This window comes from Rana temporaria, chromosome 1, assembly GCF_905171775.1.
Source record: "Rana temporaria chromosome 1, aRanTem1.1, whole genome shotgun sequence".
NCBI lineage: Eukaryota > Metazoa > Chordata > Amphibia > Anura > Ranidae > Rana > Rana temporaria.
This window is the reverse complement of record NC_053489.1, coordinates 249,922,345-249,994,433: the sequence shown is the minus strand read 5'-3', so window position 1 is coordinate 249,994,433 and position 72,089 is coordinate 249,922,345. Positions and strand designations below refer to the sequence as shown.

Below are 72,089 nucleotides of genomic sequence, written 5' to 3'. Positions count from 1 at the left end.
TCTCCATAGGCAAGCAGCGGCACTCGACAAGCCCCTTCCCGCTCAGTGAGCAAAGAGGGACCTGTCATCCGCCGGCTCAGCGGAGATCAACTGAGAGATCTCCCGCTGAGCTGGCGGACGCCGCTGACGGACTCGTCCCCATGTAGAAGGGGCCTTAGTAACTCAATCCCAGTGTCTTTGTCACTTCCTATTCACTGAACTGATATATCAAACAATGGGGGTTATTTACTAAAGTAGGGTGACCAGACATCCCCGGTTTCAGGGGACAGTCCCCTGATTGCGGACACTGTCCCCGGACCAAGTCTGTCCCTGGTTTTGTCCCCAGATTGGATTTAATAGGGGGCAGGGGCAATTTCAAAGACAATCAGTGCAGAGTTAAAATAAAAAAAATTTAATTACACCCCCCTGCTCCGCTGTGCCTACTAGCATAGGGGGGTATATATTTTTTCCAATTATCTGTGCCCCTTTCTGATGATCATGTGCTGGTCGGAGCGGAGGGATTATTTCTTCAGTTTCGGGTGCATGCCCATTCAGCTTCGCTCGCATGTTCTTCTGCCTTGGCTCAAGTCCTGGCCAGCTGCCTGCCTATCTTCTTGCCTTCCTTGGCGGAATGATCTTCCTCCATTCCCCATCCAGTAGTAGCCGAGGGCCCGAAGAGTAAGACTTGAGAGGCTGTGAGGCGGGCGGCGACGGGCAGAGAGTCGCTGATTGCCGCCATTACTAGTAAAGAAAATATGTCCCCGGATTTCATTTTAAGAATCTGGTCACCTTATACTAAAGGCAAATCCACTTTGCACTACAAGTGAAAACTACAATTGCAAAGTACACTTGGAAGTGTAGTCGCTGTAGATCTGAGGGGGACATACAAGGAAAATAAAAAACAGCATTTTAGCTTCCACATGATTGGATAATAAAATCAGCAGAGCTTCCCCTCATTTCAGATCTACCCCTCAGATTTACAGCGACTGCACTTCCAAGTGCACTTTCAGTGCAATTTCAAATGCACTTTGCAATTGTAGTTTGCACTTGTAGTACAAAGTGGATTTGCCTTTCGTTAATAACCCCCATTTTATTTACGAAAGGCAAATCCACTTTGTACTACAAGTGCAAACTACAATTGCAAAGTGCATTTGAAATTGCACTTGGAAGTGCAGTCGCTGTAAATCTGAGGGGTAGATCTGAAATGAGGGGAAGCTCTGCTGATTTCATTATCCAATCATGTGGAAGCTAAAATGCTGTTTTTTTTTTCCTTGCATGTCCCCCTCGGATCTACAGCGACTGCACTTCCAAGTGCACTTTGTACTTGTAATGCAAAGTGGATTTGTCTTTCATAAATAACCCCCATTGTGTTCTCCCGGCGGGGTGGGGTGTAGGGGAAGCCGTCCCTGCCAGGAGAACACATTGATTACTGCTAGCAGCTATAATAGCAATGATTACATGTAAAACTCCACAGGCTGGTTGTACCCCAGTTGATTGATTGATTCGAATCCCTGTGATCTACCGTGCTGGTTCCAGCTATCTTGAAAGTTCCAGCGCATGCGCAAGCTGATGTGCTGAGACAGTTCCAGCTAACGGGAAAGTTCCTACAAGGACTGCGCAGGCGCAAACTTGCTGACGGAAATCTCCGAACCTCGGCGGGCATCCAGGGCGACGTTGATTTCGAGGTAAGTGGCCAGTCGGCCTCACATCCTCGCTTCGCTCGGACGGCTCGCTCGGCCTCCTGGCCCTTTTTTTAACATCCTCCAATCCACGGGGTTGTTAAAGAATGAGCCTGGATGCCGGGCGAGGTTCAGAGATTTCCGTCGGGAAGTTTGCGCCTGCGCAGTCATTGAAGGAACTTCCCTGTTAGGGGAACATTGAGGACAAGTCACCGGCTGGTCCCTGCTGAACCATCTATGGCGGGCTTAAGGCTAGGTTCACATTGATGCGGCTCTGCAAGTTGTGTTTTGCATGGGCACGGCAGCCCATTAATTTGAATGGGCTTCCGTGTCTCCTGAAGCACAGGGAAAAGGTCCCTGCACCATTTCTGGAATTGAGCCTGCATGGGAACCGCTTGTGCAGTGTGGTTCCCAGTGAGTATGGTGTGCCATTAGGATTAATAGGACCCGCACGTCCAGTGTGTTTTTCTGGGTGGGGAGTTGTAGCTGGGGAACAGGTGCGGACCTGCAGGGAGAACCACTGGTACAGATGTGAACCTAGCCTAAAGCAGGATTAACCACTTGCTTACTGGGCACGTAAACCCCCCTCCTGCCCAGGCCAATTTTCAGCTTTCAGGACTGTCACTCTGATAAAAAAATTCAGTCACACGACACTGTACCCAAATGACTTTTTTTCCCCACAAATAGAGCTTTCTTTTGGTGGTATTTGATCAGCCCAAGTTTTTTTTTTTGCAAACAGGTAATTTTTCTCCTTCATTGATGTACGCTGATGAGGCTGCATTGATGGGCACTAAAGTGGCACTGATGGGCGGGACCGAAGGGCACTGATAGGTTGCACAGATGGGTGGCAGTGATCGGCACTGGTAGGTGGCACTGATCTGCATTGTTATGCACTGTGGGCACTGGCAGGTGGTGCTGGTGGGCACAGATGAGATGGCTGTGCATCTTCCTCATTGGGACGATGTCCCTTGCACAGAAGCTGGTGATCGGCTTTTTTTTCGATTACCGATCTTCCATTTACATCACACGATCAGCTGTCATTGGCTGACGTGGTCGGGATCCGGGATCGGCCCCTTACTCCGATCTGTGATTATCTGAGTCTCATTGACTTAAAGGATATGGAAAATATGTATTAATGTATGAAATATTGTATGCCTGATGAACACTCTATCCCAGTGATGGAGAACCTTGGCACCCCAGATGTCTTGGAACTACATTTCCCATGATGCTCAACTACACTGCAGAGTGCATGAGCATCATGGGAAATGTAGTCCCAAGACATCTGGAGTGCCAAGGTTCTCCATCAGTGTCTGTGTCAGGGTTTGCTCCTCATGCATGCATGCTTTAATCCCTAATCTTTCGATTTTTGGGACTTTAAATGAGGCATTAAACCTGTAGGTCAAATGTCTCCATCCCTATTAATATAGCAAAAAGAGAAAGGACGTTGGCAAGTGTGTTGGTGAGAGCAGATGGTGTTGGGATGGTAGAAGCTGTAGTGGAGAGAGTAGAGTATTTAGGTAATGGCAGGTGCAGTGGTAAGAGTGAGATGGGGATAGGTGTCAGGTATAATTATGAGGTAGGAGATGAGCTTCTGGGATTAAGGAGCAAGCGGGGGGGATCAGCAAGCTGGTGTGGTCATGAGAGCAAAAATGGAAGAATGATGGTGGTCAGGTGCATTGAGGCTCCATTCACACTAATGCATTTTTTGATGCATTTTGCAGAAATGCAGGGACATTTTTTAACATGGTTTCCTATGGAACATGTTCACATCAATGCTTTTTTGTGCCTCAGCGATTTGGGACACTGTTACTGGCTGCACTTGTCTGGTTATACTGTACTATACTGGTGTGGCAGCTATCAGGAACACCATTTCTGGCTTAAACTGGCTCTGGTAAAGCTATCAATCAGAACACTGTTACTGGCTTCACTGGCTCTGGTGACACATGCACTGGTGTGGCTAGTGATTACAACAATGTTTCTGACTGGCTCTGGTGATGATGGCGCTGCTAGTGATCAGAAGACTGTTGCTGGCTTAAACCAGTTCTGATGACACTGCCACTAAACATTGTGACTGGCTGCAATATTCTGGTGACACTGTGAATGGTGTGGCTATGATCAGGAGCACAATTGCTGGCCTACACTTGTCTGATGACACTGGCGTGTCAGCGATCAGGGACACTGTGGCTGACTGGACTGATCTGGTGATACTGTGACTGGTGTGGTAGCAATTAGGAACACTGTGGCTGGCTGCACTAGTCTAGTGACATTGCGACTGGTGTGGCGGTGGTAAGGAACATTGTTGCAGGCTTACACTGGTCTGGTGATACTGGCACTGGTGTGTCATGATTAGGGACAATGTGGCTATCTGCAGTGGTCTGATGACACTTTGGTGTGGCAGCAATTAGGAACGCTGTTGCTGGCTGCACTGGTGTGGCGGCTTTCAAGGACACTGTGACTGGTGTGTCCGGCAATCAGGAACACTGTTGCTGGCTGATGCTTACACTGGTGTCACTGGGACTGGTGTGGAGAGGAACAGGAACACTGTGGCTGGTTGCATGTGTCTGGAGACACTGGTAAAGGTTAGTGACCAGGGACACTGTGGCTGGCTGTACTTTTCTGGTTACACTGTGTACTCATCATGTGGCCAGTAATCAGGGATGCTGTGGTTGGCTGCATTTGTCTGGTTATACAGTGCTGGTGTGGCGGCATCAGCATCAATCTGGTGACACTGTTACTTCTCAGGCTGGGTTCACACGGATACTACACGACAGTCATACGACTATCATCCTACTTTGCTCTGCGACATCGGTCCTACATTGGTCCGACATCCATCCGACTTTCATGAACAGGATACTACTTTGATCCGACTTTGTAATAGTCTGACTTGTCCTTTGACCAATCAAAACAATCCCAGGGTGAGATAAAAATCCTTTTACTGCTGCTGTAATCACATGTCCAAAGGAGAAAGAAGATTTGCTGTCCAAGGCCCTCGGCAAAGTGTTCCAAAGGGAACACTTTGCCAACCTCCATTCAGTTGGAGCAGAACCACTTGGCCTTTAGGAGAAAGATCAAAACCCACCTCTTCTGAGCTCAAGGGAGAAGTGGTCAAACAAGCGCCCAGAGGCGATTCAGTTCGCATGTGTAGCGCTATATACATTTTTCACTCACTCACATGTCGGATGTCAAAAGTCGGATAGTAAGGACAAGGCTCCTACTTTGGTCCGACTTCAATGATATTCGATGGTCTGAAGTAAAATCAAAGTCGGACCAAAGTAGTACAGGGAGCATTTTCAAAGTCGGACCGACTTGTGTCAGACCAGTTAAAACGGCTCTCATAGGGAAACATTGATTTTCACACGTCATGCAACATGTGCTTCCAAGGTCGGAGTGTTTGTCGGACAAGTGTGAACCCAGCCTAATAGTAAATAGGTGTGTGAGAGGAAACAGAAAACTTTAAAATGTGATGTGCAATTGCTTTGATTAGTAAGAGCAATCACGTTAATGGGCCAGGGTGATTCAAGGTGAACGAACCCTTTAACATCACAACACAATAGAATATTAGCCTTTGGATGCACATTGCTTCTATAAACCATTCCAGAACTTTTCAGGTAAGTAAATATCACAACTTTATTTTTTACAATTAAAAATGTATTGGTAACGTTAAGTTGTAAATAAATCCTCTAGTGACAATAGCAGATCTTTTGTGAATAAATGCCTAATTAATCTCTACAGACTTTCCAAACTCTAAAGCTATAAAGTCTGAAGTACAAAGATGGTAATAGAAACTGCCTTAAAAAACCTTAGAAAAGAGAGGAGAAAATCCACGTAGTGCAAAAAAAAAATACGATAATCACCGAAGGCAGGGTAGATTACAATCTCTAACTAATCCCTCCATCCATCATCATCTACTTTATAAAACCCTTGCCCTGTAACGATGATGTGGTAGGAACAATATCCATTTCATCCCGATTGGGAGAAATGTGACACTGGAATCTGAGTTTGTTTTATTGGGTTTTTCTTTCGTGCCAAATTTTGCCATCCCCTTCTTTTTCTTCTTAATCCTAGTATTATACCTTTTCTCCATGGCTGGCAACCTTCTCACCCTCACTCTAGTCTTCTCGGATCAGCAACTACACAGCCCCATGTATTTATATATAATTTGTCCATTTTGGATATTTGTTTTATCAATACCACAGTCCCTAAAATGCTTCAAGGTTTCCTGCCTGGTGGAAAGACCATCTCCCTGCTGGCATGCTTTGTACAGTCTTATACTTTCTTCTTTGTAGGGGTATCAACTTTCATCCTCTTGGCCATTATGTCATTTGACCGTTTTGTTGCCATTTGCCACCCTTTACATTACCCAGCTATCATGCATCAAAAACTGTGCATTAAGCTCATGCTCATTGCAAGCGTATTTATTTTGGCTTTTTTGGCTGTATTTATTCCATCCATCAGGATAATGAGACTTCCCTTTTGTTCCAATCTTGTGAACCATTTCTTCTGTGATGTCATCCCCTTGTTAATGAATTCTTGCATCAACACAAGCTCAATTCAGCTGCAGGAAATTGTCGCTTCATCCATTACACTAATTAGTTCTCTACTAGTCACTCTGATCTCCTATGTATATATAGTGAAGACTATTTTAAATATTCCATCTATAGAGGGAAGGAAAAAAACATTCTCCACATGTTCTTCCCATGCATTGGTAGTATCCTTAGCCTATGGCAGCTGTATTTTTACATATATAAAACCAACTCAGAGCCAATTCAAGGACTATGATAAAATGGTTGCATTTTTAACTACTGTCGTTGTACCATTGCTTAACCCTTATGTGTATACACTAAGGAATGAGAAAGTGAGAAAAATCATCAAACAGAACTATATAAAAAAAATACCCTTTTCTCTGTTAAAGACTATGGGCTAGATTCAGAGAGAATTTACGCCGGCGTATCTATTGATACGCCGCGTAAATTCAAATCTGCGCCGACGTATCTTTCTGTATTCAGAAAGCAAGATACGTGGAAATTTGCCTAAGATTCGACTGGCGTAAGTCTCTTACGCCGTCGTATCTTAGTTGCATATTTACGCTGGCCGCTAGGTGGCGCTTCCGTCGTTTTTGGCGTAGAATATGCAAATTACCTAGATACGCCGATTCACAAACGTACACGCGCCCGGCAGAATTTTTTACGTCGTTTGCGTAAGGCTTTTTACGGCGTAACGTTGCTCCTGCTTCTATGTTAAGTATGGACGTCGTTCCCGCGTCAAATTTTGAATTTTTTACGTCGTTTGCGTAAGTTGTTCGCGAATAGGGCTGGACGTAATTTACGTTCACGTCGAAAGCAATGACGATTTGGGGCGGAATTTCGAGCATGCGCACTGGGATTCTTTCACGAACGGCGCATGCACCGCTCGTAAAAAACGTAAAATACTTGCGCCCTAATTTACGGCGGCGGAACGTATCGGAGGTACGTTACGCCCGCACAAGATTACGCTGGGCTACCTGAATCTAGCCCTATATACACATAATTGTAAAATGGAAATGGGACACGATACACACAACTGTCATCTATTACACACTAATCTTCATGTACATGATACAGCATATATTACAAGTACAAAAGAACACAGAATTCCCCCATTTGCACCATACTATAGTATATACTGAATGTGAAGTCCTGTAATATAAAAAGGACAATTACATTTTTTTTCAACACAGATGGTTTCCTACAACAATCACATGCAATACAGTAAGGCCCCGTACACACGGTCGGTTTGGTCCGATGAGAATGAACCGAAGTTCATTTTCATCGGACCAAACCGACCGTGTGTATAGGCTATCGGTCTGGTTTCCTTCGGTCCAAAACTTCTAAACATGCTTCAAAACCGAACCGATGGACCGCTGCCCCATCGGACCAAACCGATGGTTAGTACAGAAAAGCATCGGTTCAAAACCCGCGCATGCTCAGAATCAAGTCGACGCATGCTTGGAAGCATTGAACTTTGTTTTATTCAGCACGTCGTGTGTTTGACGTCACCGCGTTCTGACCCGATCGGATTTTGGACTGATGGTGTGTACACATATCAGGCCGTACGGCCACTTCAGAGGTAAACCGATGAAAACGGTCCGACGGGCCAGTCTCACCGGTTTGGTCCGACCGTGTGTACGGGGCCTAAGTCCCCTACATACGAACATTCAACTTGCAAACTTTCAAAGATACGAATAAGTGTTCACATGTCCAATCCTGTGAAGCTGGGCCCACATTCAGTTTTTTATCATTCAACCGAGTTGGCTGAACGAAAAAAAAAACAAAAAAAACAGCGCTGTGACAACACAAGCTATGTTGGTGCAGCGATCTCCCATGCTGCGCCTTTGAATTCTGACTTCAGGGCTCTCCCCGCCAGAACACACTGGTCAGCACGAGGGGGACTTTGCCTGCAAGCTCTGATCTTTCCTGTACTTACAAACAAGTTGAACTTAAAAAACAATCTCCTGGAACGGAACTTGTTTGTAAGTAGGGGATTTACCATGTTGACTGGTTCAGTAGGAATCTTTGAATCTAAGAATGTGCACCAACACACTGCCAAGAAATCAGAGCTTGTAAACTGGGTCTTATAAACAAATCTAGTCATCCATGAAATGACCATGATCTTACACAGTCAATTGCTCCAGTGGCATCAGATTCAGTATTTGAATACTGAAAAAAGAGATTTTTAATACAGCTTACCTGTAAAATCTTTTTCTTGGAGTACATCACGGGACACAGAGCGGCATTCATTACTATATGGGTTATATGGAGTACCTTCAGGTGTAGACACTGGCAATCTCAAACAGGAAATGCCCCTCCCTATATAACCCCCTCCCATAGGAGGAGTACCTCAGTTTTGTAGCAAGCAGTATGCCTCCCAAAATGGTCCTCAAAAAAGAGGGGTGGGAGCTCTGTGTCCCGTGATGTACTCCAAGAAAAAGATTTTACAGGTAAGCTGTATTAAAAATCTCTTTTTCTTTATCGTACATCACGGGACACAGAGCGGCATTCATTACTATATGGGATGTCCCAAAGCAATGCTTACAATGAGGGGAGGGAGAACATCTCCAAGACAAAAGGATTTAATTTAGAGATATACTCAAATCATAATAAATCCAACTTAGTTGAGAAAAATAAAATTTTTAAATTTAACTCGAACAAGAGGAGCCCCCGGAATCCGAGGGTCTCAAACTGCAGCCTGCAGCACTGCCTGCCCGAAGGCAGTATCAGTATTCCTTCTTACGTCCAACTTGTAGAATTTTGTAAACGTGTGGACAGAAGACCAGGTTGCCGCCTTGCAAACTTGAGCCATAGAGATCTGGTGGTGTGCTGCCCAGGAGGCGCCCATGGCTCTAGTAGAATGAGCCTTTAATGATACTGGAGGAGGCAACCCTTTCAAGCCGTAGGCCTGAGTGATTAATTGCTTAATCCACCTAGAAATGGTGGACTTTGCAGCTGCCTGCCCCTTCTTGGGCCCACCGGTAGAATGAACAGCACATCTGTCTTCCGGATCTTCTTTGTAGCTTTAAGATAGGCCTTCATGGCCCTGACAATATCCAAGGTATGCAGCAACCCTTCCTTTCTGGAAGTAGGTTTAGGGAAGAAGGATGGTAATACCAAATCCTGGTTCAAATGAAAACTGGATATGACCTTCGGAAGGAAGGAAGGATGAGGGCGGAGAACGACCCTGTCCTTATGAAAAACAAGATATGGTTCCTTACAGGATAAGGCTGCCAGCTCCGAAACTCTTCTTGCGGAAACTATGGCAACCAAAAATACTAACTTCCTTGTCAGTAGAACCAAAGGAATATCAGCCAACGGCTCAAACGGTTGTTTCTGTAAACTTGACAGAACAAGATTTAAATCCCACGGACAAGCGGGGATTTAACTGGAGGTCTAATACGTAAGACCCCTTGAAGGAAGGTCTTAACCAGCGAGTGGGTGGCCAGCGGCCGCTGAAACCACACTGACAGAGCAGAAATCTGTCCTTTGATTGTGCTTAATGCCAATCCTTTATCCACTCCTAGCTGGAGAAAACTTAATACTCTATCGATGGTAAATTTGCGAGAAAGCCATCGCTTGGACTCACACCAGCCTACATAGGCCTTCCAGACCCTGTAATAAATCACCCTAGAGACCGGTTTCCTGGCTCTGATTAGGGTAGAGATTACTTTCTGAGACAGACCTCTACCCCTGAGAATCAGGGATTCAGCTTCCAGGCCGTCAAATTTAGATGCCGTAAGGCAGGGTGGAGGATCGGACCTTGCGATAGCAGGTCTGGCCGTAGAGGAAGAGTCCAAGGGTCTCCCACTACCATCCTTAAGATTAGTGAGTACCATGCCCTTCTGGGCCATGCTGGAGCTACCAGGATGACTGGTATGTGCTCCACCCGGATCCTGCGCAGCAGGCGGGGTAGTAACTGGAGCGGGGGAAACGCATAAAGAAGTTTGAACTGATGCCAAGGGCAAACCAACGCATCGGTTCCGCAGGCCATCGGATCCCTTGAGCGGGACATGAACCTGTCTAGTTTCTTGTTGAGTCTCGATGCCATGATATCCACGTCCGGCACTCCCCATCTTTGGCAGAGTGCTTGAAAGACTAGTGGATGCAGAGACCATTCCCCCGGCCATAGAGTCTGGCGGCTTAAGAAGTCCGCCTGAAAGTTGTCCACTCCTGGAATGAATATTGCCGATATGCAGGGCACATGAGCCTCTGCCCATAGAAGAATCAAGCTCACCTCTCTCTGAGCGGCTTGACTCCTGGTTCCCCCTTGGTGATTTATGTGTGCCACGGCCGTGGCATTGTCTGATTGAATTCTCACCGGGAACCCCTGCAATTTTGACGTCCAAGCCCTGAGGGCTAGTCGAGCAGCTCTGAGCTCCAAGATGTTGATGGGCAACTGCTTCTCTGGCTTTGCCCAAGTACCTTGGCGAGTGCAACCATCCAAAATTGCTCCCCAGCCCGTCAGGCTGGCGTCTGTGGTCACTATCTTCCAAGCCACTGGGCTGAAAGACCTCCCCTTCAGTAGATTCTGAGGGTCTAACCACCAACACAGACTTTGTCGGACTCTTGATGAGAGCGGCAACGGGATATCCAAGGCCTGTGGCCTTCTGCTCCATGCTGACAGGATGGCTGCCTGTAGGATGCGAGTGTGGCTCTGGGCGTATGGTACCGCCTCGAATGTGGCCACCATCTTGCCTAGTAACCTCATACATAGGCGAATAGTCGGTTCTTTCTTGCTTAGAACCAGTAGGATTAATTCCTTGATGGCTTTTACCTTCCTCAGAGGTAGGAACACTCCTTGTTGTTCTGTGTCTAATCTCATGCCGAGATATTCCAACTGCTTTGTGGGCTGGAAAGCTGACTTTTCTCGATTTAGGACCCAGCCGAACCTCTCGAGGTATTGGACCGTGAGGGCCACTGCTCGCTCCAAGCCGGGAGACGAGTGATCTATGACTAGGAGGTCGTCCAGGTATGCTAGGATCGTGACCCCTTGGATCCTTAGTTTGGCTAGGATTGGAGCTAGGACCTTCGTGAACACCCGGGGGGCCGTAGCCAACCCGAAGGGAAGCGCCACGAATTGGAAGTGACGCGAAGCCACCATGAAGCGTAGATATCTTTGATGTGGCTGATAAATTGGAACATGAAGGTAGGCATCCTTTATGTCTATGGACGCCATGAAGTCGTCCTTCTGGAGTGTGGCAGCTGCTGACCGCACGGATTCCATCCGAAATGAGCGGATCTTTAGATATGCATTTACCATCTTTAGGTCCAAAATTGGCCTGACATCTCCATTGGATTTTGGGATGATGAATAGGTTGGAGTAGAAACCCAGCCCCTGTTCCAGGACTGGTACCTCTACTATTACTTCCTGGGAAAGTAGATGATCTAATGCCGATCTTAATGCGGCTCCCTTTTCCGGATCGTTTGGAATCCTCGACTTCTGGAAATGAGGAGGAGGAAACCTTAGGAAATCTAATTTGTAGCCTGTGGCCACGGAAGACCGTACCCACTCGTCGGGAATGCTGGCTTCCCAAATCTCTGAAAAGAGTCGCAGCCTTCCCCCCACCTTCGTGGGTGGGGGCGCCCCTTCATAAGGTTGGCTTGGGGGCTGGTTTTGCTGGTTTGCGAAACCACTGCCTTTTGCCTGTCCTTGTGATCTGCTGTTGAAGCCGAAGTTTGCTTTTGCAGGAGGCCGTCGATACTGCTTGGCATTAGAGGGCCCCTGCCCAGGGGAATACTGTCGTTTAAACGCAGGTCCCTGAACCTTCTTCTTAGTTGGCAAGAGAGTACTCTTGCCGTTTGAAATGGTCTGAATGTATTTATCTAGGTCTTCTCCGAAGAGTCGTCCTCCATGGAAGGGGAACCCTACCAGGAGCTTCTTGCATGGGGGCTCAGCCTCCCAGCTTTTTAACCATAAGAGTCTTCTCATATGGATAAGGGATAACGATAAACGTGACGCTTGCTGGATAGAATCCTTGATTGCGTCTACCGTAAAACATATGGCCTTAGGGACATCCGAAAATTTTTCTGCCTGCTGGGCCGGAATAAGTTTAAGCATCTGCTTAAATTGATCCGATAATGCTTGAGCGACCCCAATCGCAGCCACAGCTGGGTGTACTACTGCCCCTGCAGTAGTGAAGGAGTTCTTAAGTAGTGCTTCCAAGCGCTTATCAACTGGATCCTTGAACACCTGTATGTTTTCTACAGGGCATGTTAACGATCTGTTAACACATGAGATGGCTGCGTCCACTGCAGGAGTAGCCCATCTTTTGGAAAATTTTTCTTCCATAGGATATAGGACAGAGAACCTTTTAGGTGGTAAGAAGATCTTATCTGGCTTGTTCCAATCTTGGAACAAAATTCCCTCTAATAGAGGATGGATCGGAAACACAGCATTGCTTTGAGGCGCCCTCAGTGAGCCCAAAGCTGAAACCGTCGATACCTGGAGATCTGGTACTGGCAAGTTGAATGTCCTATGGACCAAGTCCGACAATCCTTGAATCCACCAGCTCTCCCTCAGGGAGACTGCCCCAGACTCCTCTGTATCCGGGTCTTCGATCCCTGAACCTACTTGGTCCGTGTCCAAGAGGTCGTCCAATTCCCCTGAGGAAAGGACCTCCTCTTCTGAGGGTCCGCGCTCGGGCGACGGAGATCTATTCCGCTTACTGCCCCGCATAGCTGCGGATATCATTTTTCCCATGCTTTTCTCATCTCTTTTAAAGAGGTGAGTAATACCTCCTCCGTGACCATCTTAGGGTTGGACTGACCCGCGTCAGCTCCAGCCCCAGATCCCGATGGCCCCAAGGCTCCCTGTAGGGAAAACAGCGGCATACCATGGTACAATACCGAGGTACACCTGCTACCTATTGGTATTTGGAACTATAAAAGTTAATTGTCCAAACACCTGTTTGGGGGATAAAAAAATGCTTCCTCTCCCCTAGATGATTTTTTTTTTTTTTTTTTTTTTCGTTTTTGTTTCAAATCCAGGAAAGAAAAAACATTCTGTCCCCCTGAGTAGTATTGCAAAGAAAAACTATGAGATGGAAAAGAAACAGCCTATTTCTAGGCTTGACAAAACAGTCCTCTAAAGACTGCAATATCCTTTCTGGCCACTGTGTGTCCTCGGCGCCCCGTGCTGCCGCTCTGGTCTTTCTCCTCAGTTCCAAAGTATTGATGGAACAAACAAGGAAGGGCCGCCCCTTCCTTTAAGCCACTGACCCGCCCTTCCCCCCCAGCAACCTCAAACAGGAAATGCCCCTCCCGACAGGGGGAGGGGGGGGGGGATTTTGGGAGGAAGGGACCTCTCTGTTCCAGCAAACTGCAGCCTGCAGCCTGGAACCATGAGGAGGTCAGCGTTTTGCCTGCTTGCAGGCTCTGAGGAGGAAGACTGAATGGAGCATCGCCTGGAGGCCTGCAGGTAAGCAAAGCTCTCTGACACACACACATATATTTTTATATAACACAGGCCCCACTCAATGCTTTTCCAACACTACAAGGGAGGTCACATCTTATGGGGAATAATACATAGAGAGCCATCCTATCTTTATGATATGTGACTAGTTTGCCAGATGCAGTGCATAACTTTAGGCATGTCCCCTGTGACCCCCCAGAAAAAAACCTGCTAAGAACCAAGTTCCGCAAGTTTTCCCCTCACTTACCTGCTCCATGCCGCAGGACTTTGCCAAGCAAGAGGCCCAATCTTCCCCCATCTCCGTGGGGATGTCTAGACCTTCAGGCCCTGGGTTCCTATGAAGGATCCACTGTCCTGGGCCCATATAGCACCCTGGCAACAGAAAACTTTAGGTACCCAAAGGTTTCTAAGTTCTGGGCCCAGGGTCCAGCTCTCTAAAAAGAAAAGCATTATGGGCTATACCCCAAGGGTTTGGGGTCCGGTTACTGACCACTTTAGCGCTGAGGCTTTTTTGGACAGAACCGGTAGCTCACCTAATCCCAAGGATGCGGAGGCAAGCTAAACCATGACTAACACCTAAGACACTGGCGTAAAAACTGAGGTACTCCTCCTATGGGAGGGGGTTATATAGGGAGGGGCATTTCCTGTTTGAGATTGCCAGTGTCTACACCTGAAGGTACTCCATATAACCCATATAGTAATGAATGCCGCTCTGTGTCCCGTGATGTACGATAAAGAAATACGCTTTGCAAAATATTAGCGTGCTGAAAAATCTCTGTATTATTCTACTGCTCTAGATTAGCTACAAGTGACTACAAGTCTGTAGTTCACAATGCTGCAATCAGTTATATTGCTACAGGACATTATCATCATTGTGTGTTCAAATAAAAGTTCTAATAACTGATACCTCCCCGTGTAACCACCAGACTCAAACTTCCATATCCCAACTGTAATTTTTTGAGGCACAATTTAATTCGATTAACGGTTATATGGCACATATATTTTATCTTAGTACTAAAACATGAGGCCCATTGAGTATATACCAGTGGATATAAAAAGTCTACACACCCCTGTTAAAATGTCAGGTTTCTGTGATGTAAAAAAATAGACAGAGATAAATCATTTCAGGACTTTTTCCACCTTTAATGTGACCTATAAACTGTACAACTCAACAAACTGAAAACTTTTAGGTGGAGGGAAGTAAAAAGAAATAATAATATGGTTACATAAGTGTGCACAATCTTAAACTAATACTTTGTTGAAGCACCTTTTTCTTTTAATACAGCACTCAGTCTTTTTGGGTATGAGTCTATCAGCATGGCACATCTTGACTTGGCAATATTTGCCCACTCTTCTTTGCAAAAACACTCAAAATCTGTCAGATTGCAAGGACATCTCCTGTGCACAGCCCTCTTCAGATCACCCCTCAGATTTTCAATCGGAATCAGGTCTGGGCTCTTGGCTGGGCCATTCCAAAACTAATCTACTTCTGATGAAGCAATTTCTTTGTTGATTTGGATGTATGCTTATGCTCATTGTCTTGCTGAAAGATGAAGTTCCTCTTCATGTTCAGCTTTCTAGCAGAAGCCTGAAGGTTTTTTAGCAATATTGACTGGTATTTAGAACTTCTACCTTGACTAAGGCCCCTGTTCCAGCTGAAAAAAAACAGCCCCAAAGGTCCAAAGCATGATGCTGCCACCACCATGCTTCACAGTTGGCATGGTGTTCTTTTGGAGATGTGCAGTGTTGTTTTTGCGCCAAACATATCTTTTTGGAATTATGGCCAAAAAGTTCAAACTTGGTTTCATCAGACCATAACACATTTTCCCATGCTTTTGGGGGACTTTAGATGTGTTTTTACAAAATGTAGCTGAGCTTGGATGTATTTTTCATAAGAAAAGGCTTCCATCTTGCCACTACCCCATAGCCCAGACATATAAAGAATATGGGAGATTGTTGTTACATGTACCACACAGCCAATACTTGCCAGATATGCCTGCAGCTTCTTTAATGTTTCTGTAGGCCTCTTAGCAGCCTTCATGACCAGTTTTCTTCTGGTCTCTTCATCAATTTTGGAGGGACATCCAGTTCTTGGTAATGTCACTGTTGTGCCATATGTTCTTCACTTGATGATGACTGTCTTTACTGTGTATTATGGTATATCTAATGCCTTGGAAATTCTTTTGTACCCTTCTCCTGACTGATACCTTTTAACAATGAGATCCCGCTGATGCTTTGGAAGCTCTCTGCGGACCATGGCTTTAGCTGTAGGATGCGACTAAGAAAATTACCTATTAGAACAGCTGGACTTTATTTGTGGTTAACCAGAGGGGTGTGACAGAAAAAGGTCTGCTGAGAGCACTGACATGTGTTCTAGTGGGTAGAGGGGGCGTCCCCAGAACACAATAGCTCAGGGCGGAGATACTGTCCTAATATCAGATTGTTATTACAGGACCTCCTTCCGGGCTCTTTAACCCCCTTAGCGGTATCCCCGAGCGTGACTCAGGGTTGTTTTTCTATGCTAGGATCGGTATCACCGAGTCACGCTCGGGGTAGATGTACAGAGCGTGCAGCGGCGCGGCTTACCTTTCGCAGCATCCACAGACAAGTTACTTACCTTGTCCCTGGATCCAGCGATGCCACCGCGCTGTGTGAGCGAGCGGGACCTTGCTCGATTCACAGTGTCCCCGTGTTCCGCCGATCTCCGTTCCCTGCGACGTTACGACGCACGGGGGCGGAGAACGGCGCCAAATTCAAAAAAGTAAACAAACACATTACATACAGTATACTGTAATCTTATAGATTACAGTACTGTATGTAAAAAATACACACCCCCCTTGTCCCTAGTGGTCTGTCCAGTGTCCTACATGTTCTTTTATATAATAAAAACTGTTCTTTCTGCCTGCAAACTGTAGATTGTCCGTAGCAACCAAAAGTGTCCCTTTATGTCAAAAATGGTTTTAGAGCAGCTAGAAAACAGCGATAATAAATTATAATCACTTGCAGAATTGTGCGATAGCGATTTGTGGGGAAATTCGTCATAAAAAAATAAAAAGTAATGACAGCGACAATTCTGCAACTGAGCAAATTTCAGTGATTTTGAGTTGATTACATTATGGAATAATTTTTATTATAATTATATTATTATTTGTTATAATTATTTATTATATTATCATTTATAATTTTGTTTTTAAAAAAAAAAATCATACCCGGGATGCCTACTAGACTCTTGTTTGGTCAGATTTAAATGAGTTATTCCTAAGAATTGCAGGCCTACAGTATAAAACGCCAAATTTCCTTGCAAAATAATTGTACCGCTTTTGGTACGTAATTCCAGACAGAATCATACCGCCAGGGAGGTTAATTTTTTTTCATTCAGGCCACTGGGTTTTAACAAAAACTGATAGTGTGTACCAGACTTAAAGTTATTGTAAAGTCTCTTTTTTTTTCTAAAACATAACAAACCTGTTATGCTTACCTGCTCTGTGCAATGGATTTGCACAGAGCAGCCTGGATCCTCCTCTTCTTGGATCCCTGTCCGGCTCTCCTGAGTGCAGGCTGCTTGCTCTGGGCACACCTGAGCCGAGTCAAAGCTTCGTGTGTCCATTCAGACACGGTGCTGCGGTTCAACACCGCCCCCTCTCTCTCTCCGGATTGGCCAACTGACTGAATAACAGCTCTAGTGGTACATGCAAGTTGAAGAAATAGTGTCAGTCATTACTGCTTTTTCAAGGGCATGGCAGTCCATTTTTATTCAAAAGAGACCAAGTTTAAAAATAAACATCAGATTCCCTTGCAGGGGTATTCAGCATTACAATCCTGCTTCAGAACTAGCATTCAGCCTTCCTGGCTAAAACACAGCACTCCTGCTCAGGTCCTTCACCTAATGCCGCGTACACACGGTCGTTTGTGTAAAAACGTCATTTAAAATGATCGTGTGGGCTTCACATTGTTTTTTGTCTTCTAAAAAAGGACCAAAAAAAAATTTGAACATGCTTCAATTTTTTATGTCGTTTTTCAAAATGTTGTTTTTTGTGTCATAAAAAATTATTGTGTGTGGGCTAAAACAACTATTTAAACAATGTTTTAAACCCGCGCATGCTCAGAAGCAAGTTATGAGACGGGAGCTTGAATGGAACAGAGTGCCGTCGTACGTGTTGTACGTAACTGCGCTTTGCTAGAGCATTTTCAGAAAATGATGGTGTGTGGGCAACGTCGTTTTTTATGATGAAGTTAGAAAAACTTTGTTTTTTTTTTCATGATGAAAAACGTCGTTTTATTTCATCACAAAAAACGACAGTGTGTACGCGGCATCAGGCTTTGGTCTGTCTTCCCCAGACCTGACACTCAGCACCTCTGTGCTTGCAGCTTCATGCTGCACTGGCTCCCTCCTGACTCCTAAGCCAGAACTCCTGTCTGCCGGGCAGAGCTCTCTCTAAGGATGAGCACTGACCTCTATTCCTGGGATGGACAAAATTCTAATCTTTTTGGCTCTATACACTACCACAAACGATTTGAAATTAAACTAGATATGCTTTAACTGCAGGCTTGCAGCTTTAATTTGAGGGTATTTACGTCCATATCAGGTGAACGGTGTAGGAATTACAACAGTTTGTATATGTGCCTCCCACTTTTTAAGGGACCATGATTACAACAGTTTGTATATGTGCCTCCCACTTTTTAAGGGACCATGGCCAGGTGTGTGTTATTCCCTCATTATCCCATTTACAAGGAGGAGATAAAAGGTCCAGAGTTCATTTTAAGTGTGCTATTTGCATTTGGAATCGGTTGCTGTCAACTCTCAATATGAGATCTAAAAGAGCTGTCGCTATCAGTGAAGCAAGCCATCATTCGGCTGAAAAAACAAAACAAACCCATCGGAGAGATAGCAAAAACATTAGGTGTGGCCAAATCAACTGTTTGGAACATCCTTAAAAAGAGAACGCACCGTTAAGCTCAGCAACACCAAAAGAAGAATTCTTTCCCTGGTGAAGAAAACACCCTTCACAACAGTTGACCAGATCAAGAACACTCTCCAGGAGGTAGGTGTATGTGTGTCAAAGTCAACAATCAAGAGAAGACTTCACCAGAGTGAATACAGAGGGTTCACTACAAGATGTAATCCATTGGTGAGCCTCAAAAACAGGAAGGCCAGATTAGAGTTTGCCAAACAACATCTAAAAAAGCCTTCGCCGTTCTGGAACAACATCCTTCGGACAGATGAGACCAAGATCAACTTGTAACAGAGTGATGGGAACAGAAGAGTATGGCTAAGGAAAGCAACTGCTCATGATTCAAAGCATACCACCTCATCAGTGAAGCATGGTGGTTGTAGTGTCATGGCGTGGGCATGTATGGCTTCCAATGAAACTGGTTCTCTTGTATTTATTGATGATGTGACTTCTAACACAAGCAGCAGGATGAATTCTGAAGTGTTTCGGGCAATATTATTATATGCTCATATTCAGCCAAATGCTTCAGAACTCATTGGACGGCGCTTCACAGTGCAGATGGACAATGGCCCGAAGCATACAGTGAAAGCGTTTAAGGGAAAGAAGTGGAATGTTATTCAATGCAAAATAGTTAATATGCAAATACAGTGATACCTATTATAAATAAGGTGCCAAATGTGATATTAAACAGCGCTCAAAAAAAATAAGTGAAAATGTAAATCAACAAATATAATATTGGTACAGTGACAGTGAAAAATAAATAAATAATCCACCCTCTAAGTGAGTCAATATATAAGTGTCCAAAAATCCGTGCAAAAATCACATCAAAAAATACCAGGTTGGCAAATAAAGTCCATGAACTGTCTAAGTGAACAAAAAAATATATATAAATAGTTCATAAATGGAGAGCAAAGGAAAAGAAAAAATCCTTCCCGATCTTCAATAAGTGCTTTCACCACACCACAGTGACTGCGTGCTTCCACCACCCATCAGAAATGCAAACTCACCGCAACAAATGGCCTGACACTTTCGTGTTTAGGCACACAGGCTTGTTAACTGACCCCCTCAGTTTAGTTGATAGAACTCCTTCTTTTCATATAGAGTGGAGCATTCAGTTAAACAGATGGAGATCCGAAGCAAAAAGAAAACTCCAAGATAACAGCCATATGCAAATAAGAAAAAGAGAGCACAATAGTGTGATACTGTAACACAACTTTTAATAACACACTACAAATCTCCCAAAGAATGCACTCACAAAGGTAACTCTTGTTACAAGCAGTGTATAAATCCAAAAACTGACACGGTGTAAAAAAAAAAATAAAGATATCCTCCAGGTGAACTAGTGGTCACAGCGGACCAACGAATAGCCCAAGTGTTACTCACAGCCCTTGTGCAGGTGTACTGGAGCTGCTGCTTAGGTAATTGAGCTGGTGGCAGATTAGACCATTCCACGTTCAAGCTTAGAAAGTTAAGGTGTGCGGTTGTGACTTCAGTAATCACTCCCCGACATGTTCCATCGAAATGATTTCTTCATGGGGTTCCATTCTCCATTTATTCTCCAGCTACGCGCAGTGAGGGTGGCTCACATTAGACGGCCCTTATCTCCACCCCTTTTTTCTAATGTTATTCAATGGCCAAGTCAATCACCTGACCTGAATCCGATTGAGCATGCATTTCACTTGCTGAAGACAAAACTGAAGGGAAAATGCCCCAAGAACAAGCAGGAACTGAAGACAGTTGCAGTAGAGGACTGGCAGAGCATCACCAGGGATGAAAGCCAGCGTATGGTGATGTCTATGCTTTCCAGATTTCAGGCTGTAATTGACTGCAAAGGATTTGCAACCAAGTATTTAAAAGTGAAAGTTTGATTTATGATTGTTAATCTCTCATTACTTTTGGTCCCTTAAAAAGTGGGAGGCACATATACAAACTGTTGTAATTCCTACACCGTTCACCTGATTTGGATGTAAATACATTCGAATTAAAGCTGAAAGTCTGCAGTTAAAGCACATCTTGTTCATTTTATTTCAAATCCATTGCGGTGGTGTATAGAGCCAAAAAGATTAGAATTGTGTCAATGTCCCAATATTTATGTACCTGACTGTATATAGACATTGCTACATTGGCAAATAATCATGAAGTATATAATGGAATGCATCAATGCATGTATAAACCAACCTGTTGCAATGGTAAGATGGATAAAGGCCATTTCACTTCACATGGGACAGTTCACTCTACTGTTGCAAGCTACTGATTCTACACAGGTATACACCATTCATCCTTCTAATGCACTCCATTGTGCCTGGTTGTTTTTTATATTCACACTTTCTCACATTTCCCCCTTTCCTTTTTGGGATTGTCTTTTGAGATCCCTTTTCCCATATCTTCAGTTTTGCACACATTCCTCCTTGGCCTTTATCAAACTTACCATCACAACAGGTTGGTTTATACATGCATTCCATTATATACCTCATGATTATTTGCCAATGTAGCAATGTTTATTTATATAAATATTATAGTTGACACCTGAACAGATTTATTTAGGACCTCCAAGGTCACTCATATCTAACCATGACATGTCTGTCTTCCGATTGTTCCTTGGTTGGCGCTGCTTCATCAGCTTCCTTCCCAATCATATATTGCTTCCATCCTCAGTGAACATAGGCCTTGTGGATTAGCGAGTATGGGGTCCATTCTTTTTCTGTATGGCCCCTTACAGTTTGTCCATCAGCTATTCATGTGTTACATTGCCTTTTTGGTTATTCATTTTCAGATATATCCTACATGCACCCACCCCTGAAGAGCGAGTCACAAAACACATCAGTTGTTATGTATACTCATGTATTTCCAATGAAATCTTAAACCATGTACATAATTGTAATGGCTTTGCATTTGTTTATGCTACTCTTATGTGTGATCATTTCTGCCCTAAATTTATTTATATTTGTTAATTTCATCGGCCTATTGTGCACACTCCATATAAAGTCCCATGCTTTTATTGTACCATTAGGGATGGAAGTGTGTCTTCTTTAAGCTTGTATTCAAACATCAGTAGTGAATATGAAGAGCTAAATAATGATGCAAACCACCAGAGGGACCTTAAGCAGTGGCGGCTGGTGTTCCATTGTTTTTTTTTTGGGAGGGGCACAAATAAACCCCCCCATGGGTGGTACTCACGCAGTCGGGCTCTGGCTAGTGTGTTGGCGTTGATGCTCCAATGAGGACGGATTTTTCCCGTACATCCTCCCCGGTACTGGACAATACGGTCGCTTCTCCTCTCAGCCAATTGGGTCTTAAGAACCGCTTCCTGATTGGCCGGGAGGAGACGCAGGAAGACAATATTGAATATTAATTCGCTAAATGTCAAAACTTGGTGGGCTCAGGACGCAGTGCTCTGAGTCCACCCTTTTTTTTAAGCCAATTAGAGCTTTAGGCTCTAATCATGTGCTTAAAAAAACATCCCATTGAAATCCATGGCGCAGCCGCCACTGACCAGAAGCCTAGAGTGGTGTAAACAGTATTTGTATTTTACACTTTCCATATTAAGGAATATGCTATTGGATCTCAAAAATTGGTTGCAATTATAAAGGATTTCCTTAGCCATTTAAATTACATTGTATTCCAAAAGCAGTGTATTTATTAGTCTGCTCTTCTTCCCACATAAAGTGTTCCAATTATAGTTTGTACCTCTACACCAGGGTTTCTCAACCAGGGTTCAGCCAGAGGCTGCTATGGGTTGCTTAACCACTTGCCGACCAGCTGCCGCAGGGCTCGGCTGGGCAAAACAACATTATGTTACGTCTCTTCGCCCTGTGGCCACTAGGGGCAAGCGTGAACTGCTTGCCCCCGGAGCCGAAATATGGGGGTTGCGTTTATTCATCCCCCTCCTTTACCAGACCTGCATTTTCGGATAAGGGTCTGGTGTGGATTTTTGAGGGGTTTCCTCAAAATCCATATGGCATGGGGGACGCCGTTTCATTGCAGGCAATTCTTGTTTTTATATTCAGCTGTCAGCGGGGAACTCCGCTCACAACAGAGTCCCTGACCCTTTCCAAAAACACACCGGCTGAGAAATGCATAAATGTGAACGTGTACCATAGGAATCCATGTTAAATGGACTTTAGTGCAAACTGCAAAACGCACTAAAAACCTATAGGTGTGAAACTTTGTTAGGGATAAAAACAGGTTTACTTAAAAAGAAACTATTCTTTCTTGCATCTTTACCTCAATTGCCCCCACCCTATTCCCCCACTCCGTTCAGAAAATAAAAACCTGATCCTTCCAGGTGTGGAAAGCATGTTACCCTTTCCCACTCCTCCCATAATGCAACACTGGATGCCTTAACAGTCCATAGTCAGGCACACAGAGACGTTACTGTTGGAAAACAGAGCGAGTCTTCTATCCTATGTGCAAGCCTCATCCACACAAGCAAGGTGGATGGAGGAATCCTCCCCATGCTGCCATTGTAACCTCACAGCAGGACTCCTCCACTGTCACAATACCCTGATTAGTGGCTGCAGCCAAGCTGATCAAGATACATTTTCCAAACAGTCCTGTTCAAAAGAAATTGTTTATTAGATTGACTTCTGTCAAGCAGGTATAGCCTTAGATGGATCGACGTTCAGCTGGCCTCTGTTGAACCAGCCAAATTTCGATCCATCTATTAGTGGTTTATAGTATAACTAAAAGGAAAAAACTATTTTTTTGTTCAGAAAGATTGCAGAGGGATTACAACACCTGTCCGTTTTATTGCTGTCTTTGCTCCCATTGGGGAGATTCCCCCTCCCGCTTTTTCCCGTTTACCATTATCATTGAAAGTAAAAGAAAAACCCAACTTTTGGGTTGTCCCCAGAAAAGTAATAGAGGGGAAATCTTAATGGGGACACTAGTTCTAATGAGCAGGGGGTCCCCAAGGAAACTCTCTTAATTTGCAGGCATTTCTTCTCACTTCCTGTTTGGCTATAAGACAGGAAGTGAAGGGAATTCTCAGCAATAGGACAGATGGCATAAAAATCTGATAGGGGTTATAATCCTCCCATGCTCTATCCAAAATGCATATAGTTCTAATTCAAGTATACCTATTATACAGGTTTACTTTAAAATCAGTGGAGCCAGACTTTGTTTGAGATTGCTCCCATCACTGCAGGGCTGTTTGTTCCAGATTCAGACCTGCTCAAAAATGACAAGCCAAGGGGCAACATATGATTATAAAAATTATGGAGTACCCATAAAAACATTAAAGTGCTTTTCACAGAAAGCAATACCTTTTTTTTTTTTTAAAGTCTTATATTTTTACAGCTCTCTAATAGATATGACAAATGAGAAAAAAACAGAGAAAAGTTAAGATGAGACAGAATCATTAAAACATCAATATGGACAATAATGTAAATTATTAGCAAATAAATGCAAAATTTATTTTTTTACAAAAAAAGAAATATTAATCTTCCTCTAAACGCGAGGGCAATGAAAGGCGTTGGCAAAAATAAATAAACACAATCTGAATCTGCTTTATAAATACATCTACCAGCCAGTAAAACAACAATGAGCTGAGTGAAATGGCACATATTAGAAGCAATGGGGAATGTAGAAAGGTCTTATAAAAAGGAGGGGGGTACAGACTTCTTCTACTCGGAAGATAGGCTTTCAACAAGGCGTTAGAAAAAGTGAACTACTGTACCAAATTAAGTGCATTTTGTAAGTCTCTTCTATTCCTGTGAGCGTTTTCACTTCAGCACAGAACATAAGGCCATCGCCAGCTTGAACCATCCTGCTCTAATGCCTAGTTTTCACAGCTTACAGCAGGAAATCTCACAGTCCTGAAGTCACTCGCTCTGGGGTCTGTAAGCCACCGTCGCACTGGCCTGAGTGCTTGGTCCCTGGGGCTTGCCATTCACCAACAACTGAACTGGAGAGTCAACTCGTATACTTTGGAAAACAAAAGTCTGTCAAAGAAAAATACAATAAAAAAAAACAAAAAAAACAGTAAGTTAAAGAGTAATTTCAGGCAACATAAGAAATAAATAACTAATGCTATCAAGTTAATGCTGTAGATAAAGTCATGAAGCTTGTTCAGTTTACCCTTATGCGTTCTCTGTAAAGCGACAGCAAATGCATTATATTCAGGGTCAGGAGAAAGTATTTACTGCGCAAGTCTTTGCCAAGTCACTTCCTTCCTCTCGGCTTTCAAACTTCTGAAGCACGTTTGAATCTGATTGGTAGTTGTAACAAGTGTAGCGTTTTTTTTTTTTACATTAGGCTTTCTGTATGTATGCACGCACAAGGAGCCTGCACTGGGTATTCCAAGAATACAAGGCATGCAGGTACATGTCAGGCTCACCAAACTACCAACAAAAGTAGGCAGGTTGGACTGCAGAAATGCCTGGACAAAAGCAGAGGTATTGTGCCAGTAGCCTGTGCTCCCTGTACCGTTCCCATTTTGCTTTTTTTCAGTTTCGATTGTGCTTTACATGCAAATTTACTCAACACAAATGGAAAAATATAGGGAAATCAGGCATAATAGACTGCAATGCCAAAATTACTTACTAGGTGTTGTAGCTAGTCACTTCTGTTCTTGCAGTCGTTTACATTTTATAAATCAGTTCAGCTATTGACTAAATTAATACTTTTCATTTGGTATGATACATCAAGTGTACTTGCACATTATGGGAGACCTACCCTCCAATGTGCCCTAGCTCCATTCAAAGCCGCTGACATCTTTCTCTGGTCTTTTTCCGGGTCTGCCATTGGACAGCCATCGACAAAGTAAGTCCTGCACATGCATGCTGGAGTTACATTGTAAAATGGTGCCAAGAATAGGCTGGTATTGTACACTGCACTGTACATTTGAAACAGGCAGCGCGCACACACGCGCGCACACACACACACACACACTAATAAAAATGTGATAATGCACAGAAAGCTGTTTTTTTTAAAGGGGGAACGTACAAAGTCCTTTAAGGTGTACCTAGGATAGAATTATTTTACTGGACATTTGAATATTCAGTAACCGGTGGGTTGTGTTCTTTTAAAGAACAGTAGACTGTCAGTAAAACTTCCCTCAAAAAGGGGAAGTTCCGCTGTCAAAATTGGCTTTTTTTTGGGGGGGGGGGGGGGGGGAACAGGCAACTGGTTTTGACAGGTACCCACTCCCACTTTGACCGAGGCAATCGTAACGAAAGTTGGCCATCCCCTCTCCCTGCAGCCTCTTGGGACATGTCACAGGTCCCAAGAGACTGCAGGACCATTTAGAAGGAGCAGCGTGGCTTCGCAGCCAGCCGTGAAGCAGCAAACAGTCACAGTCAGCTGCCCACAGTTAGGATTCCAGCGCCGTGGACCGAACAACAGTGAAGAGACCCAGTCGAGAGAGCGCGCCGATTGATCCCTTGACAGGTGGTTGGGTGCCAACACTGTTGTCCTCCCATTACCTAGATTCCGCCCAACAGTGAATTTTCATTGCTCTGTTGCATTACTCTTTAAAAAGGTTATGGGAAAACACATCAAACGGAGGGTGGTAAAGGAAATGACTACTGCAAAACGGGCACATGACAATGCTTATAATCACAATACAGCTGGCTGTATATTATCCAGAACATTTGGAGTGAGCTCTCACCTGTCCTTTATGCTGTATATTGTGATGTTTAAGCTGGGGCTCTGGGATGGTCACAGAATCAGCAATCAAGACTCCCCAGCTTTCCACCATGTTGTAAACCATTATAGAATAACATGTCCCCTCTGCATCCACAAGGCCAAATGTACTAATTGGGGGGAAAAAAAAATAAAAAGTTACAATAACTGGATTTAAAGAAGAAGAATTCAGACAATAACGAGATTTAGAAAAAGAAAAAAAAAAAAAAAATAGTAATAAAAAAACAAAACACACACACACACACACACACACACACACACCACTAACTTTTGCAATATTCACCTGTCATCCAGAGAGATTTTCCCTTCAGTATCTTTTTTGCCACTAGGTGTCCACAGTCTGATGGCCAGCATCATTCAACCCACATATCCTAAGCCCAGGCTGTCCAAGACCTGACACCAGACCTAACACTAGACCACGTTCAGGTATTCACACAGCTTGCATGTAAAAAAAACGAAGTTACTTACTGGTAACGTTCTTTCCCGTAGTCTTTCAGGACAGCCACCTGAGAGACCTTGGCTCCTCCCCTCTGTTGGAAACACCGCGCCAGCCCATAAATTTCCTCCTCCCCTGCTGGTCCTCAGTTCTTTTAGAGCACCTCCAGTTGCTGGGGAGACACAAGAAAACATGATACAGGAATTGTGATATGGTTAACGATGTGTAAGGAAATCTTATACATACCTTTGGGTGGGTTACCCGGCTGTCCTGAAAGACTACGGGAAAGAACGTTACCAGTAAGTAACTTCGTTTTTCCCCTAATCGTCTTTCAGGACAGCCACCTGAGAGGATAACCGAGCACTTACCCTAGGGCGGGACCACAGCTTGTAAGACCTTACGTCCAAAGGTCTGATCCTTAGCTGACCAAAGATCCACCCTATAGTGTCTTACGAAGGTGGCAAAACTGGACCATGTCGCCGCTTTACAGATCTGCTCCGGCGTTGCTCCAGCTCTCTCTGCCTGTGAGGCTGCCATAGACCTTGTGGAGTGCGCTTTGATACCCTCTGGGATCGGTATGCCTCCTAAACTGTAAGCTTGTTCAATGGCTTCTTTTAACCATCTAGCTATAGTGCGCCTGGTAGCTCTATGTCCTTTTCTAGCTCCAGAATGCAAAATAAATAAAGAGTCCGTTTTCCTTAAAGTTTTAGTCACTTCTAAATAATGCAAGACGCATGTCCTGACGTCTAAGCTATGGAATTTCACTTCCTGTTCTCTAGAAGGGTTCGGACAAAATGAAGGTAATATAATTTCTTGTTCTCTATGGAACCTTGAGATTACTTTAGGCAGGAATCCCGGATCCAACTTAAAAATTATACGATCTGCGAAGATCTGAAAAAAAGGGGGGTCTGATCGATAGGGCCTCTAACTCACAGACCCGTCTTGCAGTGGTGATTGCCACCAAAAAGACTGCTTTTAGTGTCAGCGTCTTTAGATTGCAATCCTCCAAAGGCTCAAAAGGTTTGGATGTCAAAGTTTGTAGTACCAATGACAGGTCCCATTTCGGGAAGACTGAAGTCTGAATAGGTCTCTGCCGGCTCAAGGATCTGAAGAATCTGACTATCCATGGGTCAGATGCTAGCCTTTCCTCTAGGAACACCGACAGTGCGGATACTTGACCTTTTAGCGTACTAAGGCTTAGTCCTTTTTCTACTCCCTTCTGTAAAAACTCTAGGACGGCCACTGAACTCTGTGTGTTAAAGGAGTTTTCTGTGCACCATTTGCCAAAGCACTTCCATACCTTTTCATAAATTTTGCGTGTCTCTATCTTTCTACTTTTCAGTAGAGTCGCAATTAAGTGGTTTGAGAAACCTTTTGCTTTCAGCAGCTGCTCCTCAGAAACCACGCGGCCAAGTTCCACTTTTCCACTTGGGGGCAGTATACTGGGCCTTGGGAGAGTAGGTCCTCCTGGACTGGCAACAACCAGGGGGGTTCTATAGCTAGCTCTTTCAGTATAGAGAACCACGGTCTCCTGGGCCAGTGAGGTGCTATGAGAATCAGGTTGGTGTTCTCTGCACGCAGTTTCCGTAACACTTGTGGAATTAATACTGGTGGAGGAAAGGCATAACATGTCCTGAAAGTCCACCCTTGTGCTAAAGCATCCACTCCTAGTGCTCCGTCCTCTCTGTTTAGTGAGAAGAAGGTCTTGACCTTTTTGTTCTTCTTGGATGCGAATAAATCCACTTGAGGTGTTCCCCATTTTAGTGTGATCTGCCTGAACACCTCCTGATTTAGTTCCCAGTCGCTTTCCTTCAGCTGAATTCTGCTGAGGAAATCCGCTACTGTGTTTAAATCCCCTTTTAGGTGGATTGCTGATAGCGAGAGAATATTCCTTTCTCCCCATGTCAGGATTTCTTTCGCTAATGCCCACAGGGTTCCGCTCCTTGTTCCACCCTGCTTGTTTACATAGGCAATAACTGAAGCGTTGTCGGATCTTATTTGAACATGATGTCCCTTCAGTTGTCCCTGGAAGAATTGAAGTGCAAGCCCCACTGCCTTCAATTCTTTCCAATTTGAGGATCTCCTCCTCTCTTCCCCTTTCCAAATCCCTTGGGTTATTTGGGAGCCCAGATGTGCTCCCCATCCTATCCCACTTGCGTCCGTGGTAAGGATTTGGGAAATGGGAAGTGTCCACAGCCGACCCATGGTCATGTTTTCCACCGTCCTCCACCACCAAAGGGTTCTTTTTACCTGTGTCGGTATTTGAACCTGGGTGTCTAAGGACTCCTGCCTGTGGTCCCAAACCTTTAGAAGGAACATTTGCAGTGGTCGGAAATGTAAGGCTGCCCATTGAACAGCTGGGATTGCTGATGTTAGCAACCCCAGTGTTGACATGATCTGTCTGATGGTACATGGTGAATTCACCTGAATTGCCTTTGTTTCTTTTTGGATTTTTTCTATTTTCTCTTTGGGTAGAAAAATCCTTTACTGCACAGAGTCTATCACGTACCCCAAGTATGTAATCTGTTGTGTGGGTTTTAGATTTGACTTTTCCACATTTATTAACCACCCTAGATCTTTCAAAAAGATCTGTGTGGTCTCGAGGTTCTTTTGCAACCTCTCTGGGGTTTCTGCGAACAGCAGCAGATCGTCCAGATATGCAATGATGGAAATGCCTTGGACTCGCAAGGGTGCCAGGGCTTCCGCCAGAATCTTGGTGAAGATTCTGGGTGAGGAAGAGAGGCCGAAGGGTAAGGCCTGGAATTGTAAATGTAAGGTTCTGTTTCCCGTCTCTATCGCCAATCTCAGGAACCGTTGGTGGTCCTTGTGTATTGGGACGTGTAAGTAGGCGTCCTTTAGATCTAAGGAGACCAGGAAACAGTTTGGAGGTAGTAGGGCTTTCACTGAGTAAATTGAGTCCATTCTGAACCTCTTTCTGGTTCCTGCCATTCTTTTTTAATTGCTTCGATCAAAACATCATGGACTGGGAAAGTTTTACTTTCCTGGTCGCCTAAACCCTCATACATTTGGTCATGCAATGATAATGGTTTTTTCTCTGTTTGAATACCCAGAGTGGCATAAATAGCTTCCAATAAGTGATCTACATCCTCCAAAGAGAGTTTGTAGCGGGAGGGCTTCCTGGAATCACCTTCCCGAGCCTCCTCCTCTGATTCCTGTGAACCGGACACTGCGCTGTCAGGTTCCTCTTCTAGCTCCTCACTAGGAACTCTTGAAGGGCCTGCACTAGTGGAAGGTCTTACTCCCGGGACTAACGTTGTTGCCTGTACAGGAGGAGCTGACTGAAGCTGCGGGATCTGGAAGTTTTCAAAAAATGTTTTGAATGACCCAAAAGTGTTAGAAAGTTCTTTAACTGATGATGCCAAATCACTTTGTTCCGCAGTGTGCTCCTGTACTAACTTATCAATACAGTCGCTACAAATAGCCTTTTTCCATGACTCCCTAAGTGTGACTTTACAGGATGGACATCTTTTCTTTGAACTGTGGGTATTCTTGTCTTTGTCAGTTTTCTGAAAGACACAAGTGAACATATATACCCCATGATTAGTACCGTAGCCTTCCCCCTGCTACACAGCAGGTGCGCAGTGTCTTCATATGGGCTTACCACACTAGGGGCCCTATGAATCACCCTCTGACACTGAGGGGTTAACCCACCTCCCCCTCCCTATTACCCTGGGGGGTGTAGAGGGATGGTGAGCTATTTTTTAGGAGAGGGGAAATCCACCCTAGGTTCCCCTTACCTTGCTGTGGCTGGAGCTGGTCTCTGCTGGAGCAACATCTTTCCCTTCTGCTTCCGACATGTCTGTGTCACCAGCGCCGCGTGTGCTGTCTCTACAGCATCTATGCAGCTCCCTCCAGCCATTGCCTGGCTCCGTTTTTGAGTTTCGCGCCCGGAACCGGAAGCCGCGAACCCGGAAGTACCCGCCCCTGAATGACCTCACCCGCCATCGGCTCCGAGCGGTCCTAGTACACAGCGTGGCTTGCGCGTCTGGAATCCCCATTCCTCCGGCAGCCACAGCGCTGAGTATGGGACGCTGGCTGTACCTCCTCGCACCTCACTCGGTGCATACAAAACACGGAGCCCCCCCGACTTACACCTGCGCTCAGGGATGTGAGGGTGGCCGTTTTCAGGTTAGTACCTGTCTTTTGAGTCCAGAGAGCCCCCGCTCCCTTTCAGGACCGTCTTGCCTGAGCCTCCCTTGGCTCTCCTGGCTTGTTCCTATGGTGTCTCCCCTCTGGAGGAAACACAAATAACTGAGGACCAGCAGGGGAGGAGGAAATTTATGGGCTGGCGCGGTGTTTCCAACAGAGGGGAGGAGCCAAGGTCTCTCAGGTGGCTGTCCTGAAAGACGATTAGGGGAAAATAAAGTTAACAATTCATTCTGTATTTTCCATCTACCTAGCGTTCAGCATAAAGAGAAGCTCCAGATTTATCACTCACTTTATTATTGTTCCATTTCTTTATAATAAATCACTTTTTTGGTTTGTTACAACACAAAAACGCAATATGCAAAGCCAGCTAGGCCATGTGGGGATAAAGTTATACTCACAATGGCACTCGCTCCTCGGGCATTAGGCTGAACACAACTCTTCCAAGAACCACACAACCGGGGTTTCTTCCTGGCTGCAGAGCACTAAGTGGTTTCAGCTGGAGGCCACCATAATGACCCAGAAGAACAGGACCTAAACTACTCAGCATGTTCTGTAGTCGCTTCCCACGTATCTTTCCCTGTCAAATTAAAACGGAATAAAGCACATGACTTAGGATTATACAATGACAAGTAAAACCTGCAGCAAACGATAAGTAGAAAGCATGCAGTGAAGATTGAATGACAATACCTTGTTGTTCAGCAGGCCATACAGTCTGCCCAGATAATCCAACAGTTGTTCTTCCCTCATCACAGGTTCAGTCCATGAAGGCTCCAGGGCAGCGGCCCGCGAGAAACCATCCAGAGCTCCCTGGTAGTTCTCCTCATATTTGCACAACTAGCAGAAAAGACCTGCATCAATCAAAAACTCTCCACCACTCAAAGAGCTCATCTACACAAACATTTCTAACAGCTTAGTAGTATGAAATAACCCCTCATTGACGAAAACCTCTGTGTCACTGAAATAAATGATTTGGGAAGATTACAGTAGTGTGCGTCTATCTTTTCATATGGAGGATTTGGAAACTCGGGACTCTGTGACCCACTTATTCAGTATGATAGGAAATGAGGACTTCATGGAGAACAAGTTAACAGGGTGACTATAGGGAATCAGACAGAAGAGATGCTGGGTGCACAAATATAACATGTGAATGAAAATCAGAAGCACCAAGCAGCCAAGCCATAATTAATAGAGTCCATCTTTAAATATATAAGACCTAAAACAAAATGTAATTGGTATAATCACCAGGTTATACAAATATCTTGGAGGCAGCGAAGCCAAAAGGAGAAGTTCACCTTTTGACAATAAATAAAATGCATATTTTTTTGCAGGTGAAAAATAATGTGTTTAATTTTTTTTGTTGCAGGAGCCTGTAAAGCACTGCACCAAAAAGGGGAGAGAAAGAGGGATTGAGGTTCTTATGCCTACCATTTATATTGCTAGAGATGTATATCTCGACTTTCTTCAGATACTTTCATTTTTGTAATCCTATATAAGCAGAACTACTCGCATACCCGTTTATTACTCACATCTCTATTGCATTTGATTTTTTTACAATTATATTATCTGACAACTAAGCACAAATTTGATCCCTCGCTCTGTATTTTTGAAAGTTTTTAATAAAAAATATTCAGATAAAAAAAAAGAAAGAGGCACTGCACCAGCGATTAGCAGATCGCTTATGTTATGCAGGTCTCCTGCAGTTCTGTCGGTGTATCTGCTTGCTTGTACCTCATACAAGGAAGCCAATAAATTGACAGGAAGAACAAATCAACTACCACAGCGCCGTGGTAGTTCACTGAGAACTACAAGTCGACAGCCGCAAAGACTGCTGGACCTTGTTGTTTTCCTATTTACAGAGTTCTGTGAATGAGTGACACTGCCAGGCGGGGGAGGGAGAAGATCCCCCCTTAGCTGTCACAACAGGGGAGCAGGAGGTGCATTCATAACATGTTACACCCCGAATATTGGTGTAACATATTATGAAAGGTAAATTTATCCTTTAGCTAGGCCCCCATCACACATTAGTAAGAGCTGTCAGTGGCTTACAGTAACAGACTAACATGGAGTCCTCTACACACCCCTTTTACTTGGACATTTTGGGTCTCTCTCTCTCTCTATATATATATATATATATATATATATATATATATATATATATATATATATATATATATATATATATATATATATATATATATATATATATATATATATATATATATATATATATATATATAAACACATATATACACACACACAAAGATTGTGGCCCCTCTACAATATTAAACAAGAATAATCATCACTGTTACCATACAATTAGACATGTAAATGACTACTGTGGAATAAATGGTTATGATGAAATGCAAAATCATCCTAAATTCACACTCATATCACTTACAGTTGCTCGGTTGAGGTGCAGATCTGGATTACTGGAGGCGGTCTTATCAACTCTCTCCTGCAGTAGAAAATAGTGAATAAAATGGCATGTGTGTCTTTTCTCCCCTAGTTTTTATTTATTTTGATTACGGGCAGATGAAGGTGCGCCAAATAATCCACAGACTTCTCTTACCTGTATATTCAGCAGCAAGATAATTGTACCTTAAATATCTAGGTTGTTCCACCCCCCCAATATGAGGTCTCTATACCTGTCTTTTTAGCATAACATAAATGAAAGCTGAAACAAGAGAGACCCCTTGTAACATCTGCAGAAAGTGGTCAGACCTGGAAACTCAAATGTGACCTCAATACTAGTTCGTCTTTATAGCCAAGAGGTAGAACAAAGATTTAGGGTGGACTAAAGTTTTGAAACAGTTGTGCATCTAAAGCCGCACGCACGGTTTTCTCGGCAAGAAAATTGCGAGTAAACCGTTCGTGTGTACGAGGATTTGAGGTTTCTCGTCAAGAAAACTGCCCAGAATCTCGACGAGGAAAATAGAGAACCTCGTCTCTATTTTCTCGTCGTGAGGTTCTCGGCAGTACCGTGAAACCCGAGTGTGTGTATACTTACCTGTCCATGGAAACCCACGCATGCTCGTAATGACTGACGCATGCTCGGTAGCTTCCAAGGCCTAGGTAGGGTGAAGCAAGATGGCGGTGACGGCATTGAATGGGACTAGCACATGCTCGTCGTAATCGATGACGTCACCGCGTTCGTGCCATTCAAAAGAACGGCGGTTCTTTTGAATGGTGTGGGTGTACACTCAGCCGGCAAGAAAATCTTGCCAAAATCTCGTCAGGAAAACCGTTTTTTTTCCTGACGAGAATCCGGGCCATGTGTACAGTGCTTTAGACTTGACTAGAGACAAGATAGGTGGCTACACTACTTCAAACTACTAAATTAACTGGTTGTATGCAAACATATATCCAGTAAAGTGACTGGGCCTCAGGAAACATGGAGATTAAAGAGTTAAAGAAAAAAAAAGTGGGAGGATCCTCCTACTTTAAAGCATGTTATACAGCACAGTGCGTGTGGCCCCTTTGAACACTGCCAGTTTCTACCCTCCCCTATGTAAACTAACCACGGTTTATCATGCAGCTAAGCCCTGACACTGTGGTCAGTTTACATGCCTCCGTCATCCACAGCTCTCCTGTCTCTGTCCACCACCCCCTGCCAGTCAGCTAGTGACAGTGCCCTCCGTCCTGCTGCTTAAATAACTAACATTTATACACCATTTGCGCCGTCTCCTATTGTAGGGTCTCCCTCTGTGTGCGATTTATAAAAAAAGAGAATACTGTAAATACCTAATTTTAGAGCGGCGATCCCTGATCACAAGACTGGTCGGCTCTCTCCTCCCAACTGATGTCAGTAGGGAAATCTCGCCCACTCCCGCAGCATCTGTCAGAGGAGGAAAGGAGAGAGCCAGCCGGTCATGTGATCGCAGATCACCGCTCTGAAATTAGGTATTTACAGCATTTATTTTATAAATCACACACAGAGGGGGACACTTCAATAGGAGACAGCACTGTGCATAAATGTTAGAGTGACTTAACTACTTTAAAACAAATCTTCCTATATATGTTGTACCTGTTTATCTGAAGTCACTTATCCTGTAGAACCTTCTATAAAAAACACACAGATCAAAGGATTTTTCTCAGCAGCAGAAAGCAGGGATTTGATGTCATAAACACTGTAGAGCTAGAGCACAGGAGTTCCTTGTGTTCTGATGGCTGCATGGAGGAAAGGGACACACCAACTTGTACAAAGGCTCATAGAAAAACAAACATACACAGCTGAGGCTATGAGTCACCTGCTGTTTGTTGGGGGAAGGGAAATTACGGGGGGGGGTGTGTTGTTGCCCTGCAGGCTGTTGTGTCAGTTTAGAGTTCTATCAGCGACTCATGCAGATAGAGAGGAATCATATTCAGTACTTTGGACTGGGACTAGTACACAATATAGAAGGACGTGCTTTGATCATTTTTATGTTTGAGGTCTATAGCCATCTTAAATGGAAGCCTCAAACTATTGCAGTGCATATATTGAAAGGTTGTAAAAACAAATAAATGCCAGCAACTCTTCCACCACCATGTGTTAAATAAAAAAATGCAACGTTTCATGTGCATAACTTCCATCAGTTATCTTACTGTGAATTCCTACATCAAAAAAACTGATGTGGATGACAAGCAAACTTTGATGAAGTACACTTTCAGTATCTTTTTATTTTTTTTGGAAACTAGTGGACGGATAGTGTTGGAAGTTGTAAAGGCAGCCAAGGTCTATTCCTAATCCTGTGCAGGGATTGTATTCTCAAGCAAATATTGACCTTTAGGCTCCGAGGTCCATCATTCAGATAAGCCTTTGCTTCAAATTCAATAGTGTTGGATGATCTGGCACATATACAGGAGTCTCACTTCTGCTGCTGGAGTTCACAGCAAGATAACTGGTAAAATGTATATATGTGGAACATTGCATTTTATTTAGCGCACTCTGATAGAAGCGTTACAAGCACATATTTGTTCCTACACAGGATTATTTGATTTTCAAATTTGTTCTTTAGAGACTTAGCCTAGGTTCACACTACTAAATTTGCACCCGTCCACCTCCAAAACCCTTATGCAAATTTGCACCTCACACAGGACAAAAAAACAGATTAAACTTTGTTTGATCGTTTTTTTTGTCCTGTGTGAGGTGCAAATTTGCATGCGGGTTTTGGAGGTGGACGGGTAGTTTGATCTGTTTTTTTGTCCTGTGTGAGGTGCAAGTTTGCATGCGGGTTTTGGAGGTGGACGGGTGCAAATATACCCAATTTTCAGGAGGCAACAATTCGATGGGGGTGTGAACTGTGTGCTGCAAGTTCAATTGAAGCCTATGAAGATAAATTTCACACTGCACATCGCACCAAACACGCACAGGACCCTCCCCCCACCCCCCGCATCAAATTCGCAACGCATAGATGTGAACCTGCAAATCTGTGTGTTTCTAAACGCATCAAACCCGCTGTAAATTCACATCAGTGTGAACCCAGGCTTAATGTATTAGTCCTTTTGGCAGCTGCTATTTTATGCGGAATTTTTTTTTTTTTTTTCAGTTTCAATTCAGCTTATATAAAATAAGTGTGTGCAAGGTTTTGCAAAGCTTTCCGCAAGCTTAAGTTTTCTTGTAGACCTCAAAGTACTCTTCAGTTTCAGCTTGTGAACGCTAAACACAAAACATAATAGGGTGCAGATTGTCACTTTAAAAACGAGTGACTGGCAGGGTTCAGGAGGCTTTTGACAAGCTTCAATTTGTGCTGAAGCTTACTAGCAGCAACATTCAGCACTTTCATTAAGATCTGCGTTTCACATTCCCAAACGGTAGGTATATGATGATTTAAAAAAAAAAAAAAAAGTATATATTCTATATATACACACACACACACACACACACACACACACACACACACACACACACACACACACTGCAGGATCTTGCCTTTTGTGTGCATTTCTTTGTTCTCGGGCACTATGAACTATAAAAAAAAAAAAAAAAAAAAAAACACTTGAGGTTCTACATCAGCAATGGCTGCCAAATATCCAAATATTTAAAATCCAATTTCAGGATCCTGCCAAATTTGGATTTTAAGATCTTCTTTCCAGGCTCTAATAAAATGCTGACAAATTCCATCAATTCTCAAGTTTAAGTTCCCAGTGATGTCATCTTTCCCTCCAAAGCACTTTCTTGCCCTGGGAGGAGTATTTTCTGTATGTCACCTCCGTGTGGGGAACCAGCACAACATTTCCCATAATGCAATGGGAAATGCAGGAAGTGACAGCTGGATGCTGCCAGGGCTTGGGCAGGACTGGAGCAGAGTTGAGGGCGGAGCTAAGGTTTGAGGATACAGGTGCAGTAGGTGGTTTAGACCGGGAGTCAGCCATAATTACATCACCGCGCGCTGCAGAAGAACTACAGTGTGGAAGTTACCAGACTGCAAGGATAGAGGGTACAGCAGCCTCTATCTAAGCAAATGTGTAGGTGAATAAGACCTGCAAATCTGAAGAACAATGGAATTAGGCTCCATTCACACTTCTGCAAATGGCACCCCATGTTTGAGTACCGTCCAGATCTATGCAACGTAAAGTCGCAGCCACTTCAAATTAGTTCATGTGACTTGAGGGCTAATGTCAACCCTTAAAAGTCGCACCTCAATGTTTTACATGTGACAGTTGTGCAGCAGTTGCCCATGAACAAAGCAAGTCGCACCCAAAGTTGCACTTTGGGAGTCGTACAAGTGTGAATGGAGTCTTAATGTTCTACAGACAGAAAATATAGTGATAATGTATCAATATAGCAATTGAAGTTCTAGGCTGTTGTGGTCCCTCCCATTACACAGTTTCTCTAATTTGCTAGTAGACAAAATGCTGCAGGATGCCATAACCCAGGGCTTGTCAAATGTGCTTGGAATCTAGGAGCCAGCTAAAAACGTTAGGAGCCGAGCAAACGCGAGTAGCGCCCGCATATGAAAGTGGTGTTCAAACCACAGATGTGAGGCATCTCCACGATTGGTAGACTGAGAACAATAATTCTAGCCCTAGACCTCCTCTGTTACTCAAAACATGCAACCTCTAGAATTTTTTTAAACGTCGCCTATGGAGATTTTAAAAGGATAAAATTTTGTCGCCATTCCACAAGCGGACGCAATTTTGAAGCATGACTGGGTTTGTCGAACCCTGCCATAACCAACATATGAACTAGCTTACATGACCCCAGCTGAACATTATTCCTCGCACAAGAATAGATTTCTTACCACATTTTGTAACCTTTATGTTGAGAACTTAGTCTCAAAAATTCTTTACTAGCACTGACCCAAAGCTATCTGCTATCTACATTTGGTATAGTGGGGGCTTATTGTATCACCCATTAGGGCCAGATCAATTTACCTTAGTCCCCAGGTATGCTTACCCGGTCCTTTAATTACATGGGATATCTCATTTTGCTTTCTGGATATTTCTCTTATTTTATCCCACTGTGAGGTTTATGTGTCAGGACCTAGTCTGATCATTGGAGCAGGCCGAGTTCCCAGCATATCTAGAGAACTGACCACGAAGTGTTCTCCTGCTTAGTGTGGTCAGTTTATAAAAAATGGAAAGCAGAGGGACCAGAAGGAACACCAGGTTTTTCACACAAAGGAAGCAATACAAAGAAGACTTTTGCATACAAGTACATGGTACAGCAGGCACATATCAGGAATATGAAATGTTGGGCTTGCATATTATTTAATGCCCCCCACACTTGCCTGTGGGCTATAATATTCCTTTTTCCTGATTTTTGGTTACATTCAGACAGCAATTGTAAAACAGAGTCTAGGATATTATTCGGTACTTGTCTGGATTGCCAATGTAACATACATATGATTAGAAATTGCAAGTTACTAAAGGAAATATATCTGTAAAGAACACAGTAACAGCAGACTTTTCATTCAGAATACAAATCACACAAGGTTAACCAGAATCCTGCATCTATTACCATTTTTATTATTTTCTATTAACATATAAAATCTGAAAAGAATCTCACCGCTTGCAGATAAGCATTCAGAGCCTGCTGAGAAATTTTTGGGTTCTGTCCAGTGCAGAAGAACAGAGAGAGATACGCATTGCCCAGGATGTCTGAGAAAGCAAATTGCAAAAATCACAGTGTGAAGCATGAAGACAAAAAAAAAAAAAAACACACACAATATTGTTTGGTTTTCTGATCATGAAATGTTAATTTGTAAAATGTGAGCTGCAGTGTGGAGCCTGTGGTGTCCCATGAATTGCTCTGTGCAGCAAAGAGCTCTATGTGATTGGAGTAGAGCAGGGGTCCTCAAACTATGGCCCGCGGCCCACGGAGGACTTTTAACCGGCCCACCCGACCCTGACAGGCAACACCGGTTACACGGCAGGTTGTAACACACCGATCCCGCTGTGTCACAGAGATCACAGTGTTAACAGTTCAGGCGCGCTGTAATAAATGTCCTGCCCTCCTAGACTAGGTCGTGTGATAGAGCCAGTGTTCTGTCTATCATACGAGCTGGTCTAGGAGGAGGAGGGTGGGACATTTATCACAGCGCGCCAGAACTGTTACCAACACTGTGAGCTTCGTGACACAGCGGGATCGTGACACAGCGGGACCGTGACAGCAGTTTGGCACAGTAAGGAGAAAGGCTGTGAGGGGCTTACAATGGTGAGGGAGGGGACTTGCGATGGTGAGGGGGGCTGATGATGATGATGAAATGATGATGATGTAATGATGAAATGATGATTGTGGGGGGGGGGGGGGGGGGGGGGGCTTGCAATGAGGGGCTGATGATGTAATGATGAAGGTGGGGGGGGGGGCTTGCAATGAGGGGCTGATGATGTAATGATGATTGGGGGGGCTTGCAATGATCTTGATCGGCTTGCAATTAATGATTGTGAGGGGGGGCTTGCAATGAGGGGCTTATAATGATGAAGGGGAGGGTTGCAATGATCGTGAGGGGCTTGCAATGGTGAGGGGAGGGGCTTGTAATGATGGCTTGAATTTGAAATGGTGGTGAGGGGGGGCTTGCAATGATGGTCTGAAATTACAGTGAGGGTGGGCTTGCAATGATGGCTTGAAATGACGGTGAGGGTGGGCTCAAAATAACATATGTGCAGTGTGCATAAGAAATTGTTCATAGTTTTTTTTATAGTCCGGCCCTCTAACGGTCTGAGGGACAGTGAACCGGCCCCCTGTTTAAAAAGTTTGAGGACCCCTGGAGTAGAGGCTTATCAGATGGCTAACAGGTCACATGACCAGGCTCTCCTCCTCCCAGGTGCCCCCTTTCCCTAATTCATTTTAATGGGGCTTTGATTGCGTCCGAGTTCCCATTCAAGCACAGTACTAAACCCATTTATATAGCACAGCGGTAAGAAACTCTTAAGCCAACTGTTAAACTGTTAAGCCAAATTGTCTCTTGTTCCCCAGTCTTGGCACCTTTGGTGTAACACAGGTTGAATGAGAACACATTCAGCATGAAAACACAAACCCAGTAATACTTTTATACAGAAAATGATCCCATCTTTCACTCAACATGTTCTACTGGAGGTTGAAGGTCAGAAGGCTCAGCAAGACCCCTTTCACACTGAGGCGCTTTGCAAAGCGCGGCTCCATTCACTCCAGTGTGAAAGTCCTGAAGCGGTGCGCTGACAGGACGGTAAAGAGTCCCGCTAGCCGCATCTTTGAGGCGCTGTAGGAGCGGTGAATACACCATTGAAATTAATGGGCAGTGCCGCCGAACCGCCGGAAAAGCGCCATTGCAGCGGCGCTTTTAACCCCTTTTTTGACAACCAGCAGGGGTTAAAAGCGCCCCGCTAGCAGCTGAATAGCGAAGTGAACGCGACATTAAAGCGCCACTAAAAATAGCAGCGCTTTACCGCCGGTGCACCCACTGCCCCAGTGTGAAAGGGCTCTAAGGGTGGGCAGGTTTTGCCTGGCCAGAGACTGCAGATCTTTGAATACATTTCAAGGCATTCCTACACCAACAGAATGTAACAATCTAGTATAAACTGTGCCCATAAAAAAAAGCCCTACTTTCAAATAGTTCAAACTATTTATTGCCTTTCTCTTGACATAACATAAAATAAGGTAATCTAACACTCTGAAAATAAAAATGTAAACAGGGAAATGATAAAAAAAAAAAAAAAACCTGAAGCTACCGTAATTATGCATTCATTAAAATATTCTTAAATCTATTTAAAAAAACAGCTAGCATGCATACTTTATATTTGCTTCCTGCGATGCTCTGCAGAGTGGGGCTCAGCCTGGGGAAGAGTAGGGAAGCACTGTAAGCCAAATGCACTGCAATTCACAGTACTGTTAAGTTGGTCATAGGCAGTTCAAATCTCAGCTGGTTTAGCAGGGACTGGCTGAGATTGGAACTATGTATGGGCAGGCAGACTGACTGTACCAAAGTCGTATGATAAATCAACTTGGGTACAATTAGCCTGTCGGAATTTTCATGCGATTATAGCCACCAACACTAATCATTGTGTTCTCCTGATAGGGACAGCACCTCCCACCACCCCACTCTGACTGTGTTGATGGGGGAAAAAAAAAAAAAAAAAGACTTTCTTTCTACAGGTTGCAGGAAAGATAATTGTACCATCTATGGCTGACTTAAAGCAGTGGGGGAATCAGGTACCCATCCCCACTGCGGTTAGATCACTTTAAAAGTTCCGCCCCCCCTTTCTCCACCACCAACTATGACTACAGTAAAAGGGATTAAGGAGCTCTAAACCAAAAGACAGGGGCCACCTGAGCAACATAGAAACAAACTGTTCGGATTTTGGATGTACTGGATACACCCAAAATGAATTGAACTAGTTCAAGGATTATGAGACTCCCATATCTTTTTTAATCTGCATTGATCTACTGGTTTTCTTGGCAAATATTTCATACACACTGCAAAGTTTTTATACATTTTGATCTCCTTCTTCTGCTGGTTTGCCGACAGCCTAGACTTTATTATATCAATCTTCCTTTTTTGGCATCACAGAGAACCCTGTCCACAGGAAAGATACTGCTAGAGGTGTCTTCCCCCCTCCGGTGTCACAATTGGCACCTTTCAGGGGGGACAGGATACCAGTCTCTGACAGGTATCCTTTCCCACTTCCGGGAGTCTGGGCTGCGGCCGGTGACGTCAGCACGGGGTTCCCTCCTCTGGCCGATGGGCCAGTAGGAGAGAGGAGCGGCCCTCACACATGCACAGTAGGGTTCCCGGCGTGAAGCCGAAAAGGCTACACTGCCGGGTACCCTTACCCACAACGGTGGAAACATCAGCTGCGAGTGCCGACATCGCCGGACTCCAGGACAGGCAAGTGTCCATTTATTAAAAGCCAGCAGCTACAGTATATATGTAGCTCCTGGTTTTAATTATTTCTATTTTTTTGGGGGGGGGGGGGGGTGTAACACCGCTTTAAAGGACATAATTGATTGTCTTATACTTTCCACTTACACCAGGATGTCCCATCTCTTGTATCCATCTGCACAGCTTGCTTAGCTTGTTTCACGCTGTCCATGATGTTTCTGGATTTCTCATCAGCATCTTGTGATCGTTGTTGTCTCATTACCATTGACAGGTTACGCAAGGAGACCTTGTTCTTACACTGTCAAGTAGAAATTAAGCAAACAATTACATGAAAGAAATGCATGGGGGAAATATTTGCGCAAACCACAAAAAGATGGAAAAAAAAAAAAAAAAAAAAGTTGCTGCCGACACTGAAATGTTTTCCCACACCACCTGAATCATAAAGTGATGCACAATGGTGTGTATATACAGGGGTATGTCCCCTTAAAAGGGGTTGTAAACCTTCATGTTTTTTCACCTTAATGCACAACATGCATTAAGGTGAAAAGACACCTTGCAGTCACCGGCTCCCCTGTTTTATTTACCTGAGCCCCGAATTTCTGAGGGCGCGATCCCACATCATTGTCCCCATGCCTGATCGGCTCTTCATTGGATAGACTGATAGCAGCGCAGCCATTGGCTCCCGCTGCTGTCAATCAAATACACTGACACGTCCTCCGGGGGGGCGGGGCAGAGTCATACAATTGGCTGCTATGGACGCCGATTGTATGGCGTGGGAGCACGCCCGCAAGGTAACCCCCTCGGGAGAGAGCTTCCCAGAGGGGGTTAGCTCTTGCGGGATGGAGCCGTTGTGGGACCCCAGAAGTGGACGATCGAGACAACTCTGTGCAAAACGAACTGCACAGTGGAGGGTAGTATGAAAAAAAAAAAAAACACACAAATCTAAGCTTTAGTGTCACTTTAAGCACAAGACTCCCACATCATCATTCCAGCATGTATCGTGAAATACTTCCTGATGGGCAAGAGCACATCACTAGGCTCAGCCCGGATGCGTTTCGTCATGATCACATGACTTCTTTATCACAGAAGTTTTAAGTTATGTCCGAAATCGGTCATCTCCACATAAGCGTTATTCTAGATGCATGTTGTTGAGCACAACACTCCACACCAGGGAGAAAGCCTTGCATTACTGTGGTGAGTTACAGACAGAAGAACAGGAAGTGAGGATTTCTCAGAAGAAATAAGGACATTTAAAAGCAAAATCGAAGGAGGAGGTAAGTGAAGGAGGACTGCACTAAGGTAAAGGAAGCTATTTAGGGAAAAAACATTTTTCCTTTACAACACCTTTAAACTACATGAAAAATAAGAAAGACAGGCATGGTAAATGGATTCTTACATGGTTGAGAGCCCCCGAAAAACAGGTTTTAGCAGATGATACATCCATTTTTTTCCAGTACACCTCTCCCAACTGATTCCAAGCTTCAACCAGGCCAGGATCCAGCTTAACCGCTTTAGACAGAAGCTCATCAGCTTCTTGACAATAGTTGGGTGTAACATTCAGAGCTTTTCCCTTCAGCATCAAAAAGAAGGCCTTGTTCTTCCAAACATCTGCATTATAGGAAAGGACACAAAGCAAAAAGAAAAAAAAAAAAAAGTACAGTTTTTCTTTCAGACAAAGCATTGCCTTACAAAAAGCATTCACATGATTGCCATTTAATTACCATCAATCTCCTCTATCAGAAAAATGGTTTGCTCCATTTCCTGTTTTACATCATACTGTTTCCGAATAGCATCTTCCACACTGTGGCTGTCAAAATAGTGGTCCCGAAAATAATAAAGCTTGTCTACAAGTTCCTGAAAGAGAAAACGTGTTAAACTCCGTGGCAGCATTACAAATGACAACGATGTACAATTACAATGTATACAGTGAGCAGGATAAGCTAATGTTAGTAGAATGTTCTGTGCGGTCACACAAGATCTTAATACAAGTTCAAAGTGAATATTCAACTTTTACCTGAGAAAATAAGAAAACCCCATTCCAAGGGAAAATTCTTTGTAGTAAAACGGTAGTAAACCGCACTTTACTTTTTTTTTTTTTTTTAAACCCTGCAAGACAATGGCATAATCTGCTAGTATACACTGCAGATTATGAAATACCGTATTTATCGGGGTACCCCTAAAGTTGCCCGAATTCCTGTGGAAAAAAAGATGTTTTGTATTTACAGTTTTGGTGTCTTGCGCGGCGTCCATCGGCGGCCTCGTCGGGTCCGGCGTCCGTCTGCGGCTTTGGGTGTCCTCTTCGTCAGGTCCGGCGTCCTTCTGCGGCGTCCTCCCCGCTCGTTTCCCGCGCCGAGTTTGAATACTGCGCCGACATATACCGAGCGCAGTACACTCGTGTATCGTCGGGCAGGCTCGGCAACTCTCGCGCCGACGTCCTGTACGCTCACGACGTCAGTACGAGAGGCGCCGAGACTGCCCGAAGATACACGAGTGTACTGCGCCCGGTATATGTCAGCGCAGTATTCAAACTCGTGGCGGGAAATCGGGTATCGGCGTAAATCGCGCACCCGCGATTTTGCCCTGATTTTCAGGGCAAAATAGTGCGCGGTATACGCCGATAAATACGGTACTTACCTTTAACCACTTAAGCCCCGGACCATTTTGTTGCTAAAAAACCTTGCCACTTTTTGCGATTCGGTACTGTGTCGTGACATTTATGAAAAAAAAATCAATATTTTTTACTTTTTGCCATAATAAATATCCCCCCCCAAAAAAATTTAAAAAAAACTTTTTTCCCTCAGTTTAGGCCGATACGTATTCTACATATTTTTGGTAAAAAAAAAAAAAAATGGCAATAAGCATTTGTTGATTGGTTTGCACAAAAGTTATAGCGTCTACAAAATAGGTGATAATTTTGTGGCATTTTTATTAATAATTTTTTTTTTTACTAGTAATGGTGGTGATCAACGATGTTTATCGTGACTGCGACATTATGGCGGATACATCGGACACCATTTTGGGACCATTGGCATTTTTACAGCGATCAGTGCTATAAAAAAGCACTGATTACTGTGAAAATTACACTGGCAGTGAAGCGGTTAACCTGTAGGGGGCGCTGAAGGGGTTAAGTGTGCCCTAGTGTGTGATTCTTACAGTGTGGGGGGCGTGGCTTGGCGCGTGATGTCACTGATCGTCGTTCCCTATGACAGGGAACAGACGATCAGTGACACTCTAAGGGTCCTTTCACACGTGCGGACCGTTTTTTAGATCAGTTTTTTATCATCAGTTGATCAGTTTTTTCATCCGTTTTTTTTTTTTTTTTTTTGTTAGAACTTTATTTTTATTACATATTTTGATGAAAAACGGATGTTAGCGGATCGGATGTTAAACGTATCGTCCGCTAACATCCGTTTTTCGTCCGTTCCGTTTTTTTGACGGAAGAAAAATAGGGTTTTCTTCCGTTCAAAAAAACTGAGCTTAACGGAGACTGATGTTAACGGACGTTAGCGGATGCTCATCCGCTAACGTACGCTATCCCATTGGAAAGCATTGCAGTCCGTAAACGGACGTATGAAAAAACGGACGAACGGTCCGCAAGTGTGAAAGGACCCTTACTGGGAAGAACAGGGAGAGGTTTGCTTGCACTTACCTCTCTCCGTTCCTCAGCTCTGTGACCCGATCACAGGACACTGGTGGTGATCAGGTCCGCGGGTCCCGTGGTTACGGAGCTCAGGACTGGGCTGTGAGCACGCAACCCACTGGTGGGCTCTTAAAGGGGACGTACCTGTACGTGCCTATACCCAGCCGTGCCATTATGTATATCGGCGTTAGGCTGTCCTTAAGTGGTTAAATGAAGCATTTCCAGCAGCACGTTGTCACCACTGATAGGGGAAGGGCTGACATCTTCCCCTGGCTTTTCTTACGGGTTTGCGGGCTCTGGCGCTGTGAGTGGCCCAGAGCCGCGGTGACATCACTCCCACACGGCCCTTGGTTCTGGCAAGGTATGCTGAACCTTCAGAGCACATGTGCTGGTGACGTCAGCGGCTGGATGAATATCTCCTAAACAGTGCACATTTAGGAGATATTCATTTTACCTACAGGTAAGCCTTATATAAAAATAAAGCAGGCTTTACTACCACTTTAAACATCAAACTTCAGGAACAACATGTTTACTTGCTGGCGAATATATCCCACTGACAGGTGCCATTGTAAAGAGATCATCTGTGTTAGCGCCTTACCTGTCAGTGGTCATAATGTTATGGCTGACGGGTGTATGGAATGAATATTATGTAGACAGTGAGTTAGTATGGGGACCTATAGCAGTGGGCTCCTCTAGTTTATAGTGTAGAGCTGTGACATATCACTTTACTGATAGAGAACAAATAAAACAAACCTATGTAGGAAGCCAGGTCAGGTGAAGATCCAGTATACATAGAACATATTAGACAGTGGATGGAGGTTATAGGACAGGCCACAAGCCTTGTTGCCATGACAACCGTACAGCAGGTAGAAGTGACAGCCAAGTGTGCAGCAAACTTATACTGTGAGAAATGCAAGAGGCAGAGCCATGCACACCCACCTCATCTCTCTGCACCCAGCTCTGCCACCACGTGCATCCCCCACCACACACAGCTATGTCCAGGACTGGGCAGACATGACACCAGCCTGCCTTTCCTCCCCCTCCCCCACACAGCATGGAGCTTTCTACACACAGGACACAGCCCTCTGCTGCTTGTTTACATGCAGCTTTCCCTGACACAAGTGCTGTACCTGCAGCCTTTTCCTCACTTCAACCTCTGTTTCCGCTCCCCCTTCTGCCATCATTCCAGCACCTCTATGCTTCCCTCTCCGAGAGTCAATTAAAGGATTGTATGTACAAGGGAAGGCGGGAGCCCGCTCACAGCGCCACCGAGCGGACAGGCGGAGTTACAGCAAGCCATGCTACTGCTGCAGGACACACAGCTTGCCAAGACAGGTGCTCGGTGTGATCCATCCGTTTGTTCACTGAAGGGAATTCTCTGGGGCTTGTTTGTGGAGACTGGGAAATGTGCACTGTGACTAGATCTCTGCTTTTATTTATTGCATTGTGAAGATGTACAAGGCCCCTTTCACACTGGGGCGTTATTCGAGCGAAGCCTCATCTGCAATCCCAATGTGCTGGTAAAGCACCGCTTAGGCTCAATTCACACCTAGGCAGACAAATTTGCTGTGTTTTGTCGCCGCAAATCGCGGTACAAATAGCGGCGTTTTGTACCGCGATTTGCGGCGACAAAACGCCGGTATTGTCCGCCTAGATGTGCCCCAGATTGACCCCCTCTATGGAGATGGTTCCCATCTCCTAGCCGAACGCCGAAAGCCACCTGAAAAAAAGGTCCGGGACCTTTTTTCAGGCGTCCGGCGTTCGGCGTGGAGATGTGAACCATCTCCATAGAGGGACATGTGTTTTCATCCCTCTGGCGGCAGCGGCGTAGCACTACAGGCGTTAAAACGCCTAGATGTGAATGGGGGCTAAGACCCTAACGTTTTAGGGTGTTTTTGCAGCGCCTCAGTGTGAAAGGGCAAGGCGTTTTTACAGCGCTTTCAATTCATTTTAATGGAGGGGGGCGTTTTTTGGAGCGTTTTTTTTCAGTGCCCAAAAACTGCTTCAAAGGTGCTGATTGCAGGACTTTTCTCAACGCCCCGCCAGTGCAACGCCTCAGTGTGAAAGGGCAAGGCGTTTTTACAGCGCTTTCAATTCATTTTAATGGAGAGGGGCGTTTTTTGGAGCGTTTTTTTTCAGCGCCCAAAAGCTGCTCCAAAGATGCTGATTGCAGGACTCAGTGTGAAAGGGTCCATTGAGATGCATGGAAAGCGTTTTAATAGCGCTATTTTTAACGCTAAAACGCTTCAGTGTGAAAGGGATCTAAGAGAAGTAGAGAGAACAAGCACCAAACCATAGGGATCGGTCCAGAATAAGGATGAACTCCGGCGTGTTCGCATAGAACACGTGCAGAGCCCGCCAGGAAGTGAGCGTGAGCTCGTCCTTAGTCCAGAATACATATGAAATTGGCCATCCCCCTGAACTCATCTCTACCGGAAATCAAAACTTGCACTCTTTTTTACTCCAATGAGCTGCAGGCTGGGTCTAGTAAATGTGTAAATCCTTGTATACAAGATCGGATTATCCGACAGGAATTGTGTGACGTCAGGCTGTTGTCGGAAAATACGACCGTTTGTATGCTCCATCGGACATATGTGGGATAGAATGCTTTAAAATTGTCCGCCAACAATTGTGTGTTGTCCGATTTTCCGATCGTGTGTACTCAAGTCCGTTGGACAAAACTCCAAAGTACAAACACGCATGCTCAGAAGCAATGCTCACCATAACACATTAGCAGAAGTTACCCAAAGGGTGGCGCTAAAGAGCTTAAAAAACACATAGTTTCATGTTTGTTGGCCGACAATTCTTTGCCATTTGTATGCAAGACACGTTCCTGGCCAACGCCCTTCAGACAAAAGTCCTACACTTTGTCCGCAGAAAAAACGATCGTATGTATAAGGCTTAAGTCCCTGTTCACACCAGAACTTGCGTTCCGTGTAGGGTTGCCACCAGTGGTCAGGTTACCCCCCACCCCAGTCAAGTTACCCCCACCCCCCGGTCAGGTTACCCACACCCTCCAAGCCCACCCTTTTTTTAAGCCTATTAGAGCCTCTGGCTCCAATCACATGCTTCAACCGCCCCCCATTCCCATTGGAATCCATGCATCTGCCACCCCAAATGTAGATTAAGGGGCTGGATGCATGGAAAGGGGGCCGCCACCTTTTCTTCAAGCCAAACCCTAACACTTTAGCTGTATATGTCCGGGTTTTAGGCAGACTGAAACCTAAACACATGATTCAAAACCCGGACTGTCCAGGTGAATCCTGGGCAGGTGTCAACCTTAGTTCCCTGCGTGTTTCCTGCACAGCGTTCAAAATGCACTGTAGTTGCGATCTACAGTGGGTGTCAATATTAAGCATATTGGGGCAGATCCACAAAGGTATTACACCGGCGTATCTCTTGATACGCCGCGTAATTTCAAATTTTGCGCGTTGTATCTTTGTTTTGTACAAAACAAGATACAACGGCATCTCGGCTAGATCCGACAGGCGTACGTCTTAGTATGCCGTCGGATCTAAGCTGCAATTTTTCGGCGGCCGCTAGATGGCGTTTCCGTCGAATTCCGCGTCGAGTTTGCAAATTAGCTAGTTACGGCGATCCCCGAACGTACGTCCGGCCGGCCCATTGTTTTTACGTCGTTTGCGTTCGGCTTTTTCCGGCGTATAGTTAAAGCTGCTATTCTGAGGCGTACTCAATGTTAAGTATGGCCGTCGTTCCCACGTCCAATTTTTAATTTTTTACGTTGTTTGCGTAAGTCGTTCGCGAATAGGAATTATCTTAGATACGCTGCGCCCGGCGCAGAGGTACGTGGATCTGGCCCATTATGTCTGCCCTATAGCAGTTATATATATGTGTGTGATCCAGCGCTACCTGGTAGGGTGCATGCATGCGCGCTCCCGGCTGCTCACTTCAGCTGTGATTACACACAGCAGAAGCAGATCGGCGGTTACCGGGTGCTCGATGTCCTCTGTCACCCGCCGATCATCAGGCAGAGACACAGAACTGAGATCTAAACAAGGCAGATCATCGTTTTGGCAGGGACAGATCATGTGACCACACAACAGTGCTGCAGGAATGTTACCTAGAGTAAAAAAAAAAAACACACAATACAGTGGAGTGATATATATGACTTATGTCAGGGTTTCTCAACCAGGGTTCCTCCAGAGGTTGCTAGGGGTTCCTTGAGAAATTAGTAATTTCTACCTCTCAGATAAGTTCCTACTGCCACCATTGATATTTTTAGCTATTTCTAAGGGGATAATTGTTCCCAGTGTCCACAAGTGGAAGGAGCATTCTTCCCGCTGACCATCACACTAATGTATTATGGGTTGTAGATATATAGGTAGATTCAGGTAGAGTTAGGCCGGCTTATCAGTAGATAAGCCGACCTAACTCAGAATCTACGCTGTCCTATGTTTAAGCGTATGCTCAAACAGAGATACGCTTAAACATATCTAAGATACGACGGCTTGCGCCGTCCTATCTTAGATTGCAATATTTTGGATGGCCGCTAGGTGGCGCTTCCATTGCGGTCGGCGTAGAATATGTAAATGAGGGGATACGCCGATTCACAAACGTACGCCAGGCCGACGCAGTACTTTTACGCCGTTTCCGTAAGAGATAGGCCGCGTAAAGTTAGAGCTAGGCCCTAGTGGAATAGTAATGTCAAGTATGGCCGCCGTTCCCGCCGCGAAATTCGAAATTTTTACTTCGTTTGCGTAAGTCGTCCGCGAATCGTGATTTACGTCGTTTACGTCCACGTCGAAATCAATAGGGCCGTACGGCGTACTTAGCCGCAATGCACACTGGGAAATGTAGGCGCTCGGCGCATGCGCAGTGGCAATAAAACGTCAAAAACGTAAGGTCAAGCCTTATTAGCATTAAACACGCCCCCCTTCCACACATTTGAATTAGGCGCCCATACGCCCGCCCGCTTTAGGCTAAGCCGCCGTATATTAGCAGGCAAGTATATTGAGAATCATTACTAGCCTAGCTAATTTACGGCGGCGTAGCCTAAACACGCTAAGCTACGCCACCATAACTTTAATCCAATGTATCTGAATCTGCCTAATAGTCATTTTTAGCTGGGGTTTCCTGAGACCAGAAAGTTATATCAGGGGTTCCTCTGTGTTGAAAAGGTTGAGGAAGGCTGACTTATGTGAATGAATTTTGGCAATAAACACTTCTAGGTTTAGTATCACTTTAGGATTCCTTGGCTGACCACTGCCTCTAAAGTCCTCAACATTGCCCGTTTCTTTATGATCCTTCTCAGCCATGCCACATTGGATGAAAGCCGTCCACCGTGAGAGCAAACAGCGTGCTCTCAGTCAAGAAACCATGTCCGATGTTCCAGGAAATAAGGAGAGCCACTTGTGTTGTCTCAAGCAGCTCTTCTGGTGGATGGCTTTCATCCAAATGTGGCATGGCTGCAGAGAAGCTCTTTGATTTTATATTTCTGTGAGCAGAGGCGGCTCTAGGCTTTGTGAGGCCTTAGGCAAAACTTGACATGGGACCCCATTCATTATTGGAAAAATAATTCAAGGACAAGAGCCTCTTCCCCACAACCCTGGCCGGTGGTTTTGGGGGTCTGCAGGCAGGGAGCTTATCGGAATGTGTAAGCCACCTTTAACAAGGCGGCCCCCAGATCCTGCTCTTTAATAACTAAGGGGCGGGGGCCACCTGGTGATGTCACCTGGTGAACCCGCCCCCTTGTGACGTCATTGACTGAGGGCATGCTGGGCCATTGACATCATAAGGGGTGGTGTCACCCATATTCACTGGTTGTTAGGAATGCTGGGCTCTTAACGCTGCCTGAGCACAGCAGCGTTAAGGTCCCTCAAAACTGGAGTAATGCATTGGGTAAGTTAGGCAGTCGCGAGGCCCCTGAGAGTGTGAGGCATTAGGCGACCGCCTAATTAAAGAGCCGCCTCTGTCTGTGACTTTGCATTTGGCTTATTAATCATAATAAATCTATTGATGCTGCACTTAGCTGGCACCCCCTTGTGTTCCTTTTTGTAATTTCAGAGATTTGTTTCTGTCTCAGGTGGCGCTGCCTACTGAAGTGCAATACTCTTCCAAAGTGTGCTAGGCCATAAGCCTTGGGCTTATTTCAGGGACATCTGGCTGCTAGGCTGCCTGTGGGCCTATCCAGAAGCAAGAGAGTAACGCAGGGTTGGGATTTCGGCTTGCAGTCCAACCAGAGGTAACAGTTCTGCCGGCCGGGGAACCAGTCATAGTTGGAGGTGGAAGAAAAGCTGTCATCCACCTTGTTACCGGAGACCACTGTGAGTAGGCTGAGGCCAGTACCAGAGCAGACTTCACGCCAGCCAGGGACAGTGACGCTTGTTGAGTGCCAATCCAGGGAGCTAACATGTCAGCAGTCTTGAAGCTTGAGGAGTATCTGTGAGTGCCAAGCGAGGTACCCAGCAGTAAAGTGGGGGTGATGCTTGAGGAGGATATTGAGTGTCAGATTGGAAGAGCTCAAGAGAGATTGGGGATGAGAGATTGGAAGAGCTCAAGGGAGATTGGAGATGAGAGATTGGAAGAGATCAAGGGATCCAGTGGCAGAGGATCAGTTAGTCTAGTGAAAGACCGAGTGCTCAGTGGAAGTGAAGTTCTACAATAGAACATTGTAGAAGAAGTGAAAGAGTTCATTGCAACCTTTGTTAGAAACTGTTGCCATAGGAGACAGCATTCCTATTCATGCAGATGTGGTGTCTGGCTGGATACCTTTCCCTGCATGGCTGTCTGCCTAACATAGTCTGCCAATTAACATTGCATCTACTTAAGTGTGTCCTGGCCCCAACTCTCTCTCCCACAGTTCTGTTTAGGAGAAAATAAATCTCTTTGCATTCAAGAAGTGTCTGGTGCCCATCAATCTACCTTACATTATACCCACAATGCCTTGTAACCCTCTCTACACAGAAAGATGTCAGCTGTCCCTAACCCTGGTAGGTCACCATTAGGCTTCTGGAGACCCGGGACATTGCTTCATTTGGCGCCCAATGTGGGGCAAAGGCGTTATCCTTGCAGCAGTCGCCCATGGCAACCAGCTACAATTACATCAGGATTTCGTCCGGCTCCGTAGGAAAGTGGCGACTAACATCTCTACTTCTTATAGACTGTGTTATTATGCATTCCGAGAATGTGGGGAAGAGCCAACAAGTCTCATTGCCGATCTCGTGTTTAGCCCCGGAGGTGCCCCAGGCTGGTATGCCAAAAGAGGGAGTAGGAGATGCGCAGGGTGAGTAGAATGACTGTTGTGTAAAGTTGTTGGTTTGTATCGGATAGCGGACTGGCTGAATTATATAGTTTATTCCCCAATGCCAAGAGAAGGAAATTACGACTGCTCTCAGCAGAGTTGCCAAATGCATCATCGCTTAAAGTGTTCTTTGAAAAGGGTTATCATTACATATGGCCTGTGATCGGGGTCTAAGAATCCCATTGTTGCCTGTTTATGAATATGACCGTTAAGCCCTGTACATACGATCGGTTTGTCCGATGAAAACAGACCAATGGACTGTTTTCATCGGACAAATCTATCGTGTGTGGGCCCCATCGGTTTGTTTTCCATCGGTGAAAAAAAATAGAATATGTTTTAAATTTTTCCTATGGATAAAAAACTGATAGTCTGTGGGCAAGTCCATCGGTCAAAAATCCACGCATGCTCAGAATCAAGTCGATGCATGCTCGGAAGCATTGAACTTCATTGGGGTGCTTAGCTAGTTAGGGAGAATGAGCTGTGGGAAAGGGGCAAATTCTCACCTTGCCTTTCCTATGCTGGTCACCAGGAGGCGTGAGTGGTGCAAACCTGAGTGAGCCTTTATTCATGTTATGAGTATATCTGATGGAACATACTAAGGAAAGTTTCTGTAGACTAGTTGTTGAAGGGGGTGGCATCTTCGGACACTTTCATTTATATGTGTGTAGTTTAGACATATTATAGGGTGTATTTACACTGCTATGCTGTTCTCGGCTGAGGACAATTAACTTAAAGGGTCACTAAAGGAATTTATTTATTTTTAGCTAAATAGCTTCCTTTACCTTACTGCAGTCCTGGTTTCATGTCCTCATTGTTCGTTTTTGCTCTGATGTTGCTGTAATTCCTCTCTGTTCTGGACACTTCCTGGTTGTCTGTTTCCTAATCACCACAGTACTGGGAGATTTCTCACTGTGGTGACTAATCAAGGAGGTGTGATTACTGTGTGTCAGCACCAATCCAGCTTTGTTTTACAAACCTGATCTGCCCTCTATTGGGTCTCTGGTTCTGTACATCAGAGAACCAGGAAACAACAGCAACAATGAAACTAAATTGCAGGTACATTATATGATTGATTTTTATCTATTTTTAATCATTTTTAAAAGGAATCAGTTAACTATTATGTCTCTATACCCTGTAAACAGTCATTTCAGCTAAAAAAAAATGTTTTCCTTTAGTAACCCTTTAAGGTTCACTTATATACATATTACCCTGTATTATCATAGGCATAGGATGCATGTGCATTGCTGTTTATTTTCTCTTTCAGGTGTTCCTGCACCATTGCATCTTCTTTGGACAAGGAGAGACAATGACCCGACATGAATAATAATGCTAACTGTTCATGCCCTTTACCACTGTATATATTAAATAGTTAGGATATAAGGCTACTGTTTATATTTTATTTCCCTCAGTTATTAGGGTGGTGCGTCACACCACGTAAATTGTATATAAAATGTATCTGCCCTGTGTGAACTCCCATTTACTCATGTATAGGTTATACAGGTTTACTCCATGTTAGGGTGACCAGACATCCCCAGTTTCAGGGGACAGTCCCCTGATTGAGGACACTGTCCCCGGACCAAGTCTGTCCCTGGTTGGATTTAATAGGGGGCAGGGGAAATTTCAAAGACAATCAGTGCAGAATTAAAATAAACATTTTTGAATTACACCCCCCGCTCCGCTGTGCCTACTAGCATAGGGGGGTTGTATTTTTCCCATTATCTGTGCCTCTTTCTGATGGTCATGTGCTGGTCAGAGCGGAGGGAATATTTCTTCAGTTTCGGGCGCATGCCCATTCAGCTTTGCTTGCATGTTCTTCTGCCTTGGCTCAAATCCTGGCCAGCCACCTGCCTATCTCCTTGCCTTCCCTGGCAGAGTGATCTTCCTCCGCTCCCCATCCAGTAGTAGTTGAGGCCCGAAGAGTAAGACTTGAGAGGCTGTGAGGCGGTGGCGACGGGCAGAGAGTCGCTGATTGTTGCCATTACTAGTAAAGAAAAAATATGTTCCCGGATTTCATTTTAAAAATCTGGTCACCTTACTCCATGTGGTAAGCCACGTGTATTGTTTGTTGTTATTATTATTCCTTTCCTGTTTCCCCACCCATCGCAGTTTTTGCCAGGACATTTGCTCTTAGGCTTGGGAGCTCAAAGTATTTTTTCTGCAAACTCTGCGATGTCGTTTTTTCATAGGCAGGGGGGAGGATGTAGCACCCCGATGTTTAGGCAGGGTGGCTATTAAATGTATCTGCCAATTGATAGTTGCCTTGGCTAATTGATAGGAAGTCAATTGATTTCACCCTAATTCTGTAATTGCTGCTCTTCTCTCTGCCGTCACTAGATGGCCGGGTATCTGGTGGCATTAGATAAGACAAGGGCAATTGCAAGGACAGATTAGGAATGAATGGGTTGTCTCAGTCAATGGGCAGGGATTTTCTTGGGTCCTTTAGCCTGCTTGCAGTCCAACCAGAGGTAACGGTTCCACTGGCCGAGGAACCGGTCGCAGTCGGAGGTAGAAGGAAAGCTGTTGCCACTAAGGGAGCATCCACCTTGTTAACAGAGACCACTGAGAGTAAGCTGAGGCCAGTACCAAAGCAGACTTCTCACCAGCCGGGGACAGTGAAGAAGTGGGAAAACTTCAGCAAGTGCCAAGTCACGGACACAGCGGGACAGCAGGGGTGAAGCTTGAGGAGTATCTGTGAGTTCAAAGCCAGGGACCCAGCAGTGAAGTGGGGGTGACGCTTGAGGAAGATATTGAGTGCTAGATTGGAAGAGATCAAGGGATCCAGTGGCAGAGCATCAGTAAGTCTAGTGAAAGACCGAGGGCTCAGTGGAAGTGAAGTTCTACAATAGAACATTGTAGAAGAAGTGAAAGAGTTCATTGCAACCTTTGTTAGAAACTGTTGCCATAGGAGACAGCATTCCTATTCATGCAGATGTGGTGTCTGGCTGGATACCTTTCCCTGCATGGCTGTCTGCCTATAGGAGTTTGCCATTTAACATTGCATCTACTTAAGTGTGTCCTGGCCCCAACCCTCTCTTCCACAGTTCTGTATAAGAGACAATAAATCTCTTTGCATTCAAGGAGTGTCTGGCACCCATCAATCTACCTTGCATTACACCCACCATGCCTTGTAACCCACTCTACACAGATAGATGTCAGCTGTCCCTAACGCTGGAGGTCACCATTAGGCTTCTGGAGGCCCAGGACCTTGCTACATAAATGTAATAAAAATAATAAAAATACATATTTTTGAAAGCACTTACTTTACAGCATTTCTTCCCACCTGCCTAAAACTTTTGCACAGTACTGTATGTGGGTTTTACGCATTTCAGTTCACCTGTATAATACCCATACATGTATAAAATTGCTGCATTTCAGTTTGTCTGTATAATACCCATAGATGCATAAAATTGCTGCAATACCTTTTTGTGTACTTAGGGCAGTATCCAGCTTTATATTGCAGCTTGGCAGTTATCAACACTATGACCCAATCATTAGTCAGCTATGAGTCACCAATCAGTCCTCTAAATTTAAAACAAGCTTCATTGGTCATGTGTTTAATTTTTTGGAAAATTATTATATGTACATAAGTACATCTAGCCATCTATAAACTGTTGTGCAGAGTATCATGCTTCCATAATTCACAACTCTCTAAGACCCCTTTCACACTGGAGCGGCTTGCAGGCGATATTGCGCTAAAAATAGCGCCTGCAACCCGACCCTAAACAGCCGCCGCTGTGTCTCCAGTGTGAAAGCCCCAAGGGCTTTCACACTGGAGTGCTGCGCTAGCAGGACGGTAAAAAAAGTTGCATATTTGGAGTGGTGAAGGAGTGGTGTGTATACCGCTCCTGCCCATTAAAATCAATGGGGCACCGCGGCTATACCGCTGGCAATGCGCCTCTGCTTTACCGCCGACGCACCTCCCGCCCCAGAGTGAAAGGGGCCTAAGGAAAGACTACTTTAAGTCATGCAGATATTCAGAGGCTTTGAAAATACAGTGGAACCTTGGATTACGTGCATAATTCGTTCCAGGAGAATGCTCGTAATACAAAGCACTCACATATCAAAGCGAGTTTCCCCATTGAAGTCGATGGAAATGAAAATAATTAGTTCCGCATTGACTTCTATGGCATGCAATACCGCAAGTGGCCAGAGGTGGAGGGGCACCGGAGAGCCTCAGAAACACTCGGAAAGGCCCGGGGACAGCTCGGCTGAACTTGGAAAACCTTGGGAACTGAGTATTTCTGAGCATTTCCGAACTGCTCCAACGCCCCTCCAGGCCAAACGCAGTACTGTACACCGCTGTGGCTTGAATCCTGCTAGTTTTGCGAGACAACACTCGTCAAGATTAAATAAAACAGTGCTCGTATTGCGAAACGCGCGTTACTTGCAATCCAAGGTTTCACTGTATGCCTAAAGTAAAACCTTAGCATTTTACCACATACAGGGAGCCTCAGGTGGCATGTACAGATGGCCATACCCTGATAAACAAAAGCATTGTTGTAAAGCAGAATTTCTGCATTCGTGGAATATGTCATACTTGCATGTGTATACTAGATTATGACCAGCTGTATGCACCAGCTGCAGAAAAATTCCAGGATTTTACACTTGCCATACTTTTAAGCCTCAAAACATCTTGGCATTAGGGATTCATAAGTAAACAATTTTAAGTGTATTTAAAGATGCCTGAAAACGTTTTTTTTTTGTTTGAAGGAGCACAGATCTTGCATAATACTTTAACCACTTAAAGCGGGGGTTCACCCAAAAATAAAGTTTTAACATTACATTCAGCCGAGTTGTCCTAATGATCATCGGCTGTTTTTTTTTTCCGTACATACCTTATTTTCACCGCCGCTTCCGGGTATGTCTTCTGCGGGACTGGGCGTTCCTAATTGATTGACAGGCTTCCGACCGGCGCATACAGCGCGTCACGAGTTGCCGAAAGAAGCCGAACGTCGGTGCGGCTCTATACGGCACCTGCGCACCGACGTTCGGCTTCTTTCGGCAACTCGTGACGCGCAGTATGCGACGGTCGGAAGCCTGTCAATCAATTAGGAACGCCCAGTCACGCAGAAGACATACCCCGAAGCGGCGGTGAAAATACGGTATGTACGGGAAAAAAAAAAAAAAAAAAACAGCCGATTGTCATTAGGACAACTCGGCTGAATGTAATGTTAAAAAATATTTTTTTGGGTGAACCTCCACTTTAACCCCTTAACGCCCGCCGCACGACTATTTACGTCCGCAAAATGGCACGGACAGGCAGATGGGCGTATATATACGTCCCTGCCTTCTAGCGGGTCAGGGGTCCGATCAGGACCCCCTCCGCTGCGTGCAGCGGGCGGCTTACCTCGGGGAGCGATCCGGGACGACGGCGCGGCTATTCGTTTATAGCCGCTCCGTCGCGATCGCTCCCCGGAGCTGAAGAACAGGGAGAGCCATATGTAAACACGGCTTCCCCGTGCTTCACTGTGGCGGCTCATCGATCATGTCATCCCCTTTATAGGGGAGACACAATCGATGACATCAGACCTACAGCCACACCCCCCTACTGTTGTAAACACACACTAGGTGAAGCCTAACACGTTCAGCGCCCCCTGTGGTTAACTCCCAAACTGCAACTGTCATTTTCACAATAAAGAATGCAATTTAAATGCATTTTTTGCTGTGAAAATGACAATGGTCCCAAAAATGTGTCAAAATTGTCCGAAGTGTCCGCCATAATGTCGCAGTCACGAAAAAAAATCGCTGATCGCCGCCATTAGTAGTAAAAAAAACAATAATTAATAAAAATGCAATAAAAATATCCCCTATTTTGCAAACGCTATAAATTTTGCGCAAACCAAATCGATAAACGCTTATTGCGATTTTTTTACCAAAAATAGGTAGAAGAATACGTATCGGCCTAAACTGAGGAAAAAAAAATTGTATATATGTTTTTGGGGGATATTTATTACAGCAAAAAGTAAAAAATATTGCATTTTTTTCAAAATTGTCGCTCTATTTTTGTTTATAGCGCAAAAAATAAAAACCGCCAAGGTGATCAAATACCACCAAAAGAAAGCTCTATTTGTGGGGAAAAAAGGACGCCAATTTTGTTTGGGAGCCTTGTCGCACGATCGCGCAATTGTCTGTTAAAGCGACGCAGTGCCGAATCGCAAAACCTGGCCTGGGCATTTAGCTGCCTAAAGGTCCGGGGCTTAAGTGGTTAAGGACCCCTCACTGTATATATACGTCATTTTTTTAAAGATGGATATCACGGTAACGGCAGCAGCTGCTGCCACAACTGAGATGTCCATCTCTTCAGTGAGGGGTCCTGTAAACGATAACGGTGGTCTCCGCGGCGGATTCGCCGCAAGATCACTGTTATCGGCGGCGGGAGAGGGCCCCCCCTCCCGCCGCTCTCCCGCGCCCTCCGCCTCTTACCGGAGCCGTCGGCAGCGGCGGAGGCGATCGGGTCCTCTCTCCTGCTCGGCTGGGATACGAGTGAGGGCAAGATGGCCCCCACCCGTCCCCATAGCATAGCAGGGCGGAAGCGACGTCAAAACGTCACTTCCGCCCATGCTTCTTAAAGCAATATTTTCTTGTTGTCATTTTTTATTTTTTTGCATTTTAGTCTAAATATGAGATCTGAGGTCTTTTTGACCCCAGATCTCATATTTAAGAGGACCTGTCATGCTTTTTTCTATTACAAGGGATGTTTACATTCCTTGTAATAGGAATAAAAGTGATAATTTTTTTTTTGTGTGTGTAAAAATTAATAAAATAAATAAGAAAACAAACAAAACATTTTTTTTAAAGCGCCCCGTCCCGACGAGCTCGCGCGCAGAAGCGAACGCATACATGAGTAGCGCCCGCATATGAAAACGGTGTTCAAACCACACAAGTGAGGTATCACTGCGATCGTTAGAGCAAGAGCAATAATTCTAGCTCCCCCTTCTCTGTAGCTCAAAAGATGCAACCTATAGATTTTTTTAAACATCGCCTATGGAGATTTTTAAGGGAAAAAGTTTGACGCCATTCCACGAGCGGGCGCAATTTTGAAGCGTGACATGTTTGGTATCATTTTACTCGGCGTAACATTATCTTTCACAATATTGAAAAGTGGGCTAACTTTTCTGTTGTCTTATTTTTTTATTCAAAAAAAGTGTGCTTATAAGACCGCTGCGCAAATACGGTGTGACAAAAAGTATTGCAATGACCACCATTTTATTCTCTATGGTGTTAGAAAAAAAATATATATAATGTTTGGGGGTTTTAAGTAATTTTCTAGCAAAACAAACTGTTTTAATCTTGTAAACGCCAAATCTGAAAAATAGGCAAGGTCCTTAAGTGGTTAAGTGTAGTCGTTACGTACATACAGGTTTAAAATTGTATGTACGTAAGTGGTTATCAGAGATGTTCCTTTGTTTTAAAATTAAGACTGTCATGGGAAATTTGCCAGCATCTCCAGGTTCACCAAGATGAGGAAAGGTCTGGTCTTTTCACTTTCTAAAGTAATCATGCCCTATACTTCCAGGTGCAATAAAAGTGAGGGTATGAAAAGCCTTGCAGGTCTTGTTTTATTTAGGAGACAGCCACATTGATTGAAAAAGCATGTCCTCCTGCCAGAATAGCATAGAGGACAGTTTGATCTCTGTAACCAGTGGTGTAACAAGCCCCTGCAGAACCAAACCTCTACCTAATGTTCTTTGCTAAAGAGCTTTGGCTCAGCAGAGGCATCCTGGAGCACTGCAGAGACCATTGCTTCCTCATAGAGCAGGAGTCCTACTCAGCAGCATTCCGTCAGGGGACACACCTTTCTATTCAGAATGTGGTTGCTTTTACAAGAAAAACTAAGATTTGCACACCTTTTGTTTGATGCACCTGGAACATATTTAGCAGGTTTAAAATGAAATTTCACTTGACTGTAGAAGCTTAAAGTGGAGTTTCCATCCCAAAATGTTTTTTTCATTATTGTGCTCATTAGACCTAAAAAAGTAAAAAAAAAAAAAAAAAAAATGTTTTTTACTCATCTGGAAATGCCTGTTGCTATGCGGTCCCACGAAATCTGCCTTTGAAAGCACCTAGGATTCTGACATCATCTCCCTCTAATGCTCCTGGGAAATGTGTGTCATAATTTCCCAGGATGCAGTGCGCTGTCGAATTATCACTCCCCATCCAAGACTTCCAGGAAGTAAGGGCCAGATCCACAGCCAGCGGGTGTAACTTAAATATTCGGATTTAAGTTACACCACCGGAAAATTTCTACCTAAGTGTCCGATCCACAAAGCACTTACCTAGAAATTTTCTGCGGTGTAACTTAAATCCGGCCGGCGCAAGGCGTGCCCAATCTAATGGGGCGAGTCCCATTTAACTTAGGCGCGCTCCCTCGCCGGACGTACTGCGCATGCTCCCGACGCGATTTTCCCGACGTGCATTGCGTGAAATTACGTTACGCCGAGTTTTGTGAATCGCGCCGGGTAAAAAAAAAAAAATTGACAGCGTCGCGGGAAAGAAGGGTCTGCTTTTACATGGTGTACTAACTTTACACTTTGTAAAAGCAGCCCTAATTTTGCGACGGCAAACTAATACTTACGGAGAAAAAACGAAGCGTAAAAGCTTTGTGGATCTCCGTAAGTGCTAATTTGCATACCCGACGCTGGATTTCGACGAGAAATGCCCCCAGCGGCGGCTGCGGTACTGCATCCTAAGATCCGACAGTGTAAGTCCCTTACACATGTCGGATCTTCTGCCTAACTATAAGAAACTGATTCTGTGGATCAGTTCCATAGATAGAAACAGGGATACGACGGCGTATCAGTAGAAATGTCTCCATGTAAATGCTTTACTTGGAGACAAACATAAGAGTTATTACTTGTTAACTCGCTTTCCAGGACGACTTACAGAGATATAGGCTCCTCCCACCTAGCACAGGAAACGCATGATCCACATCATAAAAGACAGACCAGAGGCAGTAGCCCCTCAGTATTAATAAATAACCAAAGGCACAGATAAAACAATAACAAAACTCCCATTAGTGCAACCAGTTTAGGATTACATCATTAGTCTCAGAAAAACAAGGTGGGAACTGAGGCCGTCCTTGAAAGTGAGTTAACAGGTAATAATAACTCTTATTTTCCCCAGTCATCTTCCAGGACAGCTTACAGAGAGGACAAAATAGAACTACGTGATCAGGGCGGGACCATAGCATTAAAGTGAAACTAAAGGTTCGTAATTAAAAAAATAAAATAACAAACATGTCATGCTTACCTTTGCTGTGCAGCTCGTTTTTCACAGAGTGGCCCCCGCTCTACGTCTTCTGGGGTCCCTCGCTTTGATTAAACACTAATACAGTGTGAAACGCGTCAGCTTTACCGGTGTGCTGTGACATGTAGTGCTGTTTTCTATTTTTGGATTTTTACAATAAAGGCAATTTTTATCCGGTGTGCGGCTGTCCAGAAGAATCTGTTCTTTTGTTTTGCAATTCTGGGGTCCCTCGGCGGCTGTCTCGACTCCTCCCCATATCAGATAACCCCCTTTGGGAAGCGCTTTCCCAAGAGGGTTACCTTGCCGGCAGCTCCCAGGTCCAGCATTTGCGTCCATAGACACAAATGCCGGACTCGGCCGTGCCCCCCGGAGCCCGCGTCATTTGGATTTGATTGACAGCAATGGCTGCGTTGCTATCAATTTATACAATAAAGACCCGAGAAGACCAGGCCGAGAAGCCAGCACGTTCTCGACACGGGACTTTCGAGGGCTCTTCTGGGGAGGAGAAGCGCTGACCTTTTCAGCCCAAGGAATGGCCCCTGCTCTGTCTGAATGAGCTTTGATGTTTTCCAGAGAAAACGGCAATGATGCCTGGTAGGCTTCCTTCATCACATGTTTCAATCACCATGTGATAGTAATATTTTGACGCCAGCTTCTCTTAATCTGGATTCCAGAACAAGCAAACTAGAGGTAGATCTCCAATCTATAGATCTCTTTAGCTCTCATCCAACATAACCTTCAATGAGATACCTAACATCTGAACTTTCCAAAGAATATATAAAGCTTAAAGGATCACTAAAGGAATTTTTTTTTTTAGCTAAATAGCTTCCTTTACCTTACTGCAGTACTGGTTTCATGTCCTCATTGCTCGTTTTTGCTGTAAATCTGCTCTGATCTTTACACTTCCTGGTTGTCCGTTTCCTTATAACCATCATACTGGGAGCTTTTCACGATGGTCTAAGCCAGTGATGGCGAACCTTGGCACCCCAGATGTTTTGGAACTACATTTCCCATGATGCTCAACTACACTGCAGAGTGCAGGAGTGTGAAGCATATGCTTCAGTGTAATTCTCCCTGCTTGTTTAATGCTGTGTGTATGTGTTAGAGGGAAGGTGATTTCAGGTGTGACTCACTCCTCTGCTAACAGGCTGATTGAAATGTTAATGACCCTTCCTCAGCCAGTCCTATTTCAAAGGGTAATTGATCTATTGTGTGTGTGAAGGAGACCTGTGTTTACTGTTTACTGTGATTAGAAGTGGCTCATGTTAATTATTCTGATTGCTTCATTGTGGTAATTCTCTTCTATATGCAGGGCCAGGCTGTCTAGATAACGTATTCTGTACAACTAGTAATTACCTTCACTGATGTCATTATCTAAAGAAATGTGTCTGTCAGGGTCAGCTCCGAAGTGTCTGCCTCTAATCTGTATGTAAGCCCCCACTGTGTGAGGGGGGGGCGGAGATTGTCATTGTAACAGTTTTGTAAGTACATATAAGCTGTGTGTTGTACCATTAAAGGCTGTCTTGTTCCAGCAGTAAACGTGACCCATGTGTGGCTTATTGGGCGATTCCAGGAATATCCCTCCTCGTGGAATATTGGGGTGATTTGCTTTTATGGGAAGAAGGGAATGCTTGACGGGGATATTCTAATACCGTCACAAGGAGCATATTGGGAAATGTAGTTCTAAAATGTCTGGGGTGCCAAGGTTCGCCATCACTGGTCTAAGCTGTCATTACTGTGTGTCTAAAACTTAACAGAACCAATCAGATTCATTTTAAAAACAAAACACTGCCCTGGATTTGTTTGTTTTTGTTCTGTGTGTCTCTCTAGTTCACAGGAACATGAAACCAGTTTAAAAGTGAAACTAAACTGCAGGCACATTATATGATTGATTTTTATATATTTGTAATCATTTTTAAAAGGAATCAGTTAACTTTTATGTCTCTATACCCTGTAAACAGTCATTTCAGCAAAAAAAAAAATTATTTTAGTGACCCTTTAAGACAGCAGATATGCAAGTAAAGCCCATGCAGGGAGATCTGCCCCATCCCTGTGCACCATCTGAGGCCATTCACACCACTGGACACCTGCAAGGGTCCACATCCACTCCGAATCCTTCCTGGAGGAAGAACACCAAAAATACAAGAATATAAGAGGGATACTCCTCAGTTACTTTTCAAATCATTGACTTGCAAAGTAGAATTTTTATGTCCGTTTGGCCTGAGAGATTACATAAAATATTGCTTGGTAAGGTCTCAGCGACCAGAGATTTTCTCTCTAAGCCATTTACACACCTGCTGTCTATGAACCTACTGGAGATTGTACGAGACAATGAAAAGGTCGGGTAAAAGCCTCCCAATTCATACAGCCACATATACAAATGACGGCTAAACTTCAAAAATACACTTCCGGAAATGGTGGAGCGGAAAATCAGGCAGGGAGTCATCCTGGCTCGCCCCAGTCCTCCCTCTTCCGAGTTCCCACAGAGCAGCGATCTACGTGTGTCACAGAGCTGAATTACACAGGCCGCAGTAACAATGTCCTGCCTCCTGTGACAGATGGCACACTGATCCAATGGCCGGACAATAAATCAGCCTGACATGATCACAGGAGGCGGACATTGTTACTGCGGCCCAGGCAATTCACAGCTCTGTGACACACGTAGATCGTCGCTCTGATCCAGCCACTGGTGAGGCTGCATGCACAGACACTGGCAGGCCGCATTGATCTCTTGCATCATGTCTGCAGTCTCTGACCATCTCCTGCACTATGTCTGCAGTCTCTGATCATCTCCTGCACTATGTCTGCAGTCTCTGACCATCTCATGTAATATGACTGCAGTCTCTGACCATCTCATGTAATATGACTGCAGTCTCTGACCATCTCATGTAATATGACTGCAGTCTCTGACCATCTCATGTAATATGACTGCAGTCTCTGACCATCTCATGTAATATGACTGCAGTCTCTGACCATCTCCTGTACCATGTCTGCAGTCTCTGACCATCTCCTGTACCATGTCTGCAGTCTCTGACCATCTCCTGTACCATGTCTGCAGTCTCTGACCATCTCCTGTACCATGTCTGCAGTCTCTGACCATCTCCTGTATCAGATGGTTAGGGACTGAGGACATGACACAAGAGATGCAGAGGAACTTTTCTTGATGCTTTTCTTGCACTAAAGGTGCCAATAATGGCCAACAATAAATTCATATTAATTAAAATTGATGATATTAAATTATTAATTAAAAAGTCAAAAACAATTGTATATCAAAATATAAATATTTTTTAAAAACTGAAATTTTCGGTATTGGTTTTTGGCCTAGTGCATCCTTCATTTTCGGCACCAAAATTTCCATTTAGTGCACCCCTAAATACAACCATAGGCTCCAGTGTTGTGTATTTAACCACTTGAGATCCGCGCTATAGACAAAAGACGTCCACAGCGCGGCTCTCAAGTGCCGAGTGGACGTCTTTGGACATCTTTTTCTGTGCATTACCCGCGCTCGCCGCTGGGGGGCGCGCAGCGGGTAAACACTGTGCCGGCGCATCGCTGGGAAGCCGATGCGTGTACCTGGCGGCCGCGATGTCCGCCGGGTACACGCGATCGACGGTGACAGCAGGGACGTGGAGCTCTGTGTGTAAACACAGAGCTCCACGTGCTGTCAGGGAGAGAGAAGACCGATCTGTGTCTCTTGTACATAGGGACACAGCATCGGTCACCTCCCCCAGTCAGTCCCCTCCCCCCACACAGTTAGAAAACACCCAGGGAATACATTTAACCCCTTCCTCACCCCCTAGTGTTAACCCCTTCCCTGCCAGTCACATTTATACAGTAATTAGTGCATTTTTATAGCACTGATCGCTGTATAAATTTGAATGGTCCCAAATTTGTGTCAAAAGTGTCCGATATGTCCGTCGCAATATCGCAGGCCTGACAAAAAAAAAATCGCAGATCGCCGCCATTACTAGTAAAAAAATAAATCATAAATCTATCCCCTATTTTGTAGGTGCTATAACTTTTGCGCAAACCGATCAAATACGCTTATTGCGATTTTTTTTTTTTTTTAACAAAAATATGTAGAAGAATACGTATCGGCCTAAACCGAGGAAAAAAATTGGGATATTATTATAATAAAAAAGTAAAAAATATTGTGTTTTTTTCCCAAATTTTCTGTCTTTATTTGTTTATAGCGCAAAAAATAAAAATCGCAGAGATGATCAAATACCACCAAAAGAAAGCTCTATTTGTGGGGAAGAAATGATAAAAATATAATTTGGGTACAGTGTTGTATGACCGCGCAATTGTCATTCAAAATGTGTCAGCGCTGAAAGCTGAAAATTGGTCTGGGCACGAAGGGGGTTTATGTGCCCAGTAATGAAGTGGTTAAAGCGGGGGTTCACCCTTAGAGGGCACTTTTCCCCCTTAGATTCCTGCTCGTTATTACTAGGGGAATCGGCTATTTATTTAAAAATATGTGCAGTACTTACCCGTTTACGAGACGCATCCTCTCCGTCGCTTCCGGGTATGGGCTTCGGGAATGGGCGTTCCTTCTTGATTGACAGGTTTCCGAGAGGCTTCCGACGGTCGCATCCATCGCGTCACGATTTTCCGAAAGAAGCCGAACGTCGGTGCGCAGGCGCAGTATAGAGCCGCACCGACGTTCGGCTTCTTTCGGCTACGAGTGACGCGATGGATGCGACCGTCGGAAGCCTCTCGGAAGACTGTCAATCAAGAAGGAACGCCCGCTCCCGAAGACCATACCCGGAAGCGACGGAAGAAGATGCAGCTCGAAAACGGGTAAGTACTGCACCTATTTTAATACAAATAGCCGATTCCCCTAGACCGAACGAGCAGGAATCTAGGGGAAGAAAAAATTTTTTTTTAGAAATGGGTGAACTCCCGCTTTAAATACACAGAGTTATAACATATTTGGAGAAGTGAGAGGTTAGAGACATAGAGGTTTATTTACTAAAACTGAAGAGTGCAAAATCTGGCGCAGCTCTGCATAGAAACCAATCAGCTTCCAGGTTTTATTGCCAAAGCTTGAAAGGGGTTGTAAAGGTTTGTTTTTTATTTTCTAAATAGGTTATTTTAAGCTAGTGCATTGTTGGTTCACTTACCTTTTCCTTCGATTACCCTTCTAAATGTTTTTTTTTTTCTTAGTTTTCTTTGTCAAAATTTATCACTTCCTGTTCCTCCTCAGTAAGCTGTTCTGGCCAACCACCGCTCGGATGGTGGTGGCAAGTTTACTGAGGAGAAACAGGAAGTGAGAAATTCAGACAAAGGAAAAAAACATATAGAAGGGAAATTGAAGGAAAGGGTAAGTGAACCAACAATGCACTAGCTTAAAGGAACCAATTTAGAAAATAAAAAAACTAACCTTTACAACCCCTTTAACCACTTAACCACAGAGAACGTCATATGACGTCCTCGACTTTGTGCAGTGATATCTGAATGATGCCTGCAGGTATCACTGTCTTCAGCCGCCGATTCTCTGCACGATAAGAACGATCAAAGCGGCACTTCCGCCGATTGATCGTTCTTATAGGCAGCGGGAGGGGACGTCCACCCCCCTCCCGCCGCCATCTGGTGCTTCTCCGGGCTCTCCCGTGCCATCGGGGGCTCGGAGAGCGAATTTGCCGGCGCTGGCTGGGAAGCATAGAGATGACTGGTGACAAGGTCTATGACCGTCGGAGGCCCAGGTGCGACGTTATGACTTCACGCCCGGTACCCGGAAGTAAACAAAGCCGCAATCGCGGCTGTCGGCATGAGATCTGTGATTTTTTTTTTTTCACGATCTGATGGTTGTAAGCCTGGAGGAGAGATGTGGGGTCTTATTGACCCCACATCTCTCCATAAAGAGGACCTGTCACAGTGATTCCTATTATGTTTACATCCCTTGTAATAGGAATAAAAGTGATCAAAAAAAAAAAAGTGTAAAAAAAAAAAAAAGTAAATTAAAAATTAAATTATTATTTTTTTAAAACGCCCCTGTCCCCGGTAGCTCGCGCGCAGAAGCAAACACGCATGCAAGTCCCGCCCACATATGTAAACGCCGTTCAAACCCCACATGAGGTATTGTCGCGTGCGTTAGAGCGTGTGCAACAATTCTAGCACTAGACCTCCTCTGTAACTCGAAAATAGAAACCTGTAAAAAAAATTAAAGTGTCGCCTATTGAGATTTTTAAGTACCGAAGTTTGGCGCCATTCCATAAGTGTGTGAAATTTTAAAGCATGACATGTTAGGTATTTATTTACTCGGCGTACCATCATCTTTCACATTATACCAAAAAATTGGGCTAACTTTACTGTTTTGTTATTTTTTAATTAATGAAACAGTTTTTTTCCCCCAAAAAGAGGTGTTCGAAAAAATGTTGCGCAAATACCGTGTGAGAAAAAAAAGTTGCAATGACCGCCATTTTATTCCCTAGGGTGTCTGCTAAAAAAAAATATATAATGTTTGGGGGTTCTGATTAATTTTCTAGCAAAAAAATTTTGATTTTTACATGAAGGAGAGAAGTGCCAAAATAGGCCCGGTGGTCAAGTGGTTAATTGAACAAGCTGACGTTAGAAGCTGATTGGCTACCAAGCACAGCTGCACCCGATTCTGAGTGCACCAGTTTTAGTACATTTCTCCCATAGTGTACTAGTCTAATACCCCACACACAGCAATTCATACGTACACTTAACTTGCTTTATATAGCCCACACTAAGGCGAGAGACAGACAAAGCCTGCCAGCTTATAACATGTCCAAATCAAGTGATAAATTAAAGCTTCTGACACCTTTTGAATAAGCCCTGACATGTGCAACAGGAGCAAATCAGAAGGCCAACACCTTCAGGTATTAACGAACAATCATTAAATAAGGGTTTCCATGGAGGTTACGCCCAGAAGCCTGTCCATTGAATGCTGCAATGTCCATAATTTATGTTTCTAGTTCAGCCTAGGGGTGGACTATTTGCCCTCCCTGGTGTCTGTTAATAATGGCACCAGGGAATACTCACAAAACCACCCTAGAGCTGTCCATTCAGGGGGACCTGCAGCATAGCAGGCTGCATACTGTCCTGGCTTACCTGCCTTTGCAGACATGCATCTGGAGGTAGTCAGGGACTCTGGATTAGAGATGAGCCGAACAACCCCCGGTCGGTTCACACCAGAACCTTGGAACGGACTATTGATGTCTATGGGACTCGAACGTTCAAATTAAAAAGTGCTAATTTTAAAGCCTAATATGCAAGTTATTGTCGTAAAACGTCTTTGAGAACCCGGGTCTTGCCCCAGGAACATGTATCAATGGAATTTTTTTTTAAAAACGGTCGTTTTTTTCAGGACTCCTGAAAAAACAACAGTTTTTAAAACTTTTTTTTCCATTGATACATGTTCCCTGGGGCAAGACCCGGGTTCTCAAAGACGTTTTCACAGGCATACTATAGACACCCAGCAGGTACAATATTTAAAGGATTTTTTTTTATTTTTTTTATTTAAGCATCATTAAAATCACTGCTCCTCAGGAGCAGTGATTTTAATGATGCTTAAATAAAAAAAAAAGAAAATTAAAAATTCCTTTAAATATTGTACCTGCTGGGTGTCTATAGTATGCCTGTGAAAACGTCTTTAAATAGCACAATCACCTGCCTGCCAGTAAATTAGGAAGAACTGATCTAGCTAAACTATACAGTGTATAAATATATGTACAACACCTGGGATGTATATATATCCTCTACACACTGTAACATTAACTGACTAGCCTGCCTGCTCTATCTACCTGCAAAAAATGACTCTATCTCTGTCTCTTTCTGTTCTCTCTAACCACCGCTGCAACACACTACACAAGGCTGACCTGCAGGCGGCCTTTTATAGTGTGGGGCGTGTACTAAACCCCCTGAGCCATAATTTTCCAAAGCCACCCTGGCTCTCCGTTATTTGCGCACTGTGATTGGCCAAGCATGTGAGTCATAGTGCATGCTTGGCCAATCATCAGCCAGCGATGCCGCAGTGAATTATGGTCTGTGAAACGTAACTCGAATTTGGCGCGAACTACCCGTTTTGTTCGTATTTTGACGAACAATCGAACATACGATGTTCGAGTCGAACATGAGTTCGACTAGAATACGAAGCTCATCCCTACTCTGGATGCCTCTGCTCCAGCCATGCAATACTCCCTTCCAAAGATTTGGGGAAGCCAGCGGCTGTGATCCATCCATATTAATCAGCAAACATCAGGATTTCAGCCAGCAACAGAGGATATGGTGCTTGACCAAATGTGAGTAAGGCCCCCTTGTACGTTGCTGTTAAACGGATGTTCAGAGGCAGTTGGACGCTTTTTTTTTTTTTTTTTTTTTTTAACTGTCCCTAAAACACATTTAATGTTATCGTTTTCGCTTATAGGCGTTTTTCGTCATTTAAAAAACATATATATTTATTTAAAAACACTTCTAAACACAAACGCGGCAAAACGCCGCTAAACTGATGTTTTAAACGTGGGTTACTATCTGTCAAGTTTAATCATTTAAGAGCAGTTGTAAAAACTTCCCGTGTACATGGAGCCTAAGCGAGGGCTCCCCTAGAGCCTCAGCACCCACAAAGATAGTTGCTTCTCCTCTGACTGATGACCCTTTGTGAAAATCAAGAAAAAGTTTGTAATTTATTTTTCCAATGCTCTTTAGGAATCCCTTAACCACTTGACGACCGCACTATAGACAAAATACGTCTACAGCGCGGTCGAGTTATTCTGGGAGGACGTCTATGGACGTCCTCCCAGAATCATCCGTGACCGCCCATTTACCGCATCACGGATTGCGGTAAATTGCCGCTGATAGCGGCCGTTTACCACGTGATCGCTCTGTCCAATGACGGAGCGATCACTTGTAAACAAACTGGCGTCATGTGATGACGCCGGTTCCTCCCTCCCCTCTCTGTACAGTGTGAGAGGAGAGGGGGGGAGAGCTGAGGCAGCAGCAGTGCTGTGGGCCAAATCTGTGACAATTGCAGTCACAGATCCAGCCATCCATCCATCCATGCTCGGCCATCCCTGTGCAATACCCTGTGCAATACTCTGCACAAACCCTGTGCAATACGTCTCCCCCTTCCGCCACCCTCCGATGCTTCTACCAACTCACTGCTACGATCAAAGCCAGGATAATTTTTTTATTTCAGGCTTCCCAGCCTAGAGGTGAGATTTGGGGTTTTATTGACCCCATATCTCACTGTAAAGAGGACATGTCATGCTATATTCCTATTACAAGGGAATAAAGTCCCAGGGTTTGTTACCCTTCCCCTTTCTCCCTATTACAAGGGATGTTTACATTCCTTATTATAGGAATAAAAGTGATCAAAACATTTATTTTTGTGGAAAAAAGTGTCAAACTAAAATAAAGTAAAATGAACAATACATTTTTTTTTATTTTTATTTTTAAAGCGCCCCTGTCCCCGTGTGCTCTCATGCAGAAGCGAACGCATACGTAATTCTCGCCGCCATATGAAAACGGCGTTCAAGCTACACGTGAGATATCTCTGCGAACGTTAGAGCGAGAGCAATAACTCTAGCCCTAGACCTCCTCTGTAACTAAAAACATGTAACTTGTAAAAATATTTAAAGCGTCGCCTATGGGGATTTTTAAGTAGCAAAGTTTGGCGCCATTCCACGAGCGTGTGCAATTTTGAAGGGTGACATGTTAGGTATCTATTTACTTGGTGTAACTTCATCTTTCATATTATGCAAAAACATTGGGCTAACGTTACTGTTTTTTTTTTTTTTAAGCACAAAACTTTTTTTTTTTTTACGCGTTTGAAAAATTGCTGCACAAATACCGTGCGAGATAAAACGTTTTAAGGACCGCCATTGTATTCTCTAGGGTCT

General features: G+C 44.5%; 1 protein-coding gene and 1 pseudogene across 1 annotated transcript; one reads left to right on the top strand and one right to left on the bottom strand.

Annotated features, from left to right (window-relative positions):
• Positions 1-5,679: 5,679 nt before the first annotated feature.
• On the top strand, positions 5,680-6,582 carry LOC120909914 (annotated as a pseudogene).
• A 17,353-nt stretch (positions 6,583-23,935) lies between these two features.
• On the bottom strand, positions 23,936-46,966 carry TTC5 (tetratricopeptide repeat domain 5). The gene is made up of 10 exons (XM_040353485.1): positions 46,850-46,966; positions 43,801-43,933; positions 43,476-43,687; positions 42,227-42,377; positions 38,788-38,879; positions 33,199-33,255; positions 31,488-31,634; positions 31,199-31,377; positions 26,160-26,304; positions 23,936-24,492 (listed from the first exon to the last, which is right to left on the bottom strand). The coding sequence occupies exons 1-10, from the start codon at positions 46,901-46,903 to the stop codon at positions 24,373-24,375; spliced, it is 1,290 nt and encodes a 429-aa protein (XP_040209419.1). The 5' UTR covers positions 46,904-46,966; the 3' UTR covers positions 23,936-24,372.
• Positions 46,967-72,089: the final 25,123 nt, after the last annotated feature.

Excerpts from the sequence above, each read along its gene's own strand:
- TTC5 (XM_040353485.1), bottom strand. The coding sequence starts at position 46,903 with ATGATGGCAGAAGGGGGAGCGGAAACAGAGGTTGAAGTGAGGAAAAGG. Across the intron at positions 43,934-46,849 it reads AAGTGAGGAAAAGGCTGCAG|GAACTTGTAGACAAGCTTTA; the intron begins GTACAGCACTTG and ends TTTCTCTTTCAG. Across the intron at positions 24,493-26,159 it reads ATATACAGCATAAAGGACAG|ACTTTTGTTTTCCAAAGTAT; the intron begins GTGAGAGCTCAC and ends TTTCTTTGACAG.